At 41.8% G+C, this 62,288-nt stretch overlaps 4 protein-coding genes across 10 annotated transcripts; 1 reads left to right on the top strand and 3 right to left on the bottom strand.

Annotated features, from left to right (window-relative positions):
* Positions 1-5,115: 5,115 nt before the first annotated feature.
* Positions 5,116-17,328, bottom strand: MEIG1 (meiosis/spermiogenesis associated 1). 7 transcript variants are annotated; one of them, XM_054514893.1, is made up of 5 exons: positions 16,961-17,076; positions 14,816-14,948; positions 12,835-12,997; positions 10,658-10,802; positions 5,116-6,662 (listed from the first exon to the last, which is right to left on the bottom strand). In XM_054514893.1, the coding sequence occupies exons 2-4, from the start codon at positions 14,917-14,919 to the stop codon at positions 10,674-10,676; spliced, it is 396 nt and encodes a 131-aa protein (XP_054370868.1). In that variant the 5' UTR covers positions 14,920-14,948; positions 16,961-17,076; the 3' UTR covers positions 5,116-6,662; positions 10,658-10,673. The 7 variants fall into 7 exon arrangements, with proteins under 7 accessions (XP_054370868.1, XP_054370869.1, XP_036256539.1 ...); XM_054514894.1 differs by lacking the exons at positions 5,116-6,662; positions 16,961-17,076 and adding an exon at positions 17,261-17,328 and having other exon boundaries at positions 7,163-10,802; XM_036400646.2 differs by lacking the exons at positions 5,116-6,662; positions 16,961-17,076 and adding an exon at positions 17,297-17,316 and having other exon boundaries at positions 7,163-10,802.
* Positions 17,199-29,039, top strand: DCLRE1C (DNA cross-link repair 1C). Its single transcript, XM_036400644.1, is given in 15 exon segments — positions 17,199-17,336; positions 17,469-17,520; positions 19,192-19,276; positions 20,452-20,511; positions 21,162-21,217; positions 21,296-21,397; positions 21,647-21,719; positions 21,884-22,024; positions 22,538-22,639; positions 23,240-23,376; positions 23,538-23,592; positions 25,208-25,296; positions 26,153-26,253; positions 26,728-27,665; positions 27,667-29,039. Coding segments are annotated over 15 exon segments (2,136 nt in total). The 5' UTR covers positions 17,199-17,227; the 3' UTR covers positions 27,703-29,039.
* A 682-nt stretch (positions 29,040-29,721) lies between these two features.
* On the bottom strand, positions 29,722-41,684 carry SUV39H2 (SUV39H2 histone lysine methyltransferase). Its single transcript, XM_036401313.2, has 6 exons — positions 41,653-41,684; positions 40,496-40,641; positions 38,882-39,553; positions 36,825-36,971; positions 35,105-35,234; positions 29,722-33,718 (listed from the first exon to the last, which is right to left on the bottom strand). Exons 1-6 carry the CDS (start codon positions 41,669-41,671, stop codon positions 33,609-33,611), a joined length of 1,224 nt encoding a protein of 407 aa, XP_036257206.1. The 5' UTR covers positions 41,672-41,684; the 3' UTR covers positions 29,722-33,608.
* Positions 41,685-42,609: 925 nt separating this feature from the next.
* On the bottom strand, positions 42,610-54,882 carry HSPA14 (heat shock protein family A (Hsp70) member 14). The gene is given in 15 exon segments (XM_036401531.2): positions 42,610-43,272; positions 44,526-44,596; positions 45,439-45,612; positions 45,999-46,211; positions 47,741-47,843; positions 49,056-49,211; positions 49,638-49,799; positions 50,389-50,493; positions 51,516-51,606; positions 51,737-51,830; positions 52,598-52,646; positions 54,398-54,480; positions 54,568-54,600; positions 54,602-54,649; positions 54,826-54,882. Coding segments are annotated over 15 exon segments (1,518 nt in total). The 3' UTR covers positions 42,610-43,193.
* Positions 54,883-62,288: the final 7,406 nt, after the last annotated feature.

The following is a 62,288-nucleotide window of genomic DNA, read 5'->3' as shown; positions in this document are numbered from 1 at the left end:
CAGCTTCAACAAGCTTGACTGCATGCTGAGCTGAAGTACTGGGTGGGAAGGCACAAAGGCCTCCTGTAACCCTCCAGCAGTCATTCCCAGGGTGAGCCTTGGGGAAGAAGGATCTCCAGGACCCAGTGGAGAGACCCTTCATGTCCTCTTGAGCCACTTGGTAAAAACAATCCCATGGTGTGAAGGATGTGGCTTCCTGACACACAAGTGCTCTTGACCTACAGAACAGTTGGTTCTGTGTTCATTTTTCAGTACTTGTGTGTTAATTATTTTCCTGAGCAGGCTCTGGCTGTGCCCAGATTAAATACTGAGGGGGTTGTAGGGTCTGGGTAGGGCATGGCAGTGCTGGAGGGGGTGACTGTGGGAGTGCCCTGCATCATTGAAACTTGGAGTTATGGCTCAGTGGGACAAAGGCACATAACCTTCTTCCAACATCCACTGAATAACTGAGAACAAATGTAAAACACAGGCAAAACTTGCTGAAAACCACAAATTGTTACTTGCATAATAATCAATGAATCAATAATCAGGGAATACTGGAACAGGGGAGTTACTTGTTTCTCAGCCTATAGGTACTCAGCCTGTTGCTATAGTATTTTGTTTTTTAAGTGCTATACATCTTCTACACTTAACTAACCTACATGTCTCCCACCTGGATCACTCACCTGTGCATCCAAGTGCTTCCTGGGTGATGTGATCACTTTGTAAACAGCAGCTCTAATTTGATGAGAGACAGTCTGATTGAGCCACTAATGTAACAGCCCAAATAGATTCACTTCTTTCTACAATTCAAAGTATATCAATCTCCAGTGATTGATAAAAGTACCTATGCTTCTCAGGTCTTAAATAAAAAACAACTTGCTATTTAATAGAGGAAGTAATATCAAAGGAAATCTTGGATGATTTAACACTGGAAGGATTTGTACTGCTCAGGTTGGACACAACTCCCTTGGTCTTATTTAGTGTGTTTTACATTTATTACAGTTGGCTGCATCTCTTACAGCAGTTCCAAGGTTTACATGCTGAGCTTTGGCTCTCCTTCCTCAAAAATATTCCTGGCATTACTTCCTAGAAATAGATTTGGCCCATAAATTGCAGAGAGCTTTGGAGTCTCTTCAGAACATCAGCCCCACACTATATACTTTCTCCTCTAATATTTTATTTATATTAAAAGTCATCATGTGTTTTTCTCTGCACTCTGGGTGAAGGTTTAATTCAGCACATATATGAAAATTTCAATATATCCCAAGGCTAATTATATATCACTGTCACTGATGCTGCAGCCTCTGTAACTCACCAGCTGGCTGTTGGAGTGCCAGGGTGGAGGTCAGTAACTCATCTGGGCAGGCAGTGCTGCCTTCAGCCCCTCACTGGCTCCCTGATGCTCTGTGTGTCCTTTCTAGTGATCTAATGTGCTGAGGCTTCTAATGCATCAATTTATTCCATAACTCTTTGGTAGCAGGGGTTTTCTGCTGCCATTTATCTCATTTATCAGACCCTGCTCTCCTGTCTCCTTCCCTGCAGCAATTTCAGCTTCCTGACACAGCCATTACTGATTACAGCTGGTCATTGGCTTTTGCACTTTAAAACAGCCCTCAGCTCCCAGCATGATGGCCGTGGGGCTATTCCACTTGGCACACTTTATTTTGAAAGGATAGCAATTTCTCAGAGCTTTCTAACAAAGCTTCCACAACACAAAACTTCTAGGGCAGCCAGGAGCTGTTTCACTGTGTTTTTCAAGTCCAAAGGAAACCTGACTAACAAATTTGGTTTGTTAGAATAGACTTTAATGTCAATCTCTATCAGCCCCCACCTGAGAAAATACTCTGGAAGAGAGAGAAATAAATGGGCAAGACATTTCCAACACTGAGATCTCTCTCCATCATCCCAGAAGAGTTGGGTTTGACTCCCTCTTCAGAAAGGGTCACCTAAGATCATCAAGGGACAACCAGCTCGAGGACAGCCATGTTCCCCCAGTTCATCCTGCCAGGATGAGATTGTACATTTGTTATTTTTGCTGGGGGCACATGTTCTGCTGAGAGGACAGGAAGTTTCTGTAGAGAGTGTGTGAAAGGAGAAGAGAATCCAAAACCTCTAAGTTTTGCAGTTCCCACAGTCAGTTTTACCTAGTAGCTGCCTACAAGGACCAAAAGGTTTTAAAACTGGTACCAAGAGGTGTTACAGACATATTCAAACTTTAAAAGAAAAAGAAACAAAACCAAAACCAAACAAAGCTAAACAAAAAACCCCAAACACAAACAATACCCCCCAAAACCCAAAACAAAACCAACCAACCAACCAAACAAAAAACCACAAAAACAGACAAAATCAAAATTCAGTGAAGTATTTCCAGTATACCCCAGGTGTAATCTAGTGATGTAGCCTAAGATCTCTGCCTGCATCTCTCAGTTTATGGTAACTTTCCTTGAGTCTCTGCCTTACTGCTTTCAGAGTTTTTCCCCTAAACAAGGATGTTTTAATTTAGAGTTAATGGAGAACCTGAGTGGCACTGGGACCCACAGAGCAGTGCCACAAGGGGAACACAGGGCTGCTGGGGTGACACCCACTGTCACTGTGGAGCTGGGGCTGATGTGAGCAGCCCCTACTTCACTGTCATTGCCTGGGACATGGGGAGGCACATCAGCCAACAGGAGGGGGAGAACAACCATGGCCTTTTCAGATTTGCAGCCGAGACCTCTCCCAGAGAGGTCTGGGGAAGCAGTCAGCAGAGGGAGGCCCAAGCACACAGATCCTGTGCAAACCTCAGCCCCTGGCATCCTTCCAAGCTCCAGAATGCAGGCAGAGGGCTTCAAACAGTTCTGAAAAACTATTTCTTTCACTTTTTTCACATTTATGTTTAGCTCTTGGAGATCAGATGGGAGATTGAGCAAATGAGGATGCTGAAACATTCTCATTCAAGAATGTATTGTCTGAATTATTCATTATAATCTTCATTCTCCTGTGGATTTTTCAGCATTTGAGTTTTATGAGGATTGTGGATTCTCCCTCTTTTATATTATCTTACTTAATTAATTGCAGGAGCTTTCCCATTTACTCCTTCATGCTCCAAAATCTCAGCAGAGAGTCAGCATTCAGTAGATTTAGAGAAAATTTTCCTTAATATTTTTTATTTTTGAGAAAAAATATCTTCAAAAAGATAAACATGTCATTAATATATGCATGTGTATGCATATACAATGCAAATTTCTCTCCTGGGCTTCTGATAGATGTATAAGCTGTTTACCAACTGCTCCTGTGAGCTGGTGGCAGACATTAAGTGGGGCAGCAGCTGTGGGGCTGTTTCAAAACACCCCTTTGAAGAGCAGAGGTGTGACACCGGTCCTTACACAGCAGCTGAGCAGGAAAACAGCCCTTCATCTGCTGCATCTGCAAGTCAGACATCACCCCTCACCCCACCAAGGGTGGCAGGAACATCACAGGGAAATCTGCATTGGTATTGATCTTCAAGAAGAAAAAAGCTACTTTGAATCGCAAAAGGACGCAGAGCAGCAGTACCACCTCCTGATTTTGCAGGATTTCCACAGTGGGATGAACAGAAAAATTATGCACCTATTTGTCCTTCCTTAGTATGTGCATATGCTCCCCTTTGGCACTACCACAGCCTTGAAATGCAGGGTTTGTGATTCTCTGCAGAGGTGAGATGAAAAACCTTCTTTGCCCACAGCCAGCACACTCTGAGGGGCCATCCCACCAGCAGCGAGGGTCTGTGAGCCTCATCCATCTTCCCAAGCCACCTCAGGGCTTCCTGTCAGCCAAGCACATCCAGGAGAAGGAGATTTTCTTCCCAAAACTCAATGTTCCTGAGGCACATGCTCCATTAAACAATGGCTAGCCAGAGGCTGACTAAAACATCTGCCTGAAATCCAGACTGCTGCCTCTTGTGCTGAAATGTTTCCAGCTGGCACTGCCCCAGCAGCAGGTTTTTTCTTCTCCATGGGCATGTGCAATTCAAAATCTGCAGTGGCTACAGCCTCTGAATTGAAAAGCAAGTAATGCAAATCCTATTGGCACCAGGGAACTGTTATCTTACTGAAGTTTATGGATTTCACAGAGTCTGAGGGCAGAGGGCTCTGTGCCAAGTGAGAGGTGTGAACTCTCTTTTTGGGGTCTCACACAGCACAAGTCACTGCTTACAGTCAGGTAACTCTGGGCTGAGACTGATGACAGTGTTTGGAAACTCTGTTAGTCCTCAGGCAGTAAAATAATGTTCCAGAAACAAAACATCTGCCTGCCTGCTCTGTATCTGCCTTACATCTCTGTATCCACCTTGTTTGCATCAGACAAGATGTGTCTGATCAGTGAAACACAGTGGAAAATACTTATTAACCTCTATTGACAGAGTCCCAGTGTAACCACTTCATTAATTTATCCCTGATTAGAGTCTGTTTTTCCAGTCTAGTATCATTCCCTTTTAAATACTGGTTCATGTTGACTCTCCATCAGTCCTCCGGCACCTCTCCAGTTTTCCAAAATTTGTTAAGATCTAAAATTAGTGAGAGTACTGAGCTTCTGGTCTTAAGAATGGAAGTGTACATGACCCCAGGTTTCTGAACTTAAAGTGTTTGTATTTAGCAGGTGATGTTTCACATCCTCCTCAGCTACAGATTGTAAATTATTTCATCTGGTATGGATGGATCCTACTACCTTGCTCTGATATAGTAAAGCAGTAATTATGAACACTTGGTGTGATGTTTTTCCCATCTGATGGATATAAATGGTAAGACTGTAAATAACAGAGAAGCTATTCCTAAGTTAAGATTGCCAGTGATATTTTAATGTCTTCTTACTGTCTAAACACACTTAAGTTTTTATATTTCTGTTTCTGTTGCCTTGCATTCTCAATAATCTGTTTGCAATATACATTTTATGGCAATGAATATCTCTTGTGAACTCCTCCTTCAGATCAGTCTATCTGTCTGTCATCTATCTATCTTCTCTGTTGAAATATTGATCTGAAATATTAATCTTCTGATGTTTAAATAATATCTTCTCTGAAATATTAATCCACTGATGTTTAAATAATCTCTGTCTTTGTAGTTGCAGGTGTAGTAATCTTTCTCATTTGGTGAGGCCAAAGTTGTGAGTGATAGGCTATCAAAGAGATATTTCATGTTTTTAATTAGCATCTTCTCCAAACAGTCATCTTTCAGCTCTGGTCCACAGACCTCCTCCTTTTTGAAGGGTCCAGTGGAGGGAGGAAGGGTCCTTCTGGACTGTGACTCAAGTTCCTTCTGAACAAGATGGACATGGATCTCTCAGGGAGGTCAGGATAGGAGCCTGGCAGGTTGTAACCACCACAGAACAAGAGCTTCACTGTCTGTCGCTTCAGGAAACCAAAGCCATGGAAAGAAGCTGCTCTGCAGGGACACCAGGCTCTTTTCTCCAGAAACACTGCCCACCACATCCCTGTGTGCCTGTGCCTGGCTCCAGCCCATCTCTCCAGGCACAGCATCCCAGCACTTATCTCCTCACACTCCCAGCCCACCTGCTGGCTCCTCCTTGCTCACATCCAGCCCTGCTGGAACATCGTGTACTTGGCACGAGGATGCTCCCAGGACAGCACAGCAGACATCCTCTAGACACCCTGGGCAAACATGAAGAGCCTGCCATATATCCAGTCCCCCTGCTTTTTGCTCCATCCCCCAGCAGCTGGCAGCAGTTTATCCACCCGAGCAGGACAGCTCCCACTTGGATGAGGTATTTGGGTGCTCCTGCCAAGGCAGGAGGAACATCTGCAGCGAGGAGCTGGGACTACATCCTACTTCCATAACCAGCAAGAGCTGCCAGCAGGGGAGGAGGTTTCTGTGAGCACGAGATTGCTGGCAAAATGCTGATGCATCTGTGTGCTTGACTCTTTAACCTGCTCGTCTTTCCCTGAACCCGTCCCCTTCTTCCGTCCCTTCCCCTTGCCCCTCCTCCTTTTGCTTCTGGGCACTCCTTCCTGGATCTCCCGTTCCTGGAGCTGCCGCCTGCCCGGGCAGCTCCGCGGGGCGTGGGTGCCTCCCCACCATCCCTCAGAGCCTGCCACAGCACGTGTGAAACTGCAGAGCATCTGCTTCAGTCTGTTGTTCCGTTATTTGGTATCACAGAAATAACAAATAAAGAGGAAAACAGTGATTTAAACACACAGGCACACAAGCATTAATGAGCAGGTGATTAGAGAGACAGTAAGGGAAGGCAGAGCTTGCCAAGCACTGACTGATGGGCCATTAAAGGAGCTACTCTGGCTTTGGAGAGGATCTGACTCAATATTGTAACTGATAAGATGGAGAAAACATGATTAGTGTGAAATTAGAGGTGTATTTGAGGGAGCTGAATAAAACTTACTCCAGGATGTTTACAGAAATGACCAAAGACACAGGAAGGGAAGGATCAGGGTGGAACAAGTATGGGAAGATGACAAGGAAGGAGGTTGGAAGGATCAGACATGACAGCAAGTGTTTGGGCAGGACAATCACCTGGCTGGGCCCTGGCCCTGATCCATGCAGTCTGGCCTGCCTTCTTATTAAATCCCATCCTTGATTACCTTTGCTGTGTGCCAGGCCCTGGAAAAGACTCAAGGTCTGAGCCAGGGCTGGTTGAGGGAGCCAGGATAGAGGACACTGGACAGGCTTTTCAAGGGATCCTTGAGTGTGGAGTGCCTGTGAAGGCAAAGAATATGGGAGAGTATTGAGGGGAAAAGAGAGCCACAAAAGCAACAAGCAGCAAAGATTCTCTATCTCAACACTGAGGGATGTAAATACACTGGCAGAGCAAAGCATCCATAAATATGATTATGTTTGTTCAAAGTTACATGGCAGTAATTTTTTGGGTGCCACCCTGGAACTCTGCTGTCAGTAGACATTCCCCGGTCACCATCTCAAATGCTGTTTGTGAGGGTGCTGTGCTTCAGACTTGAATTAAATATAGTCTCAATTACAACAAGAAACTGCAGGGTTTTTTAAGTAATTACAGTTGCTAAGAGGTGTTCAGCACAGACAGGCTACTGAGAAAGCAGGACCAATGAATAAGATAAATTCAGTGGAACTGAAGTACCAGGAGAGAACCTGCTGCAAGGAGCATAGGGCAATTCCATTCCAGCTGCTTTCAAGCAGCCCTCATTTGTATTGACAATGTGAGGAAAAGCAGCACCAACAGCTGCTGAGTTAGAAAGTTGTTTTTAATGATTTTGAGGGCAACCATTTTCAACTCTTTGAAACAAGGGAATAATGTTTGAAAACCAAAGGGTTGAGGTTCTGTCTTCAGAGATGGAAAAACAACTGTCCATTCAGGTGCCTAAGTGAAAAATCAAAACAATTCCACCATCCTTCTGTATGGAGCTTTGAGCTGCTGTGACTGCAAAGCAATCAAACAACCATGGTATCACTGTCAGAAAACACTGCTCCAAAATGGATTCCAGTAAAGCCTGAAAAACAGAGCACAGCCTGGAACACCCCAGGTTGTACTCTTGTCATTTCACATGTAGCAGTCAAACACAAAGTCTGAAAAGTAGGTCCTGGACCTTTGTTTTCTCTACTCTTGTGAGCTTCTACAGGCACAGAAAGGATTTATTCTTCTTGTACAAAGCTATGAAGGGAATTAGATCAGGCTTAGGCAGCTGCAAGCTAACAGAGAGCCTTGCCACCAGCGATTCCTTGAGCTGCTGCCATTGACAGCAGTACAGTCTTCCCTGATAAGAGAAATACCAACAGATAAGCACCTGGGAAAGTATTTTTCACATAATTACTTTTTACTAAGACTCAAATCAGAAAAATAGCACATATTTTCATCTCTAGGCAATAAAACTGGAAATATGTGCTTTATGTCTTTAAAATTCAGTAAAAGAGTTGTATAATGATGTTCAGAAATTATTTATGTTGATAAGTACTGTTGTGTCACCCTTAAATGAAGCACAGCTTCCCCAGATCTTTTACTTCTGATACTTCTTCATAACTAAACTTAAGAGATGAGCTCACAGCTCTCCATCTGCTTAAAACTGAGGTAGGGATATTTCAGTTAGGAAATATTTCAGATATTTCTCTTATCAGATGTGTCAGATAAGAGAAAACACTGAGTTCTTTTGACAGTTCTTCTGAGTGAAAGATCCATCAGCACACAGGCAGCAGGGGAAACCTTGCTGGTACTCAAGTATCAGCTTCATGCTCAGCCAGCACAGCTGAATGCCAAAGCCTGGTCAGGAGGAGCTTTGGCAGGCTGGAGGAGTGGTCACATCATCTTAAGTTTAGCACAAACTGGATGTCAAAAGAAAGTTATAAGAGAAACCAACACTACAAGTATAAAATCTGCTGTTTCCCTAATTCCCAAATTCACCAGTCTTGACAAAGGCCATCTCTGTAAACTGGTCTTGCTAATTACAAGCCTTGTTTTTCTCTTTCATCCTGTGAATCTTTTAAATATCACACTGACATTCAATCTTTTTTACATTGACAATGCTGAAAAATGTAAGTAATATCTAAGTAATTCACTGTCTCAAAGTGGGAAGGATCTGTCAACTCATATAAAGTGGAACATGGATTCTCATGTTATTTATTTGAAGTGAAATATCCATGGGCTGCATGAAATGCACACTCATGGTTTTAAAATACAGACAGAAGCACCCAGCAATATTGCAAAAATATTGAGGAGTAGTCAGGTAAAATGAGGCAATGCCAAAATAATATCTTATATGTGTTTCAACTTCTAACAATTTTTCTTGAGGAAAAAAAAATCACATGAAATCATAAAAAGTTACCTGCAGTTTTAATTCCTGGTTTCGAATGCCCAACTATGTCTTTTTTATAGACTGAGAAAATGGCTGTACCAAATGTTCTCACTACTTCTGTGTGTGCTGATAGCAATAATTTCTGACAATAAATTTGAGCTGGCTATACACCACATCTATTTTTCATGAAATTCTTTAAAGGCTGTTTTCATGTCCACTGGAATATTTTGTTTTTAGGAATCTATAGTTAGAAAGAGAGATTCACTAAACTAAAGTGACAAAATAGAAGGTTATTTGGTAATTGCTCTGTTTCCACTATTTAACTGCAAAGTATGCAAAAAGTCCTGTCTTTAAAAAGTACATCCAGAGCACTCCAAGCATAAAAGAAACCATAATGAAAGGCTGAAGGGACATTCATTGCAGCAATGCTGTATTTCTCTACATTGCAGTAACTCCCTATATGCCATTAAAACTTTCTGAGACTATAAGTTTCATAGTTGCTTCAGAGTATCTTTCAGTCATTTCTCAAACAGAGCTCATACAAATTTAAGCTAAAACTTTCCAAGTGGTCTAAATAAGATGAGGAGATCAGCAGCAGTCATTGTCAATGAGGTCTTTTAAATATTGCACTCATACTGCTTATTTTGACTAGGAGCTGTAAGTCCTCTATTTCTCATCTTGAGATGAGATAGCTTCCATCTTAGGCTCAAATAAATGAAGAATATCCATGAGACAGGTGGTCAAATGTACACTGCTAACTCATGCCTAAAACTAAATTTAGATACTCTTGGTCAACAGTCTAGAGATAGGAAATATTAATAACAAATTTTTTGTAACTACCTCAAACACACCTACTGGTTTACATAACAACAGCCTGTTCTGCTGGTCAATTATCAAGAGTTTTGGCATCTCAAAGTATTTTCATTAAATCCCCTCATGAGTGAAGGTAAGTACAATCCCTCATCGTCATGGAGTGTCTCAGTAGCCCAGGTACAGGCAGCTGCTGCAGACCTGATGTCACAGCAGCACATTCAAAAAAAAAAAACATTACATAGCTGCACTTAAAATAAATTAATTGTGCCAACAAGAGCTCTCTATTCATAAGAAAGGCTGTCCAAATGCCAGGATCAGGTGTGGATGTTAATAATGTGACATTTGAAGTTAGATGAGATGAATTCTGCCCAGAAATGCCACATATCATCTGTGCATGTCACTTTCCCCTAAATATTACTGAGTGTGGATTTCATGTTCTCCCTGGAGTTTTGCACGCCATGCTCCCAACACCTGTGAATCCACAAAACACCCCTACAGGAAGGCATATGCCACTAAGTCAATTAATACTTCCTCTTTGACTAATTCATACTGGCACCTGACAAAAACACTTTGGGGATAGACAAAAAGACATTTCAGTTGTAACTCTTTCACAATAACCAGTATTTATATCTGTGGCTCAGCACTGGCTATTGTTACTTTATTGTTCAGCATCCTTCACTTAAATTCTTTGCTTGTTTTTCTTGCTCAGCTCCAAGGAAATGTCAGTCAATGCTCTGGCCTCACTTTGGCCCTTTGGAGTCTCATAACCCTTAACTACCACAAGAGACTGTGGCTGACATTAACCAGTGTCTTATATTGTTTGGAATAAAGATTGATGCTTGTACTTACAATGGATCTTATTTCAGTTAACTGAAATATATGATGCCCATTTACCAGCTTTTTAGCTTTATGTCAAAGCATTTGTAACCAGGAAAATGAGGAATAATAAGACTTTTAGTTATAGGAAGGAAAAAGTCAAGTTTCTATGTCTATAGGTCAGGCTTCTCTACATTTCCAGCACTCCCCTTTCTATCTAAGCATGACATGGATACTTAGGTAAACCAGATTACACAATTCATTTACTTACAGGTCTCAAGAAATTATTTATAAAACCAAACCCACCAGAACAGTAATCACTCTAATACACATAAATTTTCACTTTACGGACATCTTTGTCTTCGCATTCTCTTTGCCTGTTGTAATAATAGAATGTATTGTCCCTTCTCTGGAGTTTCTTAACAAATCCAGTTTCTGGCCAGCACTCTACCTACAAGTAGAACAAAAAGGATATAAAATCACCTGAACATGCTCACATTAAATGATGTTTGTGCATGATATTGCAAGGACTATAGGGTATACTTTCATAGGAAACCCTCATTTGCATCTAAATACTATTTTTCTATTAACTCGCTGAACTTTTAAAAACAGATTGAGAACAAGATGACAGAAACCAGTTTTCAGGTTGAGTATAAAGCTATGTGATCTGAAAAGCCTAGAAATAGGAATCTAATGATATTTAAAAGGCTAATTTAAAATTGGACAAGTCAAAGTTTTTAAAACACCTTTTTTAGGAATATAACATTGATGCTATTCAGTTATTCAGTAATCTGAGAGGCTGCAAGTGTCTGCTTCTGTAAGACTGACATATATTTCAAGATTTCCTTCAGATCCTTCTGACCATGAAAAATGTGCTTTTTATTAGTATTTTAATGAAAATAAGGTAAGCTTCAGACTGTATCAGTCTCAAAGACAATAGGATCAGTCCCACATCAACTCAGCATCAGCCTGGTGCTCTTCGCTGTTTCATTAAAGGTGTAAACCTTTAAATTAAAGACTTCAGCATTTGCATATTTAACAGCTTTATGGCTTTAGTAGCTCTTTCAGCTTGAGCATCTATGACTGCTTCTGATTAACTAAACCTTAAAAATCAGGTAATAAGCATCTTATTTCTCTTCCAGGCAGAGCTGACAACAGGATGTCAGACTAGAGCATTCTCTAACTGGAAGCCCCAGAAGTGGTTTCATCACTTACCTTATGGCTTCAGGCATACAGCTGTGTTATTTGCATTGTCTGTCTAAACATAACAGCCTTAATATTCATTCCACCTACATTATAACTGCACCTTTAGTAACAGCTGCATTATAGACTAATGTGGACTCAACAAGAAATTTTGGAATATGTAAGTTGAAAGGGAATCACTGCCAGGCCCTGGCATGCTGGAACTGAATGCTCACTCACATTGCAATTAGTCAGTGGTATTCTTTAACTTTCATCAGGGTTTAACTGCCAGGGGCTGTGCCCTGCCATAAATCTTGAACACACAGATCCTACCACAATAATTACATGATTTCCTTCTGCACTTACTGAAAATTGTACCACAGCCTTTGCAGTGGTATCAGAGCCCACAATAAAATAATAAACGGCATTTTATTATGCACATCAAAGTGTTTTGCTGTGTTTTGAGTTAACTCGATGGGGAGTGAGTTTCTTGGAACTTTCTGTGGTTTCTTATGTGCATGGCAGGTCAGCATATTTTAAAAGTGTGTTCTTTGTACTATAGTTGCTGCTTTAGAAGCTAAATTACAGAGCTGTAATAAAAATGCTATATTGTTTGCTGTATTAACCTGTTGGTTGCTGTTTTGAACCTAGAGTAACCATGGAAATTTGGCCACTACTCAATAGCTCATTTGATGTGCTGGGGAGCATCACTAACAGCTGCAGTGAGCAGAGGCACAAGTCCCTGGTGTTGACAAGAGCCTGTGTCACAACTGCCTTTAGTACAGCTCAAATATTTGCATTGTGGACATCATTTTGATAGAGGCCAAGCTCTGAAAGTGCACAAAGCCTGACTGTGCTACCACACAATCCAACTGCAAACTGAAGCAGTAGCAGTGCACAGGACTGACTCCACGGACAATCAACAAGTTTCCTATCAAGTCTATTGACAGACTAATGGGGAAGCTTCAGGGAGCTCACTTTGAAACATTTCTTTCCTGAACACTGAATGATTCCCTTGGAGATCAGCTACATCTGTTCAAAGAGATCTGTGATGCTTCTAAATGCATCAGAGATCGGGAACAAAACACAGGCTGGGTAGTATTTCTGCTTCACTTCTGTGAAATGAGTTATTCTACACAGTTAACAACAGCTCAAGAATTCAAGTCAGACCTGTGAGGAAAGCCACTCTATCAGAACCTAGCCTAAATGAAAGGAAATAAGCAGCACCTCCATTTTTATTTAACCATTTTATATGAGACAGAAGTTCAAAGTAGCAACTCTTACAAAGTTCTAAATCTTACCTGATCAACTTGTTTTACTTGTTTATATTCCACCTCATCTCTGTATCCAGCTTGCTGAAATCTGTATAAGTTCTCTACAACATCTGACCATATTTTGGCACGATGCATAGATTTTGGTTTGATGTCAGCTTTAGTCGTAACTTCAGAAACTTTAGGCATCTTCCTGAAATTAGACTTAAAAAAATTAAATAGAGAAGACAATAGAAGCAAGTGATTTTGTTGGGGACATAGAGTAATGGATAGAACAAAATTTTAAAATAAAGGAATTACAGAGTTCAAAGTCTGAGGTTAAAAAAGGGAAAAGTTATAAGCAGTTGGAATCCAATTAAATGCATTACTTGATCTCAAATACAACTCATCTGTACTTTTGTGTATATCTTGACTCAACCCTCCTAAAATTTAACTGTGCATATTGATGAATTAAAAAATACTAAATGCAGTAATTTTGAATTTCCCATCTTTGCAGTTGCTGTCCCCTTGGGGCAGGCAGGCAGACTTCCAGATTTTTCTTTCTTGCTCCTGAAGCGGCCCCAAACTGGGAACCACAGAATGAAGATCTGGGCTGTTACTGAAGAACAGCAAACACTCAGGATGGGAGAGGAGGAGAAAAGAGAAATGCACAATCAGTGACATGGCCACAGTGCCAATGGCAGATGAGGTCTTCAGAGATAAACTGGATAAGGAGACAAGGCACACAGCCTGCCAGAATTCACCTTTCTGCCTTTGCCGAAGCAAACAGGCTGCCACTGACTTCCTCCTCACACAAAACCCATTTGTTCAGTCTGCTGAGACACAGCAAACAGGTTAATCAGCTGCTAAACCTGAACAGAGCAGAACTGGGACAAGCTGGAACTCAAACTCAAAAGGAAATTAATTAAATAGATAAATGAGAAAAAACCCAAACAAACTAAAAACAACAGCAACAAAAAAGCAATTAAAAATTGCAGACAGTAGATACTCGCCAGGGATGGATTTGAACTACATTAAATAAATAATTTGATTTCTGATTTTCATTGTATTTGCTTTCCTAAGCATATCTTATTTTGCTGCTCAAATAGAACTTTTGTTGCTTCTGCCAGCAAAACACACCCATCACTATCATGCCTAGCAGGTATGATCAGAGAGGAGTCCTTTCCCAGTTTTGGAATGTCACCAAGCTTCAGCTTCATAACTAGGAAAGTATCTCCAAGGAATGAAAGCTTCTGGATTTTGCAGTGAGAAGATGAACAGTCTCCTCCCCTGTGGGTACCATGCTGCCTCCAAACCTTGCCCAATTTCTTTATTTGGCAAATTCCTATATCAACAGAGAGCTTGAAAAGTTGAATGCTGAAATCATATCAAATGCAAAATGTCACTAGTGAGTCTTTTAGAAAAGCAGAAATTGGGAAAAAAAGTCTTGCACCACATGATAAAAATATTTGGGAAAATTGTATCAGGAATTATTGTTATCACAATGTGGACTAGCAGAAAGAAGCCTGCACACCTGTCACCTGTTTGTATGAGAGCCAGCAGCAGACAAAGAAAGGGCCTTTCATCTCTTATCAAATACATTTATTAGAGACCAATAAAAATATGTAAAAGGGCATTTTTCTGGCACCACTAAACCATTTCTTGCAGGTCAGTACTCCAAGAATTCTTTTACCAGGCACTGCAGCAGTTTTCAATTGAAAGCAGCCATTCACTAAACTAAAAAAGTAATTTTCCCACCTGGTTATGAGGTATCAAATACAAATTAACAGGATAAGCACAGATGCCTATTCTAAATTCAGGGTAGTAAGTAGGGTAAGTTTGTTTCTCCTGTGCTGCAAAGGGCTCTTTTGTAGCCATCACAGGATTTTTCAAGCTCTGTATTTTTTATCAGTGTTTGATGAGAACTGTTGTCAGTCAATATTGACTTTAAACAGTCAATATGATTAGCAATAATATTAGATCCTAATAAATGCTAAGCTAGAATGCAATGAAGTGTCTCGTGATAGCTTACATGTCCTTAGTGTTAAGTACTTCTTTACTGGACATGCTGGATTCACCTAATGAAGGTTTTTCTTCAACACATGTGGGTAGGTCTGGCTCTTCTTGAGTCACCATTAATTCACAGTGCCTGTCCACAGGCGTTCCTGCCCAAAAAATAAAGATCATATATTGAAAGTTCCAGTTTACTGACTTCATATAATGAAAGCATCCCATCTTGGGGCTGCTATTTAAAAATTGTACTCTCTGTCTGTTGTGTGTCCAAGTTCCAGGCAGAGCTGTTTTCATTGTACCAGAGCAGGGGACAGCTGTACTCCAGCCAGGAATTCAGGGAAGAGACAGAAGACAACAGACAGACAAAAGCAAATAAAGAAGACAAGAGAATGGTAAGAAAATATTCAGTTTAATATTAACACTTTTCTTTAAAGGGAATTTTTGAACAGTGAAGTGGACTTTGCTGAGATGACAATGTTTGCCAGCTCCTGATTTAGGGTAAACAGTGAATGCTTTGGCCTTGGGAACACATTTTTTGATGTTAATCATAACACTGTGGAATCCTAACTAGCCTGGGTTTGCTGATGGTGGTTTCCTGAACAGTTACACAAACTGGGAGGGTTTGTGGGAGGAAAGTGTCTGCTCCCTTAGGGCATCTGCCCAAGGACCACTTTCACTGCAACACGGGGTCACAGGAAAGGGAGGAAAACATAAAAAAATACATGAGGACTCAAACCTGAGCAGCAAACGAGGAAGATGATGATGAGAACCAACCTGTGGCACGTGAAGAATGTGAGAATGTTTATTCCAACAAGGTTATCTGATTGGGGACCTTGTCAGTTGGGAAAAAGGGGGAAACAAACAAAATATGCAGACACAGCGACCTGACAAAACAAACACTAATAAACAAACCTCAACTCCAGCACTAATAGATGCTGGAGTTCATGAAACTACAGGAATGACATCCAGGGAGACCAACTGGACTTTGCACTGGTAAGATTTAACCAGGGGGACCCAGACTTGGAGAGGTGTGGGAATCCATGGAACTGTATAGATCTGTGCAGGAGCAGTGAGAAACAAAGATGGGAATAGACAGAAAGGAATATAAAATAAGCCTGTCCTGTGTAAAACAGGACCAGTCAGTATTACATGCCCAGCTAAGCCCCACACCTGATCATCACACACTTGTCCTACCCTATTGTATCTTCTTAAATCTTAACTGTCTCTCTGCACAAACTCTGTATTCCACATGTGTGTGTGTGCTGCAAGGACAAAGCGCCAGCTCCTGGTGACATTTGCATCTGAGTGAACACTGGTGCCAGCTCTGGGAGTTATACTGGGGGTATGAGCACCTATAATATCTGGTGTAGGTGGGGGTTCTAGGTTTCCATCCACCGGAGCAGGAACAGCATGTATCCTGAAAAATTAGGGCTGTCACGAGTGAGGGGCTCCATGCCAGCAGGTGGAGCAGGACTGTGGGTCACAGCCTGTGTGCCTGGTGCTGGGGAGGGGTGATGTCTGTACCTTCACCCATTTTGGTGTACCTAGGGTGCACGCCCATATTCACTAGCAAACTTGAGGCTGAAGAGTAGGGGCACCTTGGCTCCAGGCCAGGGTATCGAGCAGGACAGGGAGCCCTGCTGCATCCTCAGCCCTGACAAGGAGCACCATGTCCCCAGGCAGGAGAGGCCCTGGGGCACAGCAGAGGGAGGAGATGGCGGTACCGCCTACATCACTTAACCCAATTCAGCAAACACAGGACCTGCTTGGGGTCTCAGAGCAAGTAAGGTGTTTCATAGGATGTTAAGGGGTTGGAAAGGCCCTTAAAGATCATCTCGTTCCGACACCTTCAGTGAGATCGGTTTGGTCAAAGCCCCATCCAACCTAGCCTTGAACTGTCCCAGAGCTGGGGCAGCAAAACCTCCCTGGGAAACCAGTCCCAGCGCCTCACTGCCCGCACTGTAAAATAATTTTTCCTAATATCTAATCTAAGTTCCCCTCTTTCCAGTGGCTTCTGCCTACTCTACCCGACAGTTCCCTGTACATCCCGAGGTGCTCAGGCAGACATCCCGGCCTGCACCCGTAACTGCGCTGCGACCGTAACTTCACCCTGCTCTCACCGCCCTGGCTACAACCCGCCCCCCCAGCCCTTAAGGCGGCCCACCTCGGTTCAAGAGACGCAAAACGGGGACTCTTGTCAGGCGGGGCGGGGAGGGGCGGCGGCCGAGGCGCGATGGCGGCGCCCTCACGGCGCCCTCACGGCCTCCCCCGGCCCTTCACGGCCGTCCCCTCACGGCGCCAACGGTCGCCAGGCAACCGCCCGCCATGGCCTCTTTAAAAAGGCCGTGCCCGCTCCTGATAGGCCGGCGTGGGGCGGGGCCGCCTCGTGATTGGCTGGGGGCCGGGCAGGCGAGAGCGCGCGGCGCCCGCCATGAGCCGTTTCGGGGGCCGCACGCGCGAGTACCCGGCGCTGTCCATCGACCGCTTCGACCACGACAACCTGCGCGCGCGGGCCTTCTTCCTGTCGCACTGCCACAAGGGTGAGGGCCCGCCGGGAGGCGCCCCCGCGCGTCCCTCCGTCCGCCTTCTGTCCCTCCCCCTGTGCCTCCCTCCCCCTGTCCGTTGTCCCCGCCCCGCGTGTCCCTCGGCTGACCCCGTGCCTCTCTCCCCAGATCACATGATGGGGCTGCGGGCGACCGCCCTGAAGAGGCGGCTGGAGGGCAGGTACGGGCTGGGGGCGGGGCGGCCTCGGGGGGAGGCGGCCGGTGCGCGGCAAAGCTTGAGCTAAACAATGCGAGGACCTGCCATGGGTCATCGATCCCGGGATAGGAACACCTCCCGCTAGACCGAGTTGCTCCTACCTGGCCTCGGACTCTTTCAGGGATGGGGTATCCACAACTTCTCTGGGCAGTTTGTTCCAGTGCCGCACCACTCTCACTCGTTGTATAAAACTTCTTCCTTGTATCTCATCTAGGCCTGCCCCCTTTCAATTTGAAGTCAGCTCCCCTTGTCCACTCCGTATCCTTGTAGAAAGTCCCTCTCTATAATTCTTAAAAGCCCCTTTTAAATATCAAATGGTAGCAGTAATGTCCGCCCAGAATTTTCTTTTCTCTAGGCTGAAGAACCCCCAGCTATCTCAGCCTTGCTTTCATAGGAGAGGTGCTCCAGCCCTCTGTGCGTCTTGGTGGCCTCCTCTGGAGCTGCTCCAACAGGTCCCTGTCCTTGCTGTGCTGGGAGCCCAGAGCTGGTGCAGCACTGCAGGGAGGTCTCACCACAGTGGAGCAGAGGCACAGAACCCCCTGCCTTGTCCTGCTGCCCAGTGCTGGTGATGCAGGCCAGGATAAGATTGGCTTCCTGGGCTGAATGTGCACACTGCTGGCTCATGGCCAGCCTCTCATCCACCACTACCCCAAAGTCTTCTGCAGGGCTGCTATTAACCTATTTATCCCTCAGTCTGTTTTGTTACCAGGGGTTGCCCAGACTCAGGTACACTTGGCCTTGTTGAACTCCATGATGTTCATGAGGATCTCTCTGTTATTTCCTGGAAGTGTTGGTACACAGAGACAGTGCTGTGTCTGCAGTGAAGGGGCCAGCTGTGCTCTCTGAGGTGTATAAGCAAGCAGGCAGTCAGCAGTTTGAGGGAGACAGTTATTTCCTTCTGGCCAGCGTGTGTGAGACTTTTCTGGGGTACTGTGTTCAGCCTGGGCTCCCCTGGATGGTAAATTGATAGGTGTTAGCATCAGCACGCTGGTCTGGGGCCAGGGCCATGTGATGTGTGAGGAGAGGCTGGGAGAGCTGGATGTCTTCAGCCTTAGGAGTGGGAGACAATCATATATCACTGCTTGCAGGTAGGTGTAGAGGAGATGGAGCCAGACTTTTCATGGAAGTGCATAAAGAAAGGGCAAGGGACACCTTTTTCATCATGAGGATGACCAAATGTGGTAATGAGCCCAGGGAGGTTGTGGGCCAGTTCCTAGGCTCTCTTTGATTTCTTAGAGTAGATATTGTATCTTCCCTGATGCAAGCAGAGAATCTCTTTGCTCATCAGGTCTCTGTGCATCAGCTCAAGTTCATGAGGAGTATTGTGTGTTCTGCTGTGTGCTGGCTGTGCCAAATGCCTGTTCCAGGGGTGTGTGCAGGGGTAGAGAAACAGCAGATAGGTCATGACCACGTACCACACGCTGCATTTGTGTCTGCAAACCATGCAGGCAGGGGTAGGTTTGGGTTTGCTGTGCAGAAGGGAAGTCTGCAGGCTTCCAGCTCTGCAGGTCTCCTCACATGAGAGGTTTCTGTGGGCAGGGTTTGATGTTCTGGGTGCCAGGTGCTGATGTGTTGTTAGATTGTTCCTCATGTCTACTTTAAAAAACATTATCTGTGTTTTTTGTCTCCTCACAGCTTGAAAGTTAAACTATACTGCTCACCAGTAACTAAGGAATTGTTGTTGACTAACTGGAAATACAAGTTTTGGGAGAATCATATTGTGAGTTTGTGTTTATTTTGACAACAGCACTTTTCAAGAAGTGATTCTCAGAAAGAAGCAGCTCTCTGCTCCTCAGGAGTGTCTGAATATTGGTGTTGATAGAGTGTTTCAGGGCTTGAGTGCCAACAATGTGCCTTTCCTGCTGCTTGCTATGTGGTATTGGTTTGTTGCTGTTTGTTGTTTAATTATTTTTCCCCCCACAAAATTTTTCCTTTTCTCTCAACTTCAGCTTTACATGACCTTCATCCTCACATTGATCATTTGTACATCTGAATTTGTATTCATTTTCTTACCTTGCTCGTGTCTCTTTGCTTCTGTCCTTTATTTCTCTTTGACTTCCTTTAAAGTCTCTTATTGCTTGGAGTGTGTATAATCTGAAGTTATATGAATTTTCTGAATGCTTTTTTGGAAAATGAACTATAACATGAAGAAGTTGTAGTATAAAATCACTGAAAAACGTAATAAATTTACATGATTTCCAGTGTTTGGAGCCAGACTGCAAAGGATCAGTGTTATGTACAAGTGTGACTTGAAGTTATTTCCTTCCCTTTGCAGATGCAGCCATTATAAAATGAAACATGAGTTTTTTTACAGAAATAAAAATAATTATATCATAATTATTATATCTATTCATATAATATAATATATTATTATATATTATATAATAGTTACATAATCATTATTAATTATAAAATAGGCATTGTAAACAGAACTTGAGGTTTTTTACAAAAATAAAAACCTCTGCACAAATACAGGAAGATGTCCTTCCAGTGATTTGTGGGCTCTGCTTCTGGTAATAGGGGGCAGTGGGAAGTCCTGCAGCACAGAGTTGTTCTAGCAAGATCCACTGCTGTGGGACTGGGATTTTTGGGCTTTGCAGTCATCCAGAAATAAGGCATGTGATCCATCCAGAGGAACAAGAGCTGTTGCTGATAGAAGTCCAACATGCTCACCTTGGCTGAGGTATCTCCATTTAATTTTTAGATAACTTTAAGGAAAACTTATTCCACTGGAAATGGAAATTTATGACTTACTATGGGAAAATGAGTTTAATTTTACAGGCTTAGCATTAGCCACAGTGAGTGCTACAGATGTCTACATAATAAATAACTAGACATAAGCATGAAACAGAACATTCAGTAAATCCTATAATGCAATTAATCATTTTGTTACAGGTTGCATTGGAAGTTGAAACACCAACTCAGATTTCTTTAGAAGATGAAACATCTGGTGAGGTAAGTTATAGGGAAAAAAGGTTTGTATGTCAGTCATGGGCAGCAATGCTGTTTACATGAGTACAGGAAACACAGCTGCAGCATCTGAGGTGCACAAGCTATTTTTAAAATGTATGTGCCCCTCCTCTCCTGTAGAGGGAAAAAGAGGTGTAGTAGTTGTAGTAGGTGGTGTAGTAGTAGGTGTAGTAGTCTCTCCTGTAGACAGAAAAAGAGGTGGTAGTTCTAAACTAAAAAAGGCTCGATTCAGACTAGATAGAAGGAAGAAGTATTTTACAATGAAACATTCAAGGTCAGGATGAGGCTCTGAGCAGTCTGATCTAGTTGAAGATGTCCCTGCTTATTGCAGGGGAGTTGGACTGGATGAACTTTAAAGGTCCATTCCAACCCAAACTATTCTGTACTTGCTCACCAGGAACCAAGGATGTAGAACTGTCTTCTGTCCAACTTGCTGTATAAGCACCATACAATTCTTGGTCCTCTCTTCTGCCATGACAGGGTGGTGGCTGCAGTGTGAAGAGACTCTCTGGTTTTAAAGCAATGCTAAATGCTGCAGGAGGCTGTGGGGAGTAATGCATTGCTCTCACTGTGCTGACAAAAGTACTCGTAGTACTTACTACAGTCTGAAAATAATGCTAACCCCTCTCTTCCAGAAAGAAGATGTAGTGGTGACACTTCTGCCAGCTGGTCACTGTCCAGGTTCAGTCATGTATGTCCTTTCAGCACTTTAAATGTTTCACCACCTGGCATTTAATGAGGAGCTTGACCCAAATGTTGCTGTCTGCAGGTTTCTGTTTGAAGGTGAGAATGGCACTGTGTTGTACACAGGGGATTTCAGGCTTGCAAAAGGAGAAGCAGCCAGAATGGAGCTTTTGCATTCAGGGACCAGGTGAGCTATTTGTAGAATATAAAAAGAACAGAAGATCATATGGCATGGGCAATTTGGCCAGGTATTCATTATTTTTTCCACATTTTTTAGTCTAGATTAAATATAATTGCAATACTACAGTTACAAGCCCCCTTTGATGTATTCTTTGTAATCAAGAGGTAGCATTACCTCCTTTTGAAGAGAGAGGAAGTGGTGTATCTTAGCACTGTGGTATAATGTTTACTCTGATATCACATTTCTATCCTCCAGGGTAAAAGACATCCAGAGTGTGTATTTGGACACTACTTTTTGTGATCCCAAATTTTATCACATACCGAGCCGGGTAAGTCTAATAAATTGTGAGAAGAAAGGCCCTTAAAGCTGTTAATTCATTAACTACCCCTTTGTTAGGAAGGTCTTACAAGGCAATGCCATTTTGCATTACTAAATCCCAGCAATTTGGAAGCATCTTCCAAGATGATTGACAGCACATCCCACACTTTTCAGGAGGAATGTTTAAATGGGATCTTGGAGTTAGTGCGAAGCTGGACCTCACTGTCTCGTAATCATGTTGTGTGGCTGAACTGCAAAGCTGCCTATGGATACGAGTATTTATTCATAAACCTCAGCAAGGAACTCGGAATCAAGGTAATGTTTCCCTAATTGCTGCTTTGGAACAGATCCTCAGCGATGATTGTGGCCAGCACTGAGCTGCCAATGGCTGTTCAGAGGGCTGCTCTAGGCCACAGTTATGCCTGTTTCATTAACTTCCCTTGAAAAGTGCAGTTGTGCTCAGAATGAGGTAGCTAGTTGACTTCAGGCTGGAACATCTGGACTTTCCAAAGAGAATTTAATTCCCAGTTTTCAAGCTCAGTGTTTACCTCACTCCCTTTTATTTTGTGAATGATAAAAGTCATTTGCACACAGCATTAATAGTATATATATTCTGATTTTCTCATGAGCATTCATCCTTGTTCAGTATAGGTAGTATGTTCTACTTGTTCTAGATGTCCAAGTTTTGGCTGACTCATCTCTGCTTGGACATTTTTGGGAGTAATAATTTAAATACCTGCCAGCATTTGGGCAGAGCAGAATCACATACAGCTGCTCCAGCTGCAGTCTGGCAAACACTAATAAAGAGTAAACTCTGGCTTTCTCTAGGTGCACACAAACAAACTTGATATGTTCAGGAACATGCCAGACATCCTGTGCCATGTTACCACAGACCAGCGCACGCAGATTCACGCCTGTCGGCATCCTCGGGTGCGTTCCTTCTGCACAGTCCCCCCTGACCTTGCTCTGAGAATGAAAATGTGGTTATAGGTGCTGATGTTTGGGCCCTCTTGGCTTAATGAAGACTGCTGAAATGGTGACTTAATGTGAAGCAGAGTAAAAACCTTGGTTTGTGGGTTGAAGTTGTTTTGTTTTGTCTTTTAAGAAAAAAAAGGGAAAAATATTTTAGCTTATGCTAGAAGTAATTTAATTGTATTTGAAGCCTGAAAATTGCTTTTAAGTGAATTGAACAAGCAGCAGTGTAGATCAATCAGGTGTTACCCATTTCAGTGTATCAAAAGCAGCTCAGATGGTGCCTGTGTGGTTTTAGTTTGTAGCCATCCATTTCCAGGATATCTCTCAGACTGGGGGCTCCAGCTTGGAGGAACACAGATAGAACCTGAGATGGCACATTGGGGCATTGGTCTCTGACTGATTTTCTTTTCCAGCTGCACTAAAGAACCAAGGTGTGACAGGGTCTTTCAAGGTAATTAGAAGTGAGAGAGGAACCTGGTTTGACTAGATACTATGCTACTTAATTTCTGGGTAAAAAAGGTCACCATTGAAGTTAATTTTATATCCATTGGACAGGATGATGACTGCTTCCGAGGGAACAGACTGCCCTGTGGGATGACTTGCCTCAATGGAACTCCCCTGCAAGTAATCAGCATCAAACCCTCCACAATGTGGTTTGGGGAAAGGAAGAAGAAAACCAATGTAATAGTGAGGTGAGCATTTGGGCCACCCTGAAACCTGTTGTTTCAGGTTTGTATCTTGCCTGATACGTGTATAATTGAATCTCAGAATGGACTTCAAGAGTGGGTTATGCTGTCTGTTGACCAGGATGAAGAGCAATTACCTAATTTTTGTGCCTCTTCTGTTTTTTTAGGACTGGGGAGAGAACGTACAGAGCTTGTTTCTCTTTCCACTCTTCATACAGTGAGGTTTGTATACTTCTAGTACTGAGTATACATTGAAAAAAAAAATGGAAAAGGGTTTTGATTATTCTGGTGGGGATGACATGACTTGTCATAATAAGAAAAAATCCTGTCAGTAATAAGACATAAGGACATAGGAAGTCCTGAATGCTGATGACAAAGAAATTCATTTTAATATAGCTGCAGAGGACTTGTTAAATTAGGGCAGGATTGCAAGTCTATTTCCTGTTCTGTTCTCAATGTATAGGTCACATCTACAATTGTTTTGACTGCCTTTCTATTTTAGATTATTGTGTAACTATGCAATGCTTAACGCATGGAGTTTATTTTACAATATGTTGTTTATCTGCTGTGACTTAGATTTGGGTGGGTTTGCCTTCTTTTCTCAGCCCACATATTTAAACCAAATTTTCTCTCATCCTGACAGCTGCTCTTGCCCCTTTTCCTGTGTTAAAAGACTAAAAAGAAATTGGTTATGGCAGCATCCTCCCCACAATCACACACTTTCATTTAGCATGACTTGATACAGCTCTAAAAACACTTTCTCCTAAGAAACTGAACTGAAACTGGATCAGTTCTAACAATGAACTGTCACAAAGTCTTGTACTACAAAATGGGGGAAGGCAGTACTGTTTTTAACCTCCTGATTAGGTATAAATTTGCTCTGCCATGGAGAATTTTAAATGGAGGTCCCAGTGTGGAATTTGCTGTTGGAATATGGGGGTTAGTGTAACTCTAACACTCCCACTTCCACATGCAAAAGTAGATGGGTCCTTGTCTTGGTTTGAGACCATTTAAAGGAGAACACAAATTGTCTCTCTTTACAGGTTCAACTAATCCCTTTCCACCAGTAAGGAATTAACTGGAGTAGATAGAAGTGAAAAAATAACAGTTTCCTAACAAGTGCACCAGCAACAGACAAAAAACATAACTGTAAATGACTGCTAGATACAAAATTGCAATAACATTGAGGGTCACCCCAGGGCAGCCCTGATGTATGTACAGATAGCAGGGTAACCTGCAAGTTATTCCAGTGCTCAGCAGGAGTGCCCCAAAAAAAGCCTCAGCAGGAGTGCCCCAAACCAGACACAATTCCTGAAGAAATTTACTGGAGATCTTCTAGAAGATGACAGAGTAAGGCTTGGAAAAAAGTGTGTTTTGTCATAATGGGCTTTTACAGGGCACTTCAGGAGAGACTTTAGGAATAGGAAAGGAATACCTGATCTGCATAACTGGAGACTTGAACTCCAGTAAGAAAAATGCATATTTGAGAAGATCAGCAGCAGTAAGGACAAAAGGACAAGGAACCACTGGATCACATTCCAGGTCTGCCCAGCCTTTTCTTTCAGGGACAGGGATGGTCTTGTGTAGTAACTGATGATTGCAGTGAGGTGTTAGGTGAGGCTGAGTTCTCAGCATCCTTTCAGGTCTGTTTCCTTGTTCCAGAGATACCCACTTTGACAGAGTTGTGGGCTACATTGGTCTTTTCATAAAGACTACTAGTAGTACTTTTGGATGTGCTTGCATCAGTTCTGCCATCATTCTCCATCAGGAATGCCCAAGTGACATTATTAACTTTTGATGTAATTTGTTAAATTGCCTCTTCTTTTCTGGATTTCAGATCAAGGATTTCCTGAGCTATATCTGTCCTGTGAACGTGTATCCCAATGTACTGCCAGTGGGTGGGACAGAGGACAAAGTTATGGAAATGTAAGTGACAAGGGGCTGCTGGGGGGGATGATCCAAACTCTGTTCCTGTAAGAACAATTCCCCTCCTGAATACCAGCATCTCAGGAGGGCCGCTGCCTTTTGCTTTACTTGTCTGATAATTCAGATTTTTTTCTATATTCAGTCCCACAGACTTGGGCTTTCTGAAGCACACGTGTATGTTGAGCTGAGTCTCAGAATTTGTATTCTACTTCTGTCTGTGTGTAGAGGCTTTTCTGCTGGTAAACTCTGTTTGGGAGGAAGCTGAATACAGATTCATCTCACTCTGTTCTGTGACCCATTTCTATTTATCATTGCTACTTCTCAGAAGTTTCTTTAAGGTGGTTTCTCTGGGGACCTGAACTCCTCCCCTGCACAGCATCAGAGAGGCCAGTTCTGCTGTGCTGCTGTAGATGTTGGCAGCTTAAAAAGCACCCTCAGGGAGCAGGAGAGCTGTGGTGTCTCTTAGTCTGGACAGAACAAAGATTCCTGTTCATTTTTCCTTTCCTTCTTATTAAGAAAGGAGACTTGCACTTAATAATCACTGAATCTGTAGTCAGATTTGGAACCCTGTCAGCTTGTCTTCTGTAAGGAAGGAACTACAAGATGGTTTCCAAAAAATGTACATGTTTTAAGGTAAATATATTGCAAGGACAGATTTCTACCTTTCAGCTGCTGAAGCTCACCAATGAATCAAAGACTTTGCCCTAGGTATTGCTGCCTTTGCTTTAACATTTTTGCTGCAGTGCCTATGAAAGGCATGGAGCAGTGTACTTAAAACAAGTTAAAGGATTTACTCTTGCTCCTGAAAGCATCTGCTGAGTTCTAAATATTAACTGTTTTTTTCACTTCCCTTCAGATTAAAGCCATTATGCAGGTCATACAGGAGAATCATGGAACCCAGGTACAAGCCCTTAGGAACTCTGAAGAGAGCCCACAAGAGAGAATTATCTGATACAGGTAAAGGTTCTGCTGCTGCTACTGCACCTTAAATGGAAGTCTGAGACTAAGCAGAGGTGCCAAAAGCTTTGGTGTTCACCACAGTCTGTGTGTTCAAAGCAACAGCTGGAAAGAAGAAATAGAAATTATGTGAACTTGGGTCTTAGGAGGATGAGAGACCACTAACTGTGTGAAAACACATTTGTTTGCAGTCTTAAAATGTACTTCATGCTCAACAGCCCTGTAAGTTTTTGGATGGAGTTTGTTCCCTCAGTCCCAGCCCAGCCCTAGGAAAGCTTGTTCTGTCTCTGTCAGGCATTGTGCTATGCAAGGCAAGGCAAACACTGCCAATGTCATCCTGCAAAATCTCCAGCTGGGTTCAAAACTATTTTCATCAATTTATACAAAATGAATTTTTATTAAAACTTTGCTCTCAATAAGATTTTAGCAGAGATGTGAACTTTTCTTAGTGGTCTTCTGTTTGTTTCTTCCCAGATGAAGATGATCTCTTTGATTCAGAATTAATTTCTTCAAGGCCTAAGATTCCAAAAGAGCAGAGAGAGGAGTGCAGGCCCTCCAGCACAGGACAGGCTGAAAACTCTGAAGGAAACATTAATGAGAGCACAGAAAGTTACAAAGGGACCACAACTTACACCTCCCTCAAGGTAGACTTTGTGGACTGTGAAGAATCAAATGATGATGACGAAGATGACGAAGATGATGATGAAAAAAATACAGTTCAATTTCTTTCCCATGAGCCAGATGCCACTTCCACAGCCAATTTCAATGGAGTAACTAGTGACCAGCAGGAGTCTAATGCCAGTGTCCCCTGCTGGGATGAATTTTTTACAGGTAATAAACTAGAGGAGAGCTCTGAAAATGAGGATCACCTCCCATCTTCAGCAGATGCTGGTGGGTCCCAGTCACTCTTCAGCGATTCAGATGGAGTAAGTGACTCAACACACATCTCCTCCCAAAATTCTTCTCAGTCAACACACATATCAGAGCAGGGGAGCCAGGGCTGGGACAGCCAAATGGACACAGTGCTCATCACCTCTCAGGAGAGAAGTGCCCTGGAGCTCAGCACAGGTGGGAGCAGAGCAGTGGTTCCTGTGCTGCAGGAGAGTCCCTGGGACTCTCAGCTGGACAGCAGCAGGGGACAGCCACCAGGTCAGGACAGACCTTGTGCCCACAATGGTGCCTGTGGCTTGAAAAGCAAAGGCTGTGAGAAAGCTACAGAAGATGGCACTGCCCACGTTCAGGATGTGCTGGCAGAAATAAGTGACAGCTCCAGGACTCCTGATCTGGAGCTGAGGAGGGACTCCCAGAGCTCCTCTGACTTTGAAATTCCCTTGACTCCTGGTGCTGAAGCACCTCAGCCAGATAAACTGCACCATTTATACAAGAAGCTTGCAGCAGGTGAAAACATAATCAGTGAGAAAAAAGTCTCCTGAGAACAGGTATAACTGATTACCTTGTGGTAATGCCCAGCATGTCTATTAATACCTGAATTATTTTTCTCTTTCCTGCTGATTACTGTCTGCAGTTATGCTGAATCATGCTTAATTCAGAAGTATCTTACTGTCAGAACCAGGAATTTGCAGCCTGTGTACCTTTACTGTTCCTTCCATGAAATACTGAAAAGGAAGTATTCCCAGGAGGGACAGTAAAAGCCTTCTACCTCCCAAGGTTCAATTCTCCAGGACTGTAAGTAGACAAAAAATGGACCAGACAAAACTAAGAATAGTACACTAAATGAAATTTAGTGTTTATCATGAGCTCTAAGAGTTTGCCTTTGTAATGTGATCTCAGGTTTTAATAAAATAGCACACTATTAACTGTGGGGAGGAAGATAATGACCATGCAAACAAGGCAGTTGTAATTTGGCTTTAATCCCTCTTAGCATTGTTTATCATTATTATAACAATTTAATCAGTACTCACTCACAGAACAGATTAGAGAATTACTGAGGTTGTGAGGGGGTTTTGTTTTAAATCAAATTGTTCATTTCAAAAAGTCTCTGTTGACAATGAGCTTTAACTCCTGAGTTAGGTACTGCAGACTGCTGTCTATGCTTCACCTCCTACTGCAAACAACTTGTCATCACTTCCTTTGTGGTCTGGTTTGTTCTGAATTATTCTTCAGAAAAATTTGAAATCCTGTGGTTCCCAAGTTAACAGCCCTGTCCTGCTCTGGCAGGTAACTCAGCCACAGAAGGTAACTTGGTGTCCCAGGCAGGCTCTTGTAGTACAAAACTTCACGTCCTCTACAACACTCTGTAGCCTTTACTGTTTTAAATCAAGACAATATCAATCAACACTCCATGCATGTGTGCCATCATAACTGCCAAAATTCTTAGCTTCTAACATAGAAATGTAATTCAGGTTTTTCCTAAACTAGAGTGCCCACAGAATATCTAAACCACGGAAGTTATCTAAAAATCCCTGAGGTTTTCTATCCATGGTTTTAAGTCCCAAAGAATTAAACATAATTTAGCACAACATCCCTCCCTTCTGAGTGTGCCTTCAGTTGTTGTGCCATGTTTAGTGACATGTGAATGTTAAACCAACCAGCATTCTGTCACAGGGAGCAGAGGCAGGAAGGACAAAGCACTGCCATAATCTATGCATGATTCTAAGGATATTAAAGAGCCAGTATTTTCTTCACTGTTATCTTTCCTGCTGTTTGTGGGATTTGTTAACCTAAATTCCAAATGTGATCTACCAACTTTGGGGTTTTTTAGCAAGCCTGAGTGAATGGAACTGCTGTTGGAACTACCTCTGTGAATAAAATCAGACAAAACAGAACCTCTTGTGTTGGCTCATTTCATATCTGAAAACTGTGCATGTAAGTTCAAGGCTGCCTTTAACAGAATGCTCAAATATACAGGAATCTGTCGCAGACATCTTTTTGTGAAAATCCTTTTCTTTAGGATTTTCCCTTCTGAGAAGCTGAGGCCTCAGAGACATAATGCAAACAATGGTTATTTGCTGCTGTGGAATGCAACAGGTGGATTTTTGATTGGGCCATCTTGAATGTTCACAATTAATAGCCAACCACAAACCATATAGCTTAGACTCTGTCTGAGCCACAGATCTTTGTTATTCATTCCTTTCTATTCTTAGCTAGCTGCTGAGAGGAAACCTCTCCTTTTATTTCTTTTTAGTATAATGTAATATATATAGATATCATAAAATAATAAATCAAGCCTTCTGAACGTGGAGTCAACATTCTTGTCTCTCCCCTCATTCAAGAACCCCTGTGCCCACTGTCACAGGAATCCAGTCTGTTCAGGCAAGTGTAAATTTATACCAGTTCTCACCAGCCCTAAACTGAAAACACATCACTTCCTCCTGGTCCCTCTGCTGGAGTCCTTACACTCCTAGAAAATTTGGGTACAAGCCAGAATTAAGAGGTTGCAGTCTTAAAGCAAATGCTACAACTAATTCAGACAGGCTATTTTTTTTTTAAAAATGACAACAACAAGAGAAAAACTAAATTTAATTTATTTTATCAAAAACTAGGAAGACAGCAATACTAGAGATGACACAGTATGAAAAGAAAATGTTCCTGAGCTTACAAACTGCATATTCTAATACAGTTCCTAAAACATACATTAAAAATAATCAAAAGATTGACTTAACTTGGAGATAAAATAAATAGACAATTGCTTTTCTGGCAGGTGATTTTGCAGCTTTAGTTTTGCTACAAAAAATAGAACAAACAAAAAAAGAACAGCTGGAGGGCAGGCCACAGGTTACCAGCCCCCAAGAAGTGCATACACACGACTGAATTGGTGACCATGATGATGCCAAAGGACCACAAAGCAAAACAAAGGCAGAAGCTGGGCTGGTTTATCTTCCCTAAGAAATTGAAAACAGCTATTTCTCCATTTCCAGTTTGGCAATTTTCTGCCAAACTCATAAAAACAGTAAAAGGAGTTTTAAAAGTGACACAGTGTCCCATTAAGCTAATTAATTGACTGCAATCCAAATACACTGTGAATACATAAATATAAAATACTGTTCAAGGCTTTTATGTTGGAAACTGGATCCATGGGTTTCCTTCAAATAAATACAAAATACTGCTACCTCCCAGAACATAAATTAACAGTTCTTTATTTATGGCAGAAGATAACACACATATCCTTAACAAACAGCAGCGTTATTCCAGTGCTGGTGATAACATTCTGTGCCTCTGGAAAAGGCAGACACCGCACTCCAGTCCGACTGCCACAGCTGTTACCTTCTAAAATGCAGCTACTTGGAATATTTAAATCAGACTGGGCATGGGGAGAGCCAGGGCCTGCCCCGTGCCCGCGGCACAGGCGGGGCTGGAGTGAGGAATCACCTCCTGCCGCAGGCGCTCCATCCTGCAGGGACAGCGCAGGCTGCGGCGCGTTAAGGAGCTGGAGCCTGTACCTTCCATCCACATGGAGTGCACTGCTCATTTGAGCTACATGCAAGGAAAAGCACTAATGACTCCAAACGATGCAAGATCATCTGGAGTTTGCTGACGTTAAAGCTCCACATTCCACTTAAAACTTTAAATTAAAAAAAAAAATCATTAGAGATATGGCATGATAAAAACTGATGAGATTCAGCATTTATCAACTGTGGATACAGGTTAGCCAGATTACATCAAATACTTTTAAATCTAAGCAAACTTCTTCCTAACCATTAAGCAATATAAAGTCTCTATTTCAATGTGTATCTCTGTATTGTAGATTACAAAACTCACACAGCATTTCCAGCAGCCCATGCTCTTCACCAAAAGTGTAAAACTGATTTTGGCTAGTAGCATATAAAATGTCATTTGCTACCAAAGAGCCAGATCTTCAGTACAAATGCAACTGTGCTTCTTAAGAAACAACCTTGAAATGCTCTTTTTGAAGTGCTAATAATTAACATGGAATTTAAGGCATTTTCTAACTAATTAAGTAAACAGTTACATGCTAGGTACTTGACTTCATTCACCTGAGCCAACAGCTGTGCACCTTATAAAGATAACTAGCTGACCTATGATACATAGCCAGCATCCAGCTATGGAGCATCCATTTATGGAGCAACATTATTCTGCCTGACCCTGTCAACATTTACATGACTGGTAAGCAATAAGCAAGTTTTACAAGCTCTGAATCCACGAGAAAAAAACGTGTGGATCATTCCTAGAGCATGGACCTTGGCTGTGACTCCACTCATCACCCACCTCAACTGCCCTTCAGTGGTTCTGAAGCCAAGCAAAACTTAGCATATGTTATGAATAAATTGAGACAACTTTAAGATGATCAGGAAAAAGAAAGATGACTCAAGCAGCTGAAGAACGGCACATTTCTCAGCCTTTACATTCAAGAACATCTTACAAATGTCTACAGCAAATGGGTATACTCACCCCTAGTCTAACTTCACTGAAGTTAACATTTTTGCAACCAGAAAATACAGGCCTAGTATCTTAGAAGTCTGTCACTAGGTAAAAAAGACACAGTATGTAAAAATTTAACCAAGTCGTGAATATACATCAATCCCAGGGCTCTTTTGCACCTAACAGATAACAGACCATATCTCCACACTGCACTGGCTTTGTTAGACAATGGGCTGCTCTCCTTAACCTTTTGCTATCTATTTCCAAACTGTAGCCAGCAACTTGTTTCAGCCACGACTGCCAAATTTCTGTAATGAAAACAAACAGCAAATGTTACTTCTGACAATTCCATATTTACAAATGCTCTGTGGAACTGCAGTCCTCCTATAGAATCCTAACTAAAAATCAGAGCATAACAACTGAAAACATTCTACATAACATCAGCTAAGAAGTTCAAGTTTTACACTTGGGATCTGTTAATACCAATTACAGAATCACAGAATCAATTAGGCTGGAAAAGGCTTTTGAGGTCATCGAGTCCAACCTATGACCAAACACCATCTTGTCAACCAGACCATGGCACTGAGTGCCACATCCACTCTCTTTTTTAAACACCTTCAGGATGCTCCTCTCTGAGCAGCCCATTCCAGTGTCCAATCACCCCTTCTGTGGAGAAATTTTTCCTAATATCCAACCCCCAGCACACCTTGAGACTGTCTCCTTGTCCTATTGCTGGATCCCTGGGAGACTGACCCTCACCTGGCTACACCCTCCTGTCAGGGAGTTGTAGAGAGAGATGAGGTCAGGCCTGAACCTCCTTTTCTCCAGGTACACGATGCTGAGCTTGGTGAGCTCATCTGCAGCTCCCTCATCACCCTAGGATGGATCCCATGGACTTATGAGCATCTAAGTGACTCAGTAAGCCTCTAACTGCTTCCTCCTGGATCACAGGGGGACTATTCTACTCCAGCTCAGGAGGCCAGTTGTCCTGAGGACAAAACAACTGTCTTAATGTTGAAAACTGAGGCAAAGAAGGTGTTAAGTACCTCAGCCTTGTCCTCATCTTTGGTGACCATATTCCCTCACTGTGTCCAACAAAGAATGGGGGTTTTCCTTGCCCCTCCTTTTGCTATTAATGTATTTATAAAAACAGTTTTTACCATCCTTTAAAGAAGTGGCTATGTTAAGTTTTAATTGAGCTTTGGCCTCTCTAATTTTCTTTCTGCAATTATTTCCTTTGCATGGACATTTTACAATTCCATGGTCATTTTACAATTTGCACTCCTGTGAACCTTTATTTACACACTGGCTCTCCTTAATCCCTCACCCTGGTGCCATAAATGTTATTACTAAGATCTTCAAGCTTTTCTTTATATAACAAAAAAGCAAAAGAACTGTCAACTAAGATTTAGAATTCAAATCAAATGCCTCCTGACTTCTCAAGGTATAGAAAACATGTAGCTTGAAGCTGAGTCACAGGAGGTTTAGACTGGATCAGGAGGTTTAGGCTGGATATTAGGAAAAGGTTCTCTCATCCAGAGGGTGGCTGGGCACTAGAAGAGGCTCCCCAGGGAGGTGGTCACAGCACCAAGCCTGGCAGAGCTCAAGAAGTGTTTGGACAACGCTCTCAGGCACATGGGGTGACTCCTGGGGATGTCCTGTGCAAGGCTAAGAGTTGGACACGATGATCCTTGAGGGTCCCTTCCAATCCAGCTTATTCTATGACTCTAGGAATATTCAAATCAAGGTACATTAGAGTTTTCTTTATATCCATTTTACAGCTTCTTAAACAACTACTCTAGAATTTTTAATCCCCAGTAGCAGTTCTGTATCGGCTTGAAACACTACAATCTCTTTCTTTGGCCAATGCCATTTCAATTACAAACACAATACTTTGTTTTCACCATCCTTATTTAGATTAGATGTAAGAATACTTGAATATATGTGTGAAAGAAGAGTCTTCTTAAAACACATTAAAAAAAGAACAAAATATTTGTGACTTTGGATACCCAAACTCAGTTGAGATAACCTCTGCAACACATGGCTCCACATTTACAGACAGTTCTGATGCTCTTTTTGGATGGGCTAAGACCTTCAGCAGAGTCTGAAGTCAGATCTATTGAACCTGCAACACAGATGAACACAAGTAAGAAAGTTCTAATAGACAGACCAAGATCATGCCCAGTGTTCAAACAGCTTCTAAAGGACTTCTAACAGCCCAGTTCAAAGAGCTGTGTGTGAAGCTCACTCAGATTCTACTGACACCCTTGTTACAGCTGCTTGTACAACACCTGGCATACACATCGGAATCCAAAACTCAGACTTCATCTTTGTAACCCCCAGGTATCCACATGGATTAGCTGAGAGTGCAGCTGGCCTTCAATGTCAGTGCCACAAACAGAGGGAAAGAGGAGTTTTAAGATTCAAGATCAATTTGGCAGTGTGGTGTTTTAAGCCCAGATGGCAATGAAACACCACACAGACACTTGCTCACTTCCCCCCCATCAGAGCAGGGAGGAGAAGCAAAAGTAAAACTTGTAGGTTGAGATAAGAACAGTTGAATAATTGAAACAGTAAAATATTGTAATAATTATGATATTCTGATCATGCTGATACTGATTATTATTATTATTAGTAGCAGTAATTGTAAAAAAAAAGACCAAACCTGGGTGCTGCCACCTACAGTTGCTTACCTTTGGCTCATTGATGCCCAGAGGCCATCCCTGAACTCTGATCAGCCCCTTCTGGATATCTCCCCAGTTTCTGCACTGGGCATGACATTCCCTGGCATGGAATATCTCTTTGACCAGTTCATCTGTCTACACTTCCTACTGGATTTTTTTTTTTTTTTACATTTTTTTTTAGTACCTCCTCACTGGTAAAGCCTGAGACACAAAGAAGTTCCCGATTTAAGAAAACATCAGTGAATTATCAACACTATTCTCATACTGAGTCTAAAACACAGCACTGTACCAGGTACTGAGAAGAAATTAACTCTATCCCATCTGAAACAGCTGTTCCATAGAACCTACATCCACAACTGAGGCCTAGAGGACACCAGAATTCAAAGACAAACTGATGGTGCCTCATGCTGCTGAGCTATTACAACTGCCTTAGTATCTATCTTAGAAACTATCACTAGCAGACTACCTAGCAAGCAGTTTACCTAAAATGCTGATTTGAATAAAGGAAAGCTTTACTTAAGAGCAGCCTGACCATTCCTCTGAGCATTCCTGGGACAAAGCTTCAAAACCATTTGCTTCACCAGTCAGTCTAGCCACAATCCCTGATGTGCTAGGAGCACTGAGGGAGGCAGTGAACTAGAGATGCAGGCAAAAGCTTCTGGGTGTGCTCCTCTCTGCACTACACATCATGAGCAATGACTGTTCTGAAAGCCAGAGCTATGTTATAAAAAGCTCTGCCTGAGCTAAATGATACCATCATTCAGGCTGCAGTAAAACCCACCAGCACCCCAAAACTTCCACAAGAACCAATGTTAAAATGTGCAGACCTTTCATCTGATAGTCAAAGGTTAGCTCTTCTCCAGCCTTGATGGTCCGGGTAGAGAACAGCGCTATTCGAGGAAGACGCAAGTCGAGGTTATCAATAAACACATTGAAGACTTGAAGATTTGGATCACACTGTAAGCAAAAATTAATGCAATTTCTGTTTAGAAAAATTAACATTTAATATCACTGAAGTGTTTAAATAAACCAAGGTCACAGCAAAGAAAGAATGGGCTCTTGTCTCAGTGACAGAAGTCTGCAATTATCGTCTGAAATCAACAAATTGAAATAATGAAATAATAATTCCTAGCTCAGATTTAAGTCCTTCCAGGAAGGCAACCTTTGCACAATGTGCAGACTACACTAATATGCAACAACCTATAAAAAAATGGCACCTTCAAAGGTGACAACAAAAATGGTGACAAAATAATTAGAGCCTACTCTAGGCCAATGTAGGCTAATACTAGCCTACATTCAGAGACTACATTCAGAGACTAGTATGTACCAACAAAAGCCATAAAAAGAATTAAAGTTGAAAGAAAACTAAAAACAACCGAGTGTTTCAAGCCCCAGAAACTCACTGCTCTGTAGTGATGCTCAAGCACTGCTTCCAGGCCAGAGATAACATCTTCATACTATGCATGAATTTCTACTGTAAACTGCAAACCTGCTTGGCTTCTGAATTCCCTGACATGGTCTGGGTGCTGGGAGGAAGGTGAAGGTCACTAAGCTGGAACTAGAAACCATTTCCTCATTTTGTCTGGATTAAGTGTCAAAAATCAGTAGTCCCTGAGACTGTTAAATTCTGAATGTTTTTTTATTCTTTAACAGTGAAATATATCACAGATTAAAGAATCAGAAGTGAAGTTACAGACATCTAAATTTACACTGAAGACTGAGAATACTTCACTCCCATTTGCGAAAGTGAAGAGCAATTGTCTGTATCTAAAATTCTCCTTCATCCTTCTCCATGGCAAGCCTGCATGGAATATCATCATCTCACAGACCTGAAGGCATGAATTTTCTGTATTGGTAGAATACTGACTGCATACCTCACAAACATTGGATTAGTAAGAAATAATAATTTTTAGTTCAGGAATCCTTACAAATGCAGCTCAGCTTTCTTGCCTTAGGTACTTCAGTTGAACTTCAACAAAACACTACAAAAACTGCTTGTGAAAATTTACTTTTGAGTACTTTGGCAAATTTAGATTAGGAGGAAAAATTATATTTCACTGCTGTAGATACCTAAGAAAGCACAAGAATTTTCTCTTTTTTCCTCTACCAAGTTTGCTGGATGAAAGTCAGAGTAACATTCCATCCTGCCCAGCTACAAAATAACATCAATTCCTGTAATCTCTGACTCCTGGCTAATTTCATTAAGGAACTGTCACATGTTAAGTATTTCAGGTACTCAGAAAAAACACACCCAAACCAACCCTATTTTTGTTGTCTAGAACCAGCTGATTCAGTCAAAATTCCAATTCTATAGGATGTCCACTTCAGGCAGCATCTCTGCCCCAGATTTTTGTAGGCAGTCAATCCAAGTAAGGCCCAATATTCTGTTCTATTTATTACATCATCTGATTAAATGGACTGTGCTGGCATGAAGCAAACTACTCCAGAAAAACTGTGAATACAGTAAGGAAATATTTACATTAGAAGACATTTCTAGCACAATTAGAATAATTCTCCAAATTCTTAGTATGCAAAACAAAGTCTTACACTGTGGTTCACAAAGTGGGATACATTTCCATATCGAGCTGCATCTACTGTAAATTCATCTGAGTCATAGTCCAAGTCAAACAAGTAAGTATTTCCCTGGTTGTCATAGAACTGGCCTCGCCTCTCTGCTTCCTCACTTGTAATCACCTAAAAAAAAAAAAAAAAGAATAAAGAAACCTGCATCATGTTATTAATTATTACTAAATCAAAACAAAAATCACAATCAAGTTAGAAAAAAAAGCTAGAAAAATACTTAGCAAAAAAAATACCACACTAAGTTTTTGATGTTGAAATAGCATTCCATCATTCCATCTAATGAATGAAGAATACATAAGAGTACATACAGCTGAACTAATTATTTTGATTGAGGCTTCTCTGGGTGCAATTTGTCTACAGCTGATGCACAGCACTACCTTGTCTCTGGAAAAAAAAAACCATATCAGCACCCTCTACTAATAATTCTGATGATGACAATACAATCAGCTGTTTTTACTGAAGTTTCTATATACACACTTTCTCCATTAGACCCAGAAAGCCTCATTTACTTCACACAAAACCAAGATTCAACCTTTTCCCTTTGCAAAGATGATCAACAGGTATCAGTCTTTAAACCCCAGCCACATTTACAGCCTGATATTCATTTCCTCTCTTCCCAGAAGCATCTCTTCCTGCTATTTTTGACTGCAATGAAAGATCATATTCACTGCAGCTCAGTCACATCACTCACAAAGCTCAATCTATTCAACATCTACTAGGCAAGTGTGTCACTCTCAACAGATGAAACAGCTTCAACAACTTCATCTGCAGCCTGTCACATTAAACACATTCTGTTGTGCAAATCAGCAAAGAAATCATAATTTTGCAGCAAGAGAGATACAAAATGTGATGGAATTGGACAACGAATCCCTCTAAAATCTGACAGATGAGATTTGAGAACTCAGCAGTAGATATTAAGTAGATTCAGGTGAAACAGTAAAATACACACTCTTTTCTTTAAGCAACAAAATCACAGAATCACCTTTGAGTGAATGCAGTGTATGACCTTGTGTATATTTAAAGGAAATGGATGACCATGAGAAGAAGTTTTGGGGCAGGAAGCATGGGGGAAATCTACTAAACACCAGAAACATTGTACAAAGGGACAGCAGGCAATACTTTGAGTCAACATAGTAGCAAGGCAGATTTGTGGTAGAAACGAAACACAGTGTAACAGAGAGGCTGCCAGGAACTGCTGGTGTGAAGAGCCCTGGAACAGAGCAGAGACTGAAGCACATAAACACAGGGCAATACAAAACCTCAAGAGTAGCTCAAGGTCTGTATTTTATAACATAAAAGTTCTCTTGGAAATAGTATGAGATTGAATAAGCAGATAATGTCTGTATTATGAATGTTACTCTTGCTGTTAATCAAAAGCAATAAATATGCTGGGAAATACTACCTTAGAAGGGCAGACAGAAAAGGGACTGAAAGTCTGTGCAGGGAGTTTCAAAACAACTGTGCTTTGGGAATGGCAAAAAACTACAAAAAAGATGATCAGGGAAGAATGAAGAAGATGATTGCCATGAAAGAAATTAAGGACTTGCCTTTAGAAATACTATTAGGGCATTTATCTAAAATAATTCTTTAGTGCCATATGAGATAAATATTCTCTTTACTTTTGACCTTTTACAACTGCTCTGGAATGAAGGAATGTTCTAGACAACATAATTTTGCTGTCAACTTGAATGTCCCTCTCTCTCTACTCAAAAGCAGACTGATCTATTATACAGTAGAATTGCACAGTATCCTGAGTTGGAAGAGTCCCACCAGGATCACCAACTCCTGGTCCTGCCCAGGACATCCCCAGGAATCACACCATGTGCCTTATTGTCCAAACACTCCATGAACTCTGTCAAGCTTGTTGCCATGATCACCTCCCTGCAGAGCCTGTTCCAGTGTCTGACCACCCTCTGGGTGAAGAAGTCAAGTGTGAAAACTGAGAGAAAGCTCATTAAGATTTTATCTAACATTTCCTTGATTACATGTAATTCACCTCTACAAGCTAAATACATACCTACCTCTCCAACATACTCCATCACAAAACTGTTGGTTTTAATTTTCTGGAGGGTTTTTACTCCCCAGCCACGGCCGTTGTTGGTTCTGAAGATGCAGAGGGAATATGGGGTCCCTTTCTGCACAATCCTATTGGGGCAGTCAGGCCCACACCTACAATATGAATTGCACTCATAGATGGGCAAGCCAGGCTGGATTTTCAATTTCTTACGTTTATTGTAAGCCAAAATAAACCCAGCCTCCTTTGGACAGCACTTCTCAGCAGGGCAGTCAGCACATTCACAGCCACTTGTTATTCCATTGAGCACATTTATTCCTGGAGCAGGTTTATACTCATTGATGTAGTAGAAGTCTAAAGGAGGGCCTTCAAGATCCACAGTGTTTTCTACCAGAATCATTGCTTTGTGATTCTTTTTCCTGTTGAGTTCTTCTTTCCACCTCTGCAGAGCTATTCTTTGTTTAGCCTTCTTTACAACATAATCTGCAATTGCAGGTTTCAGAGTTTTAACGTGGTTTCTCAGTTTCATTGCTTTGCCTCCTCTCCCCCGAGACAAGTATTCATTCTTGTCTCTAAGAAAGTTCTGAATAAGCAGAGGGCAGTTCAGATGTTTCCGAGGTTCCCAAGTATTTGAAGATTCTGGCCATCCTTTCCATTTCACAAGATAGTATGCTTTGCCCTTGAAATAGAGAAACAGATACAGATTTAGCCAGAGCTCATGTTGCTGAAATCCACCATTACAGAACACAGACAAACACAAGAGATCTGGACTTAAGGATCAGCACACAGGGCAGAAGGCCTTGATGTCCCCATAAAAATTACAGCTGGGGAGAAAGAGAAAAATCAGGTTGTTTGCAAATTAACTTATAGCACAATTTTCATACTTTACAAATTTTCTCTAGGGGCAAAAAAATCCAAAGCTGGGATGAACTCTGCTAACAGCATACCTGGAGGAGGAGGCTAGTTTGTCAAGGCAGGTGGTAAGTTATGCTAACTCGCTGTATGACTCGTATGCACAAGCAGACTGCAGTCGTATCACATACAGAACAAAAAAAAATGCAAAATGTAGCAAAAAAAAGTCTAAAACCCACTATTGGTCATATCAACCATCCTCCCAGAACACTATTTAATTTGATAAGTGTAACATTGTATTTACAATGAAGCAGCATACATTTTGCACTTATTTAAAAAGGACAAATAACTGTAACAAGGACAAATCCTGAGACTGAATTTCACAGGAATCCATTGGCAGCACATGGCCCTTTTTCTTCATCAAACAGACTAAAAGAATCAAGAGAGAAATACACAAGGTTGTCTGTAAATAAAGGAGAGGCATCATAATTCATACTGAGCTACCACCCTAAAGCATCAGCATCAGATACACAAAGGTGAAACATTTCATATTCTAAATGTCTGTAATTTCAGGAAAAGATCGTCCTTCCACATAGTGAAAGTAGCAGTTTACACCACTTTCTGTTTAAAGTTTAAAATATATTTAATTTGATGCCATCAAAAGCTTTGTCCTCACTGTCTGATTCTTTATATTATGAGCAAAACTACCTTTTGCTTGCTTCCAAATTTCAGCTGAAAGAGTGATCAAATTGGTCTGTGTTTCTCTTACCTCTTCTACCTTGTAGTCACACAAATATTCCACCTCATAACTCTTTAGACTCCTGTTGGTGATTCCAATGGATTTACATGTGAGATTTTCCTTCCTACATAATTCTTGGAGGGTCTCATGTGAAGCTAGGCATGGCACATACCAGGCTACAATAAGAAAATTGGTAAAGAATCCTATTTAATGTCTCAGCTAAATTGAAATCATTATGCCTCATCCCAGAGTCCCCACACTACCATTGGTGACAGCAGTCCACGAGTCTCTTGTACAACTGCAGCGTCTCCAACTCAACCCTTCCCTAACGGGTCAAGTGAAACACGTTCATGATTCCCTCCCTGCACCTTTATTCGGTACGGTACGTACGCATCCAAACAACAACAAATATTTTGGAGGGCAGAGACTTCCACAGGTGAAAGATACACTAAGCACCAGCAATTTTTCTACAATTACCGCATCGCATAACTGAATTACGGCAAGCAGGAAACCTCCATTCTTTAACGAGACCGCCAAATTTCTGTAGTCAGGCGCAACTGAGTACTTGCGATGCAACCATGGTGACCGGACGAGGAGATAGAGACCCACAGCCCTTATCCGGCAGGATCGCGAGTGCCCGGTCAGCCAGGCGGATTTAGAGGATCGAGACATTCCCGCAGGGCGCCAGCGCCCGGGAAACACCGGGATCGAGGGGCTGGATGGAGTCCAGAGCGGGAGCCGCCGCTGCAGGGCCGTGCCCGCCTCCCCCCGGGGCTCCGCGGGGCTCTCCCGCCCCGGCCCCCGGCGCAGCTCACGGCACTCGGGAGGGGGCGGCGGTGCCTTTCCCGCGGCCGCACCGGGACCCAGCGCCTCTCCCCGCGTCCCACCCCCGCTTCCAGCGTTACCCCAGGCATCTCCAGCCCTCCTCGCACAGCTCCCCTGGATCCTCAGGGCAGCGGGCAGGACCCCCAGCCCGTCCCTCCCCGCCCGCCGGGGGTCTGTGGGCAGGGGCCGTGGGAACGGTCCTGACAGAGCCGAGCTACAGGGACCGGTAGCGGCTCCCACCGCCGAAAGCCAGAGGGAGCTTCCCCACCCGTCCTTCCCGCCCCCCAGCGCCCCGGCGGCCGCAGAGCCCCGGGCGGCCGCAAACCCCGGGCGGCCGCGTCCCCAGCCCGCTCCCCCCTCACCTCCCCGCCAGCCCTCCATGTTGGGGAGTGGGGGGGGGAAACAGCGCCGGCTCCGCCCCCCGCCGGAAGGGGGCGGAGCGCAGAGGGCGGCCCAGGCGCGCGCGCGGCTCCGCCCGCCCTCCCCTTTCCCGCCTCTGCCGTGAGGGGCCCCCGGAGGGACCGAGGCGGAGAACGGCTGAAAGGCAGCGGGACGGAGTTCAAGCCATTTTGCTTTTGTTCTTACTGAGCTCTGCAGTGCCTGGGACAGGCGGGGGAAGCGCGAGGCAGTTTCTTTCCCGGGCCCCTCAGCTGCAGAGCTGAAAAGAACCTTAGAGAAATGGTCCCGGCCTTACCCTCACTCCTCAGATGCGGGGTTTACTATTAACGTAGCTTCGACAGAATCACAGAATCGATAATTTTACAAAAGGCCTCTGAGATCAAAGTCCAACCTATGACCAAACACTACCGTGGCGACCAGACCATGGCAGTGAGTGCCACGTCCAGGCTTTCGTTAAACACCTCAGGGTATTTAATTAACCACCTCCTTTGGGCAGCCCATTCCACTGTCTAATCACCTTTAATGTGAAGAAATTCCTCCCAGTGTCCCACCCAAAGCTCTCCTGTCACAGCTGAGTCACTAACCTCTCATCCTGGGGCTCTTTTCCCAGGGAACCACTGACAGGAAGGCTCCGTTCAGGCAGGTAATGGAATACAACCCTCTGGAAACCCAGACTGGGAGCCCTTGCTGTGTTCTCTAATTCTTGAGGCTTCTTCTCTATGACACTTTCAGTGTTTTACACTGTTGTAAGCACTGAACTGTTGTCCCTTTACTGCACTTTAGGCTGACACCCTCATATTCCATAACCACACTTGCCTGCTCCATCTCATTATTGAAAAAACCTGCCAACTTACACCCACACAAATGTATGACAATACAGATTTAAAACAGTACCACACATAATGGAGATTGCCAGGATCTGCATAAAAAATGTATTTTTTAATAACATATAAATAAGCACACTTAATTCTTACATTTCTCAGGTAATATGAAAAAAAAAACATTTTACAGAAAACACTTTTGAAAAAAAAAATTCATCTGCTCAAGAGGCCAGCACAAATGGGCTCCACCTTCATGGTTCTGGGCAATATCAAGACAACACAGGATTCTGGTATAAAATGAGTAGATTTTCACCAGTCTCATTCTCACTGGTTCAGAGCTATACTACTGAAGCCACAGGTGCACTGGCTGAATGGGTACAAAACCTGATTAGTCAAGGAAAAATCTTCAAACTATGTAAAATGCTTGTTGCTGAACCACAGGCATTTGTGCTTTGCATTTTGTAAACCAAGTGCTGGTAATTCAACAAACTGCTGTTCACATGTCTTGACTAACGTTTTGCACCACACTCTAAACAGACTTGGTGGCAAAATAACTTGGTGGCATTTTAGTTTATTACAGTCCTCTAAGAATCATGAGAGACATCACAGAGAGTCACTGCTTTGGCAGAAAAACCAGTAAGAGACAAAAATCAAGTTAGAAAAATGTTGCCTTCCAAAATGGCCTATGATGCCACTTCAACAGTGATGATTTCACACTTTCCAGTATCTTGATCTGTGCAGGTGACGTGCAAGGACCCATCCCTAGATAAAAGAGAGAGTTATGTTTAGGATTATCTCAACACCACACTTACTGCATGTGCCAGAGAGGATAAGTAAGTGTTCACACAGATGAAAGGATGACAGATCAGCATCAAAATATCCAGGGACAAACATGCTTCAACACAGATGAAATGGGTTTATGAAATTAAGTTTAATTTAGTCATTGTTTTTATATGCACTTTTTGCCCTTAAAGCATCTATCTTCTCTACATATGTTGGAATTAATCAAAGAACACATTTAAATATTGCAATTGAATTTATTTTCTACAGGTTTGTAAATAGAATATATGGTAATATTATTCAACTGAGTAAGAGCAGTGGATTGATAAACATTTCTTGTCATAGCATGAGAACTTGACTTTTGAAGTGTAAGTAGTCTTTAAATTCCAAGGATCTCCTTCAACAAGGAAAACTTAATTGTTAAAATCCAGGACTTTAGAAACAGTATTGAGCCCTACTTCAGCTAGGCATACAGTCACACAGAGTAAATTTAGGTACAAATAGATGTTCCCTACTAAACTTCTCTCCCTTTTACACTCAAATATTTCTTAAACCTCCTTCCAAATAATGATGTTTTTCTGCATGACAGAGTTGCATCTATAATCCCCAAAATGTTTTCCTTATCAGTGCTCAGTATAAATCTCTGTATGACAAACCAGGCATTTTGGGTGAGGTCTGTTAACAGGCATTAATACACCTGACAGCTAACATAAGAAAATGAAGTATTTTGAAACTTAAATAGCAAGTAGCAAACTTAAATAGCAAGTAGCTTTCCTGTGGCACTGTTTCTCTGTTTAACAAGCCTGCCTCTGAAAGGACAGAGCCACTGTAAATTCTACAATCCTTCATAACTAAAAAAGACAAAACCTCCTTCAGCTTTTCCCAAGAGTGTGGGCATTCAGCAAAGCTCCCCAACCCACTTCCAGAAGAAGTCTGAGATCCTGACTGCTCTCATGCATGGTCAAACTGATCAATGGTTCAGAAATTGCTAAAAATAATCTACACAATTGTATTAAGCTTTGTTTCTTTAAGAATCAAACAATGACAGCACCAAAGGTACTGCAGAAAACCCACATTTCTACAGAATTTACCCCTGCTAGGACTGTACAGCCCTGTGACCAAAGAAATGCTGACATTTCTCTCTCTCAAAAAAAATTAAATACTCTGTAACAGAAGCAAAGACTGTCAGAAGTGTGACATAGCAGGGCAAACAGCAGAACAAGTGTTTTGGGTACCTTTTCATTGTGAGAACAGTTAATATATCATGTAGGCCATTCTCCTTTTTATCTAAATCCTGGAGTACAATCTATTAAAAAAAAAAAAAGGTTTGATTACAGTAGATTCTTCAAGTTCTTGTTCAGCAGTTCAAGGGAAGTGACACAACAGCTAAGATGCTAAAATTCATGCATTTTAGCTATTTGCACTATTGTTTTTATGCTTTGGTTCAGGATGTATCCCCGAGATAGCTGAAGTACCTATCACTCCCACAGCATCCTTTAGAATCAGTACTGTAATTATTAGGTAACATCCCTTCCCTTTAAAGTTATTTGGGCAGAATTAAGGTGGAATAACAATCTTCTTAAATATTCCATCAATTTCAGACACATTGCCCCTTCCCTGATGCTTTCCAAGGAAAGCACATCATAATTGTTTCAAAAAAGCTGTGATCTCTCTGTAGGTTGATTCCTAAACAACAACTTTAAACCCTCACTTGAAAAAAACATTTCATCTTACCACTATGATAAACCAAATTCAATACTTAATAACAATGTCCAATCTAGGGAGATCAAAAAGTAATTAACACATTAGCTATACCATTTTCTTCATCAGTTTTATTTTTAAAGTGTTCAAGGATCTGTGTACGACTGGAATAACTGGTAAAGATCTCTCATCCCAGGTGATATTTTTACAGTAGTGCCATGTGTCAAACCCTGTCAGCCACTTAGGAATTCAAAAGGGAAACTTCAGTACTTTACAAAGTAGGTCAATATTTTGCATGTGCAGAAGAATAATTAAAAGACCAATACCAAAGAAATGCATGTCACTGTAATTTCCTAACAATAAATTTTGGTGTTGGTGGAATTGGTTTCCATTTTTTTTCCCCAGAAGGCTGCTGTTAAAACTGCACAGGAGTGTGCACACACTCACCTGGGCAAATTTCTCTTCTTCATTCATGGGACTCTTCCCCAATGACTCGTAGAGCTCAAGGCACACAGAGGAAATGTTTCCAGGAGCATGCAGGGTGTGCTGCCTTCGAGCTGGCAGTGGTGTCCCTGATGGAAACAGCACTGTGAATTTGTCAGCCCCTGACTCGTCTACTCCCTTAAAAAAGAATAAAAAGAATATAGTTCATGCTTTTCTTTAAGTGCTTCATTGAGCTGCGTTACAACAATGCTCACAAGAAAAGAAGTCCAAGCTTCATTCCCTCTGTCACATTTACCATCCCAGCAAATAAAAACCCTGACATTCCTACCAATGACAAGTCCAGCTATTGCAACATAGGAAAGAAACAATTATCTCCCTTAAAATCAGTTTTTCCTGTCAATTTTTTAATCAATAAACCTAAGTTACCATGTACTGCTGATCTATAGCAAATCTGTAGCAGTAGTAACAAACCAACACTGTTTCTCTAACAGTGATCACACATAATCAGTGCTATATATTCACTGCAGCAGGAAAATTTTCTAATATTCTAATTTTAGCCTTACCTTAAGAAGAATATCTTTGGCAGAACACTCAATGAGTGCATCTTCTTCTAACAAGGTATTCTCTTTTCCTAGCAGAATTCCTGCCTCTATGGCTGCACCAATGGGAATAACTTCATCTGGAGGAATTGAATTCAGTAATTCCACAGTTGGGAAAATATCTTTGATCAGCTGCTGTAGCTTTGGGATTCGAGCAGACCCACCACAAAGAACTACCTGGAAAATACATCATAATAATCTCAAATCTTTAGTCTGTGAAATAAAACAGACAGGTCACACCCTGTTGTGCAAAAATGGAAACTGCTCTGGGATATTTTATCATCTGCAGTTGTTGATACAAAAATTGATGTAATCTTTGGTTGACTTGATACGTTTGTTTCTGAAATTAAAGGAAATAAGGTATCTTTGAAAAGTTTCTCTTACAGCAACAGTCACCTAAATAAAGTAACACCTTGAAAATTGAAAAATTCATCACAAAAAGAACTTCAGGTTCAAAGGGACTTTCAAAGGTGATCTAGTCCAACCTCCTGGCCAGACCAGGCACAGTTACAACAGGCTGCTCAGGACCTTTCCTGCACAGATACTGTATTCCACACACTCTGTAGCCCCTTAATTCAGCATCTGTTTTCCCTCATACTACACATTCCTTTCCTGGAATCTAAAATTTCCCCATGCTTTAACTTGTGCTGCTTGCCACTCACACTTCCATCATGCACCTTTAGGAAGGAGCAAGTCAGGTTTTATCCAGAAATCCAAGTCTTATTACAGAGACTTTGTTGAAATTAGCCAGATCTGGAAAGAAAGCTAACTCCTACTTTTCCTCATGTAAAACATAAACCTAATTTACACCTCTGAAGTTATTTATTTTTACATTTGAAGTGTTCCACTGCCCTCCATCCAAAGCACTAAAGCCTGAAAGAGCCTGAAAGGCCACCTAAAAACCACTGCCACCAGAAAACAAAAGCCATTCTTTGAACAGTGGCCTGGGATACCTCATTATCAATCAGAGCAACTGAGATGTGACACAAAAAACACTAATTAAAAGTCTGAAACAGCATCAAGTGTCACTGAAAGCACCAGGCAGCTCCAGCTGCAGACCTGATGAGCCAATTCTGACAGCAATGAATGCAGCACCACTTGCCAAGCACAGGTACAAAGAAGGGGGGTGAGATGAATTTCCCCTCTTACACCAAGGCAAGAGAGACATGAATCAAACTACTGCTGTCTGCTGCCTTGCTCACATCTTTGGGACTAAAGCACTCTCTGGTTTGGCACCTCCTGTTGTTTTTAAGCCAGCAAGGAGGAGCACAAGCACCAAGTGGACACTTAGTGATCTGTTCAAGTTTAAGTCAAAACTTTGCCTTTCTTCAGAAGTGTCAGCAAACCCTGTCCAAAGTTCAATGCAGGCAGAACAAAGCCCACAGACTGAACTTAAGGAAGGCACTCCTCAGCTTGAATTTGGGCAGTTACACAAATACACCAAAAGGAGACAAATCCTCTCCACCACTCGATATGCAGCAGTAAAAACACACAACTGAATGTTACTATACCTTATACTTAACTTCAGATACCTGAAATGAAAGCAAATACAACAGTTCTAAAGATCCTGAATCTACAGACTTTGTTAGATCCAAGTCAAAACTGCTTAAATATATCATGACATAATCTCAGTCTGCAAGGAAGACAGGCCCCACAAGCTTTGTTCTTGTGGAAGTGTCCTACAGACACATGATTTATATTATTACCTTATTAATATCATCTGCTGTAAATCCAACTTGCTGCAAGAGCTTTTTAATTGCTTCTACACATTTACTAAAAAGTGAAGAACAGATAAGTTCAAATCTGGCCCTAAAAGAGAAAAATAAAACATTCAAAAAGGACCATGTCATCCATTAGAGAGAAGTACCTGAAATGGAAGAACAGTAATTTTTAGAATACACTTTAGTTCTCCAGCTGGTACTAAAGGATTTAAAAAAAATAGTATTTTCCCATCATTAATCTTCAAGCAATTGGGTTGTTGTGGAAGTATCAGTGCTATTAGTTCTCTCAACAACACCTACATGAATGTACATTCATTCTTCAGTGTACTCCAGAGGAAATAAAACAGTATTATTGTCTTGACAACACCAGTATTGCTGTCTTGACTCATGCCAAAAAAAATAAAGACAAATTCTGGAACTGCTTAATGATCTGTTAAATGAATACAAGGACTCAATTTTTAGAGGCAAATCAAGCTGTGTCCTGATTTTCACACAGGGAGCAGATTAAGCAAATTAAAAAACAAACTTGTGCTTGCTTTTGTCTATTTCAAGCCTGCAAAGGAAGTTCTACTCTGAATGAATATCACAAATCAAAGTTTGCAACACTGATCCACAGGACTGGCATCCTGATCCAAATGGAGTTGACCCCATTTATACAGTATTGCTTCTCACACTTTCAAACATGCTGTGCCTTATTTGAGCAGCTCCAACTGCTGCAGTTCTGGAATGGAAAAGTCTGTTTCATTTTGCTAAAGCTGCTGCTGCCTAGAAGAGCAATCAAAGTGAGCTAAAAATCTCAGTAAGAGATCATCCCAAGGGAAAAGAGACTGAGTAGGACCCAGCAGTAGGAACAAAAAGACAGAAAATGTCTTTCTAGTCCAGCTCTCACTGAGAAGCAACATCAAGACTTGCAGGACTCCTACCATTCTGGATCTCATTTAAGTGAAGAGTCCACATGCCATCTTTTCTTTAAGGAAAGTACAACAAAAACAGTATGGGGAAGGAAACAGCCACCTTGATTCACTGCAGTATCTACTCCCCTCCAATTAACAACCAGACTCTGAAGATGGGGTCTCATTGTGCCTTTTTGCACTTCATTTTCTAACCATCAGGGCAACACTGTTACTGTGACTGCCCTGACCGCTACAGATTGCAGCAAAAGAGAACCATCAACATGAAACAGCAGGTTTGCCTTCAATCTTACTTCCTTCTCTAAAATAAACACCATCAGAAATCAAAGCTTACTGAATATCCATAATACCACCTAGAAAAATTTCAGTAGCTTCAAGATCTGCCTTACCTGGACACATTGCAATCAAAATCCAATCCATCATACAATGAATCCACAAAACAGTTTGCACTTCCCAGGGTGGATAAAGAGTGTTTTGCAATATCAGCACTGTTCATTAACTTCATCATGGCTCTGGGATTTCCTCTAATATCATGTTTACAAGACCTATTAAAAAAAAACAAAACACAAAAGATGATACCAGTTTAAAAAGACAGGAATTTGGTAACTTTCTGAAAGGAAGAACAGGTTAGAGCTCTTGCACTTTTTTTCTGTAAACATTTTAGCATTAACTACAATGCCACTACTGAAAATTTGCACGCATCATTTGGACACAAAAGAATCCACAGCTGAGCCCTTACAGTTTAACACCAACTCAGGCAACATTCACCCACACTCAGGCATTTCCCAGTCTTCCTCCTCCCAGGCATTCCCCTGACTTCCTCCTGTTTGGGGCAGTCAGACTGCTCCTTCAGCATCATCTTTACTTGAACCATTTCACCAACAGAGATTCTGCTAATTTTTTTTTTTAAGCAAGCACCACATAATGAAGATCCTGTCCTAACAGCAACATGCTTGGAATTCAAATCTTACCTCTGAAATTCAGAAGCTAAGTGTTGTGCTAGAGCTTCTGTGAAGCAAACCCCACCAATGCCATCATCTGTGTTTGTAGCAAGTACACGATATATTCCACTGTTTACTTCTATAACTGTGATAGAAAGTGATGTTCCACCCAGTTTATAAACCAGCACGTTGCTGCCACGTTAAAAAAATGAAATTGAAAGTAGCATTAATTTTGACACATTGTTAAAAGGTTACCACCATGTATTGAAGGTTTTAATCAGACAAGAAATATATGAGAATGGTAAAGAAACACCACACCACAAGAAGAACAAAAAAGTTAAAACTGACAGCAGTCTTTAGTATTTTGAAGTGAATTATTTACATATTCATAAAGATTAATATATTCAACCAGATGCACTTACTGAACCCAGGAGCTCTGCTTTAGTTCTTCCAGCCAACATAAAATGATCCCATCTCCCCACAATTAAAACCAGCTATGCCAAAATATGTTTAAAAGGGAATGCATTTTTCTTCAAGGCAATCAGCTTATTAAACAGAAAGTTGGAAAATGGGAACAAATCTTTAAAGACAATTCTCAAAGTATAAAGACCAAAGCAAAGGGATTTAATACACGACAAAGTTACAACTTCTAAATGCTTATTGTCTTAAGAGAAAAAAGCAAAACAAGCCTTGTGCTAAGGCAACATGACATTCCCTCATTTAAGATTTCTCAGCATTTAGGTACAGCAGCTTAAAAATAAATAAAATATTAGGATTTTACCTTTTCCCAGTAGGTGAGTCTTGGCCAATTCCATAAGCAAGGAGAGCTGCAGATGGTTCATGAATTAATCTCATAACATTGAACCCAGCAGCTGCAGCTGCTTCCCTGCAATGAGCCACAACAGAATTTCATTTTACTTTAATCATCTCATTATAGTCACACACTACTAAGATTTCACCTGAACTACATGTGCCACCTAATCAGACCTTGTTTATAGCATGGTATCAACAAAACTGAGTGACTGAAAAAGTACCAAGGTCAGTTGCTACTGAGTTCTTCAAAGAACTGGATCTTCTGTGTGCTCACTATCAAAGAAATCACTGGTCTATCAGACTACATATCCCATAAAAACTGCAAAAAACCCTGCAACTACACCCCACCCTAAATCAAACTTGGTAACTTATCAGGTGTGCTGTTAAAATTCTTTGATACATTATTTCAACAGGTAACAAAATTAAGTCACCATGCCTCACTTGCAACATTTAACTTACATGTTTTCTTGAAACTTCAGTAACCCTGAGAATGCCCTACAACTTGTCTCCTCCACTTTGAAATTGTACCAGAGCAATAGAATGTTTCATTATAGACATTGCAAATCCCCAGCTTGCTGCTTTCTGACCAACTTTTAGGTGTGTTTTATTTCTTTCTTTCATGCCAGTTAAATGTAAGGGCTTCTACACATCAGAAGGCAAAAATAGATGCTGCCATTTATGCTCAGCTTTAAGCATGCTTATGTTTACAAAGCAGACTTCAAGAGGCCATGTAGCACCACTCTGGGGAGGATGGAGGGCAGGGAGGGGAAATTAGGAGGAGGGTGAGAAACTATTTGCATTCAAAGGGGTCACTGAAGATCCTGATCTGAAATGCAATTCTATCCTTGACGAAATTAAAATTTCCTCTCACTTCAGTGATTCAGAATCTCCTTTAGGTCACATCAGCAAATTCCCATTGAAAGTTTTCCACTCATAATTAAATCTCTTGCTTTCATATTTTCCCAGTTTAAATAACATCTCAGTATCTTGACTGATGGTCATAAATTGAAGTCCAGCAGCAGAATTCCCAGTGCTGGTCTTCAAGTCCATCTGCTTTAGGCACATAAAATATCAGAAAAACCTCAATGCTCTTACCCAAGGGCATTTTTCTGATTCTCTCCAAAATCAAATGGTACAGTTACAACAACATCATTCACATCTGAACCCAATGCAGACTGGGCAGTCTCTGTTTAGAAACACAGGCAGAGCATAGTGATTAAAAGCAAATAATGAAAAAAAAAATGTATGACATCTTAAAAAAATAAAAGGACAGCTTAAAAAGCTAAAACATGTAAATTAATTTAATTATTATATACCTTTCATTTTACTGAAAATTAGTTTTGCCACATCTTCTGGGTTAATAAGTTTGTTATCTATTTCATACTGAAGTTTCCCATTCTTCTCAATCATCTGTAAACAAAACCAACACACCTTGGTCAGACAGCAATTTGGTTAATAACAAAAAGTAATGGTCAATTTAGGCTCAGTTTAAAGTAAAAAGCACTGGACTGTGTAAACACTCCCTGCCTTAGCATTCTACTACAAGGGAATAAACACTTTCAACATGCTTATCAAAAACCTGTAGCATATGACAGACACAACAGGGACATTTAAGACTTTAAAGAGTCAAGATTCTCCCTTTCTATTAAATTTTCCTGAGTACAAAAGCAATGTTTAGAGCAAAAGTACACTCCTGGTTATATTCCATAAGAAAAGTCCCAGCTATTTATAAAATCACACCAATATGAACAGCAGAAATCTCACCCATTTGTTATGAATGCATTTTCCAGGAGAATTTTTCTCCTGTTTTGCAAAATTTTCTAGCAACAAGGACAGCATTATGCATATTAAATACTGAGATTAAATCAGCTGGTTAAAGATGTTAACCACAAGGTGCTGCAACTTGAGTATCTTCCACCAGCTCTAAGAAAAACCACAATGCTACTACCTAAATATATTAGGATTCATCTGTTTGAAGGATGGCCAAGAGAGAAAAAATTCTGTTGGAACTAAGTATATTATGCTGGCAGACCCCAGAACATGGTTATCTACTGGACAAAAACAGAAACATTCCACACAGCAGCAAAGGGACATCATATGATGAGAGCTGATCACTACAGAACACAGACATGGTATGGCCCAAGCAATAATAAAATGATATAAATCATCATACTCACAGAGCATTTGCTTTCTGCAATATATTTCTTTGCCTGAGGGTCACCAGAGCTGTCCATAAAAATTGAAAATAACAAAATCAATCATGCATTCAAGGTTAATTGCACAGGTGCATCTTGCTGATATTCCTTTTAACGTTTCTAACACATCAAGCTATACTTGAACCAAAAATTCTTGGTTTCACTCTACAGATACACTTATAGAGTAGAAGAAAACCCAAAATTTCTGACTGGTGGCATTTTTCATTTTCCTTTCCTAAAACTGATGATTGAAAAAATACCTAATAATTACGGAAAAGGAAAAGCAAACCCAACACGTTGTTTTAACCTGCTATCCCCCATGAACATTTATAAAATATTTCAGTGAAGTTCTGCATCTGAGAAATACAGAATGGACAACATCTTGTCAGCTCCAGTCAATAAAAGGGCTGTAACACATAGCTGGGTCATCACTAAAAAGTTTTTTCACCTCTCTGATGTTTACTCCAACTCAAGAGGTTTAGTTCTACTGTCACTGTAATTGCCAGTGCAAATTATCACAGCTCTCTAACAGGAATCACAAAAGGCACTAATCAACAGTTTCACTATTGCAATAGAAGCAACACAAAGTTTCATGCAAACAAAACCACAGTGGATTTTACAGAAGAGCAACCAGGTGACAAAAAATCATAGTTAGAAACTGATTCGTATGAAAAGCATACATGCAACTGGCTACTATATTTCACAACTTGATTTTCACAGACAAGTTCAGACCTAAAATACAATTTTTCTTCTCTACTTTTGTATTTTCAGAAGCATCTCTTTGCTGCTGGAAGAAACAACCTGCTAGAAGCTCACAGTACCAACCTGGTCTAGGGGAAGGTGTCCCTGCCCTGACAAGGGGGTTGGAAGGGAGGTGATCATTAAAATCCCTTCCAACCTAAAGCCTTCAGTTACTCTGTGATAACAGAATGATTTTTTATGAGATGTCTTCAGTATTAGTGCTGAAACATTAAACCAGCTTTAAATGGGAAAAAATGGGTGCAGTTACATCCCTGGATGTGTTTAAGAAAAGCATGGATGTGGCACTCGGTGCCATGGTTTGGTTGAGGTTGTGAAAAATGAATATTTTATGATTGGCTTTTCACAAATATTAAAATGAATATTATATGTGTTATGTTAGAAAGTTATGCTGTAATAATTCTCTTAAGTAGTGTGGTAAATATAGTTCTGGGTTATAACATAATGCTAAAATAGAAACTATGCTATGTAAGATACTTTTTTTTAAAGAAAGGACTTGCAGGACACCTAAAACTTTCAAAGAAAAAGAATTTATTGCTCCATTATCAGAAGAAATGAACTTCTTCCTGCCTCACTCAGCCCTGAAGACACCATTAGGATTCAGAGGAAGAAGCTGACACTGACCAGACAGAATCCTGTGTTTGAATGGAATTTATGCATCATGTATGAGGTGTATGAATATTCAACATGCTATTGCTTTAAAGGGTTAATCCTCTGTTAACGTGGGTCCTTTTTCAGGCTTATTTGCCCAGACAAAGGTACCCAGACCGTCCATAACTCTTTTCTGTTGTCTCATACTGTCCTAATCCAAATTGTCCAACTTATTGTTACTCTAATTATGTTGCTATTTTTATAGCCATTTTATTATCACTAAACTTTTAAGAAGTTTAAAACCAAGTTATTTGCGTTTTTCACAAGGTGTTGGGGCATGGTTGGACTCCATGATCTTTAAGGTCCCTTCCAACCCAGTCACTCTGTAAATTCCGTAATTTCTCACCGCCCCTTCCACACCCATTCTCTTACCTTCGCCCAAGGATCTGCTTCACTTTCACGACAGTGTTTGAAATATTTCTTATCCTGCTTTGCTTCGCAGCTAAGCCAACAACCTGAGGGAAAAATAAACGAAAACAAAATGGAAAAGCTGAGTAGCACGCAGAGCCACTCCAGAGCACCCAGCGGAGGGGCAGCCTCACCTCCTCGCTCTCCGAGAACGCCACGACCGCAGGGGGTGACCCTGTCCCCGGCGTCGTTGGCGACCACGTCGGCGCGACCATCCTGAGGGGAGAGAGAGAGAGGGAGGCAGACCGTGAGCCTGTGGGGGGCTGCACCGCCGAGGGGCCTCTCCAAACGGCCCTGCCCGGGCCCTCCGAGCGGCAGAACCCCTGCCCACAGCCCCCGAGTGGCGCTGCCCCTGCCTGTGTCCGAGCGCCCCGAGCGCGCCCTGCCCTCACCTTGTACACGGCGGCACACGCACAGGTGGCTCCCAGGTGAACCCCGATGGCCGCCATTGCCCCCGACGTGCCTCGCGCGGGCCCGCTCCCAGCCAATCCCGCGCCGCGCTGCGCCGTCACCGGCGGGACAGCCAATGAGAAAAAAGCAGAGCGAGTGGCGTCATCGCGCATAGCAACGGAGGCAGACTGCGCGCGCGAGGCGCGCGGTTTTGGCGGGAAGCGGCGCTGAGGCGGCTCCGTGAGGGATTGCGTAACCCGGGACAGCGGCGGAGAGAAAATGGAAGTTAAAGTGCGGGACCTAGAAAATAGAGAAATTAAATTAGAGAGTCGAGATCAAAGCGGAGAAAGCGGCAAGTGTGCTTGTGGTTTAAGTCGCTGGGCCTCTCGCGGTTGTGAAAAATGCGTGTTTTATGATTGGCTTTTCGCAAATACTAAAATGAATATTATATGTGTTGCGTTTGAAAGTTATGCTGTATTGATTCTCTTAAGTAGTGTGTTAAAGATAGATTTAGGTTATAAAAAATGTTAAAATAGAAACTGTGCGATGTAGGATACTTTTTTCTAAGAAAGGACTCGCAGTGAGATAGCAGCCACAGGACACCTGAATCTTCCAGAGAAAAAGAATTTATTGCCCTCTTATCAGGAGAAACGAACTTCTTCCCACCTCGAAGGCGCTGTTAGGATGCAGAGGAAGAAGCTGACGATGACCAGACAGAATCCTGTGTTTGAATGGAATTTATGCATCATGTATGAAGTGTATGAATATTCAACAGGCTATTGTTTTTAAGGGTTAATCCTTTGTAACGTGTGTCCTTTTTCGGGCTGGTGCTGCCCAGAAAAGGTACCCGAACGTCCGTAACTCTTTGTCTCTATTGTCTCATATTGTCCTAATTCAAATTGTACAAATTATTATTACTCTAATTGTATTACTATTAAACTTTTAAAATTTAAAAAACAAGTGATTGGTGTTTTTCACACGGTTTGATTACTGGCAGTGAAGCGCATGAAGGGAGAGTTTGGAAATCACAGAATCACAGAACCTTTTCCAACAGGTTGTGTGAAAAATGCCAGTCACTCGTTTTTAAAATTTTAGAAGTTTAGTAGTCATAAAATGGTTATAAAAATAGCAACATATAGAGTAATAATAATTTGGACAATTAGAATTAGGACAATATGAGACAATAGAGACAAAGAGTTACGGACGTCAGGGTACCTTTTTCTGGGCAGCACCGGCCCGAAAAAGGACACACGTTACAAAGGATTAACCCTTAAAAACAATAGCCTGTTGAATATTCATACACTTCATACATGATGCATAAATTCCATTCAAACACAGGATTCTGTCTGGTCAGTCGTCATCTTCTTCCTCTGCATCCTGACAGTATCTTCAAGGCTAAGCGAGATAGGAAGTTCATTTCTTCTGATAATGGAGCAATAAATTCTTTTTCTTTGAAAGATTTAGGTGTCCTGTGGCTGCTGTCTTGGTGCAAATCCTTTCTTTAAAAAGAAGTATCTTACATAGCACAGTTTCTATTTTAACATTATGTTATAACCCAAAACTATATTTAACACAGTACTTAAGAAAATTAACACAGCATAACTTTCTAACATAATACATGTAATATTAATTCTAATATTTGCAAAAAGCCAATCATAAAATACTCATTTTTCACAGTTGGAAAAAGACTTCTGAGATCACTGAGTCCAACCAATGACCAAACACCATCCTGCCAACCAGACCATGGCCCTGAGTGCCTTGTCCAGACTTTCCTCAAGCATTCCCAGGGATGGTGACTCCACCACCTCCCTGGGCCGCCTGTTCCACTGTCTAATTATGATTTTTATTAAGAAATTCCTCCTGTCAGGAAAATTAATCCACTAACATCAGAGGCTTATGTCTAAAAAGGAGACAGAGGAGTCCTTTATTCAAATAAAGGGAGAGGCCGTGGGGCATTCCCCTGGGATCTCTCAAATTTTTGGAGGATGCAGCCTCCCCTCCCTTTTTATCCATATATTATATATTCTTATATATCCTTAAATTATATTTATATAATTTCCTGGCCACATTTCCCTTCTCTCTTTCCCCTTGGCTGAGGTACTTGAGAGGTACAGACTTTCCAATACACCTGATACCAAAGATTTCCCTCTAATGTATCACCCTCCCTTTTAATTTTTAATTCTTATGGAATTTAGGGGTTTTTCTTCCCCATTGTTTCCTTCATCTTTCAATGTCTAATTTCATTTATCAGCAAACTTAAAGTTTGTTTGTAAAAGCAAATATCTTTTTCCATTCATCAGTGGAATCCTTCCCATTGTTTATCTCATCTCCCAGTGCTAGTTTTATCTACCAGCAGACCCACAGCTTGTTTGTAAAGACAAACCTGCTATTCCTCTCACTCCTAATTGTGAAAAACACGCTCACTCTCCTGTGAGAATGTAAAAAGTTTAATAAAGAACAGTAGGAGACAAGGACCATAGGGGTGGTTATTATGGTGGGTGCATCATGGCACTGATCTTCAGAGACACCCCTTAAATACCTTTTCCCTTATATCAGCCTGTTGCATATTCATAGACCCTTATGCATAATAAACCTTTCCCCAAGCTAGTTTACATTTGCAAGGATTATACAGCATATTTCCTCCCTGGGTCCACCTTTTTAGAGCATGCATATTCCTTGGCTGTGGTTTTAGTCCTTTTTTATCATCATCTTCAGTTTTGGCCCTGGCCCACATTGTCTTCACATGGTGAGTGCTGAAATTTTGCACATCTGTAGCAGGTGTCTTCTTCATATGTTCATTGGATGCTATCCCATCCAAGCAGGCATTTTAACACAAGTATACTGATAGCAGCTATTTCACTACTATGTCTGAGCTTAATTAACAACAGAAAAACTGAAAATAGAAACAGAAAAAATATATATTTATAACAAAGTTACTCTAACACTACACATATAGAATCCATTTTAATATTTGTAAAAAGCCAATATTATAATATGTATCTATAACATAAATCCAACCTTCCTATATGACAGAAATATCTCTGTACCTAGTGCTGTAGGTTGAGTTGAAGTGCTGGTTTTCCATCATCTAACAAGGCATGAGCAATGCTTTGCTGAAAGCAAAGCTCATTGTCCCACAAAGCTACACTGCTGTTAGAGAAATTCATTCTCAATGCCACAGGACAGGGAAGGAAAAAAAATTATCTCTAATCACTCCTGGGGAAATCAGCATTACAGAAATTCACAGAAATTCATCATGGCCAGAGCAGTGTGCCAGCACCTCCACAGATTTTGTGTGGTCCCATAAAAGGGACTGCAAAGTTATCAAAGGACAGGCCAGGCCACCTCACACTGTCCAGGTGACAGCACTTGTGTAGGTTTGGGTGCTCATTTGCATCTCATTTCCATAGGGAGGCTAAATGCCCCTCTGGGCCATCTCACTGCATTGCTCTGAAACAAAGATTTCCTTACCATGTTTGTAAATGATAAGTTGAAGGTTAAAGGAATGGACCAAGCTCGCATAGAGGTCAAAGGTGTGGAGTGGCAAAGGAATTGTCTGTCCCAGAACAGATCCCAAGGTTCTTGAGCCATGGGATGTTGTCATCTTATTTCAAAAGTCTCATGCCTTCTCAGTGGTTTCTCATGTGCAGCTCCTCACAGCACTGCCTCCTTCTCAGTATATGTGACAAACTCCATCCCTCCCCTCACCCAGCTACCCCACTCTTTTATAGCACTCATCCTTATTGGACACAGCTGTGGCCTGTTAAGGGCTGGCCTGTTCCTAATCTTTGGTGATCAGTACAGCTGCAACTCCTCAGGGGTGAGATTGCCTTCTGCACTATCTTTATTTGCTTACATTCTGTCCCTCCACGATGGGACAAATCTTCTTTTGGGTAACTGAGCTTGCTGGAGGTGCCCAAAAGCTGCAGCTCAGCTGCCAGCAGTCCATGCTCCAGAGGTGATGGCAGTGTGACAAAGGCAAAGCCTATACAGCTGGGAACAATCCCCCCCTTTGGAGGGTGTCCAAACTGCAGCTCCTTTCTGTCTTTTGTAAATGGAGGAATGAAAAGAGAAAAAGGGTAGAAGTGGGCAGAGGAGAGCAGTGGGGACTGGAAAAAGCTATTGTAGAAGGAGGGTGCTCCCCGTGATGCTTTTGGCAAAAGAAAAGAGAAGGAAGTCTGGGAAGACACACAAAATGTGAGGGTAAAAGAGAACATAGGCCCCGATACAGAAACCAAAATATTTTTCCTGTACTTTCCTTCAAATCCTAATACTGGTTGCACCATTTATGTCAGCATACAGGTATTTAGAACCTAAGCCCAAATGTGTAATCTGTGCATGGCAAAGTGCTCGTGGCCACCCTGATAACAACTCCTACACAGCTAAGGACACCCACAGTTATTTTCCAGTTGTTGTGCCACAGACACGGCCATATGGACACACAGAAATTCTGCTTATCTTAACCAAAGCAATTAATGTTCCTGCCAGGTGTGAGCAAACCTGAGTGGTAGCAGATAAGAAATTCCTTGGCAGAGGTTTGTGGTGACAAGTGGTGTTTGCTGAGGAGTGAAAAAGCCCTTGTCTGCCCTTCCTGGTTTTGGGAATTGTTCTTATCTAATGGGAAGTTCAGACACTTCACTGAGCTTGAGTGAGCTGATAGATGGGACAACAACCCACCTCTAAATAAAGAGTGGGAGCAGCAGCCTGGGTTTGGAATTTGATCTTGCACTGCTCTGCAAGAGCTATTTCTCTGAGGCAGGAAGAGGAGAAACACCCAGCCACAATCTGACTGGAGTCCTGCACATCTCCAGGCACTGCATCCAACAAACACCCACCATGCATCAAACTCAGCTCAGAATTAGATGGGTGCTCTGATGAAACCCTTAGTGTTATCTCCCAGCTGAAAAAGCAGTAGCACAAACCTTTCACAGTGTCACAGCTGTCCCTTCCCCTCCTCTGGGCTGTGGCCCATCTCTCAGCCATCCAAAAACCAGAGCAGCCTTATATCCTCCTTTCCAATACAAATCACCCCCTCTTTCCATTTAAAACCATCACCCCTTGCAACAGGCCCTGCTAAAAACTCAGTCCCCATCTTCCTCACAGGTCCTCTTTAATGCCTTTAAGGTGGAAGCAAGTGTCTCTATCAAACAAAGATTGTTTTGCAGCTGGTAAATAGTATTTACTCTAAAATGTCCCTTGGGGTGAGGAAAGAGGGATGAGAGAACTTCTTTTAATTATTTTGTGTGTGTTCTGACTTAATTCTCAGAAAATTAAACTTTGAGGAGATAGGATGGCAGCTCCAAGACTGGCCTGTGATCATCTCTGGGCTGAGGATGTGAACAGAGGCACTCAGTGGTCAGGATTCTCAGGAGAGCTTTGTGAGAGCCTGGCTGTGGGGCACTGGACAGGAATCCTCTGTGTGGCACTTAAACCCAGCTTTGAAAACAGCTCCTTCCCCAAGACAGAGCTGTAAGACTACACAGCTTTACTGGAGGTACTGTCATCTCTGTTAGAAAACTTCCATTTCCCTCACTTTTTTCTACAAAAAGAGGCTTTTCAAGCTCATTGCCTAAATTCCCCAAAGTGATGACACCATCCTTATTCATTGCAGTGCTGATTTTGGGCACACATGGTGTTGGGGGTCTGTCTGTATATCACCCCCAAAGCTGCTGGGCTTTGGTGGAGGCTGTAGCTATTCCTGGCTTTGGTCTAACACTTGCCACTCATCCCAAAAGTCACTTAATAAAACTGATTTCAGTATCCCTTCTTCATAACCACAGTATATAAATGTTAGGGAAGAAGCAAGCTCAGTTAGCAGGTCAGATTAGTTAAATAATTCCCTTAATATATAATAAGCGGAACAAAATATTTTTATGGGTCGAAGGTCGGGGCTGACTGCGGCGAACTCTTCATTCAGCAGACCAAAAAAAAAAGAAGTACACAGAGAGCTTGGCAGGCAAACCCCTTGCAGGGCTGCTCTCAGTGCCGGTAGGTGGCAGAACTGCCGCACGAAATCTCAGCTACAGCTCAGTTGCAGCGTCTATTTGGCAGCCCCGCAGGTCGGCAGCAAACTTGAAGCCAGCTTAATTTTCTTTTACTCACACCAGAGTGCTTGTTAGAGAGTATCCCAAGGCTGGTTTATATTTAAGAGGACATAGAGTATATTAAACATCTCTGATTTGGATTGTAAAACAAGAATGGTAGTTTTCTTTCTTTTCTTGAAAAACCTCAGGGTACTTTCAAAATAAATCACCCTTTTTTTTTTGCACTCCACATCACAAACTTGAGTCTCAAAGTAGGAAAAATTTGATTTTCTTACAACCTGAAACAACCAAACTGTACCTGGGGCACTGATGAGTGCTCCTTGAATGAGCTGCTCACCCACACTGAAGCATCCCAGGGGAATCTGCTGGTGACTCCTCTGAAAATAACATTGTCCTGAAAATGGGAAGCTCTTTCAGGTCACTCTGGTACATTTCTTCTCTGCTGCCACTCAGCCAATTGTGAATTATTGTTGACAGGAGGCAGGAGCTACTGAAGGCCAATTAAACACAGCTCTCTCTAGAACAGAGAGCTGGCACAAGTCACCTTTGACAAGGCTCTGTTGAAATTTGGCTGTTAGGGAAATCAAACTCGTATGAATTACTGTAGAGTAAATATAAGCACATGCCATGGATAATTGCAGGTATATTTGGTGTTAAGAAAACAAAAAATATATAATATTCTCATTGTTGCTTGGGGAATTGCTATTGACTGTGTCAGGCACTATCATCTTTGGGCACATCTGTGATGATCAAAGTTGGCTAAACAACTTCATTACTTATATCAAGCCTAAGAACTTTCAAACATACATACCAGTGTTGGGGTTTTTCCCCCAGTAAAAGTGCAAATCTGCATATTTTTCTCCATTTTCCTCTCTGTGTTCCAGTTTTTCCATCTCTTAAATGATGTCAAGTTCACTCTGCAGGAATGTTGAAAGGCTTTAATAATAGATAGGAAGTGTGCTGAGATCCTTGGCTGGAGGATGCTCTGTAAATGAAAAATGTTATGGTTAATAATGCAGATCTAAGTTGTGACACGAATTACAAAGGATGCCATGAGGCAAGCTCAGAGCTCTCCAAGCAAACTACATGGTAAAATGTGCCTGAAATTCACTTTTGTGCTCTCAGTGGAAACCCTTGTGTGCATTGAGCACTGCCATGAAGTTCATACTCTGCAGGGCGAGGTGGCTACAAAAGGATGAGAGGAAATGGCCTCAAGTTGTGTCAGGGAAGATTTAGATTAGAATTAGATGTTAGGAGCAAATTATTTGCTGAAAGAGAGGTCAGGCATTGGAGTCACCATCCCTGGAAGTTTCCAAAAGGTGCCTGGGTGTGGCACTTGGGGTCATGGTGAGCACAGTGGGTTAAAGGTTGGACTTGATGTTCTTAGAGGCCTTTTCCAACCTGAACAGTTCCATGATTCT

Source organism: Molothrus ater, chromosome 5, assembly GCF_012460135.2.
Source record: "Molothrus ater isolate BHLD 08-10-18 breed brown headed cowbird chromosome 5, BPBGC_Mater_1.1, whole genome shotgun sequence".
NCBI classification, from domain to species: Eukaryota; Metazoa; Chordata; class Aves; order Passeriformes; family Icteridae; genus Molothrus; species Molothrus ater.
The sequence above is the reverse complement of the archived record's forward strand: the minus strand, read 5'-3'. Positions and strand labels throughout refer to the sequence as shown.

Excerpts from the sequence above, each read along its gene's own strand:
- MEIG1 (XM_054514894.1), bottom strand. The coding sequence starts at position 14,919 with ATGGTGACTCAAGAAGAGCCAGACCTACCCACATGTGTTGAAGAAAAA. Across the intron at positions 12,998-14,815 it reads GTACTTAACACTAAGGACAT|GAAGATGCCTAAAGTTTCTG; the intron begins GTAAGCTATCAC and ends GTCTAATTTCAG. Across the intron at positions 10,803-12,834 it reads AAGTAAAACAAGTTGATCAG|GTAGAGTGCTGGCCAGAAAC; the intron begins GTAAGATTTAGA and ends TTCTACTTGTAG.
- SUV39H2 (XM_036401313.2), bottom strand. Across the intron at positions 39,554-40,495 it reads GTGACTACAAGGTAGAAGAG|GGCAAAGCATACTATCTTGT; the intron begins GTAAGAGAAACA and ends CTCTATTTCAAG. Across the intron at positions 36,972-38,881 it reads TGATGGAGTATGTTGGAGAG|GTGATTACAAGTGAGGAAGC; the intron begins GTAGGTATGTAT and ends TTTTTTTTTTAG.